Below are 70,310 nucleotides of genomic sequence, written 5' to 3'. Positions count from 1 at the left end.
GACATCACAGAACAGACTGTGATATCACAGGGTGAGTTTTTGACATCACAGTTGGTTGTGTGACATCACAGAGGTGGCTGTGGGACAACAAAGAGGGCTCTGTGACATCACAGGTCACTGTGTGACATCACAGATGGCTGTGTGACATCCAAGGGGCAGTGTGACATCACAGGGGCTGTGTGTGACCTCACAGGGGCAGTGTGACATCACGGGGCTGTGTGAGGTCACTGGCGAGGTCACTCTGCCCCGGCCCCCCTCACAGTTCCCCCCAGAGCAGTCCAACCCTGCTCGTGCACAGCGGGGTCCCCTGTCCCCCCGGGTCCCCCCGCCCCTGGCCCTGCAGCCTCCCCCAGAGGATGTTCCATGAGATCGACCCCAGAGCCTGACATGGGGACGGGGCACCGGGGCCCTGGGGGTGGCACAGGGGGACAGGGACCCCCCAGCAGCGTCCCCGTGTCTCCCAGGGCCAGAGCCTAGGCCAGGGCTCCTTCACCCTGCTGCCAACAAGGCCTTGAGAGTGCTGAAAAAATCCCCAGCAAGGGAGCAGCAAAAATCAGATTTGATATTAAGGGACAGCAGCACAAAGTTCCTTGGCAAGAGTCCCTCTGCTCCTGACTGGACACTTCAGGCACATCAATGAAACAAAGCAACAACAAAACCAAACAAAATCCAGGCAATTAAACCAGAAATGAATCAAGAACTGCCCCTGTGCATGCGTATGTGTGTGTGACACAAGGACAGTGAGGGCAGGGATAAAAGGAATACAGCCTAAAAGCTTAACAGAGCTTAAACTTAACAGGACTTAACTTATACCTTAACCTTAACTGATACTTTCAACTTCACAATTTAGCAAAAGAACAGCACTTAGTATTTAAACTAACTTAAAACATAGGACTTAGCAATTTAAGAGAGGAATAACATTTAATATTCAACTTAGCTAATAAATTAAATTAAACTTAACAGCTTAGCAAAAGAACAACTTTTAGCAGCATTTAACTTAGCTTAGACCTTGTGACTTAACCTTACTTACTGATATCTGGATATCTTACTGACTCAGCTATCCAAGGCACTCAAGCCCCTCAGAGAGCAGCATTTCTGCCACATTTCCCCAGCACAGGCACTCCTGTGTGCACACAGACACAAAGAGTCAGTGCAAGGCACCTGTGAGCAATTCCCCTGAGGGCAGGAAATGCTCACTGTGGATCCTTTGGCATCTCCCCAGCGCGTGAAGGGTTGAGCCTGGAGGAGTGGGGGGATCGGCCCAGGCTCCGTCGTTGTTCAGGATCCCCGAGTGCAGCAAACGGGAGTGTTCCCGGCTGGGAGAGGCCTCACTCAGAGGGAGTCGCTGGCCCAGGAGAGCTCCAAGGGCTCCTTTTGGAGCACTGTTTGCAGGGCCCCAAGAGAGGGGCTGCAGTCCCAGCAATGGTTCATCCTGGCCGCACTTGGCACCAACAGCTTTCTTTGGCAGTGTGAGAACAGGGATGTTGTGCCACGGAGGGAACAAAAACAGTTCCCAGGGCTGCTCCTAGAGAAACCAGGAGCTGGTTGGGCAGCAGCAGTGCCTGGAGCAGACAGTGTTTGTGATGAGCTGCAGAGGAGCTGAGCCCAGGGGCTGTTGGCCAAGGCCCAGGCCCAAGGAGCATTTCTCAGCTGGCAGGGTGGCCTGAGAAGGGCAGGGGGGATAATTCACCCTCTCAGTGAGCTCCCAGTCACTCCCAGTATATCCACATCCGTGCTCCAAGTGCTGCTCCCAGCCCTGATCCGTGGGGATGGGAATGTCCCGCTCCCTTGCCAGGGCAGGGTCACACCTGAGCCAGGTCTGCAGGGCAGGACCTTGCCCTGACCCAAAGCCCTGTCCCAGCTGCAGGATCTGCTTCCCATCGGCCTCTTCCTCCTGCGGCCCCACCCCAGCTTGGTGCTGAACAAAGGGGCTGGGCCGAGGCCATCCCCCGGCAGGGGCTGCTCACCCCCTCTGCCCCCTCCCCAAATTCCCTCTGGGGTAGCAGAGCTGGGGCAGGAGCCCTGTGGGGAGGGCCAAGGGGGTGACACCGGCATGGGAGGGTCGGACATGGCCCCTGGGGATCCCCCCTCACTCCCAGGGTGCCAGGAACACAAACCCCTCCACGGAACCCCTGTCCCCAGCAGCACCTTTTGGGCAGGGTCTGGGGGCAGCTCTGGGGGTCTGGGGGGTCACAGCTGCCCTAAAACCCCCTCCCAGCCGCACAGCCACTGCAGCTCCATCAAACGACTCCACAGATCCCTGCTGCCCCCCACACCCCAAACCACTCTGTGCAATAGAAACGGCCCCAAGATCCATCAAAACTCTTTCCCACCTCTCCCAAGACCCACCCAAGTTTTCTCCAAGCCACACTGGCATTCCAGAACTCCCAACACTCTCCCACAGACCCCTCCAAAGCCCCCTTAACACCCTCCCAGCACCACAAATGGAGCCAAGAGCCACCAAAACCCCTTCCAATCCTCTCAGGATCCCCTAAACTCCTTCCCAGCCCCCCGTGGCACTGACCAGGAGAGGTTTGTGGACAGGAACATCCACAGCTGAGAGCAGCTCAGGCACTCCAGCAGCGTTTTAGGCTCTTCCATCCCTTTGGGCTCTTCCCAGAGGCTTAGTTAAGTTAGAGGGAGGACTGCAGAGGGGGATGAGGGATGCCAAGAGTGGGATTTTGGGGACTGGCTGTTCCTCCTGCCTGAGTCCATCTCTAGAAGTCACCAGGTGTCTGATGTCCATAAAAACCTCCAGACCACCAAGATTCAGCCACCCTCAAAAAAACCCAAACCACCAAGATTCAGCAAAGAAACACCCACCAAGGAGTTCCCCTCTCTGGTCTCCCTACATTGGGGTTCAGGGGCTCCCTCCTGTCTGGGCTCCTGCAGCCCCAGTGTATATTGGTGTCCCCTCTCTCAGGGCTGCTGGGCCTCCTGGCAATGCCAGAAGTTCCTTCCCTGGGCTCCCCAGGTGGGGTCAGAGGGGCTCCAGGGGTGCCGCCTGTGCGGGGTCCCCGTTTCAGGGCCCAGGGTACCCAAGGGTGAAAAATGCCAACCACTTGTTTATAAAATCTTAAAAGTTTAATAGTAATAAAATGGTTATAAAAATAGCAATATAATAAGAGTAATAATAATTTGGACAATTAGGATTTAGGACAATATGAGACAACAGAAACAAAGAGTTACAGATGTCCAGGTACCTTTTTCTGGGCAAAATAAGCCCAAAAAAGGACACACTTTAACAGAGGATTAACCCTTAAAAACAATAACCTGTTGCATATTCATACACCTCATCCGTGATGCATAAATTCCATTCAAACACAGGATTCTGTCTGGTCAGTGTCAGCTTCTTCCTCTGAATCCTGACGTCGTCTTCATGGCTGAGCAGGCAGGAAGAAATTAGTTTGTTCTGATAAGAGAGCAATAAATTCTCTTTCTCTGAAAGATTTAAGTGCCCTAGGGCTCCTTTTTGGTGTGAGTACCTCATTCCTTTCTTAAAAAAATATTTCACATACATAGTTTCTATTTTAACATTATGTTATAACCTAAACTATACTTACCACACAGCTTAAAAAAAATTATTACAGCATAACTTTCTAACATGACACACATAATATTCATTTTAATATTCTCAAAGAGCCAATCATAAAATACGCATTTTTCACACCATGGCTCTCCCTTGTCCATGGTCCCACCATCTCCAGGCTGCCGGGGTTCCCCTATCCGGGCTCCCCCTTATTGGGGTGTCCGACCCCGTAGGCTGCAGAGGCTCCCCCAGCTCCGGTGCCCCCTCTCCGCTGTGCCAGCCCCAGCCTGCCGGGCCCGGGCCATCCCCCCGCTCCGGGATGACGGGCTGACGCTGCAGCGCCTGCCCCGGGCAGCCCGACTCCCCCCGGGAGGGGCCCCCGCACCCCCGGCCCAGCGATGGGGCTCTGCTGGCACCAACACCGGGACCCCCAAAATTCTGCCGGGCCGGAGCCGCCGAGGGGTGCCCGGCCCTTGGCACCCTTGGCTATAGATACAGATTGCAATGTTGGCTTGGTGCAAATATTAACATGGATTCTGCATGGGTGTGTTAAAATAACTTGGTTATAAAGATACAGTTTTTATTTCTGTTGTAATTACAAGCTTAGACATAACAGTGAAATAGTGATATAAGTATCCTTGTGTTACAATGCCTGCTTGGATGGGATAACATCCAATGAACATGGGACGAAGACACCTGGTACAGATGTGCCAGCCATCAGCACTCACTGTCTGAAGGCAGTGTGGGCTGCGGCCAAAACTGAAGATGATGATAAAAAAGGACCAAAACCACAACCAAGGCATGTGCATGCTCTAAAAAGGTGGAACCGAGGAGGAGCCATGCTAAACAGTTTTTGGAATATGGAAACTAGTTTGGGAAAAAAGTTTACTATGCAGGAGTGGCCATGAATATGCAACAGGCTGATGGAAGGAAAAGGTATTTAAGGGATATCCCGAAGATAACAGGGTGGTCTTGGTTCAGTGCCAAGATGCACCCGGCCGTAATAACCTTTGCTCCATGCTCCCCTTAACCTTTATTAAACTCTTTGAATTTTCCCAGGAGAGTGACCGTGTTTCTCCCAGCCCCGAGCAGAGAGCTCTGCCCGGGGGCTCCGGGCAAAGGCAGCGGCGCTCGGCAGCGGCCCCAGCCCGCCCAGCCCCGGGCATTGCGCCGCACCGGGACAAAATCCTGCCCGAAGGAGGCCTAGGAATGCCCGCCCGCGGCTCCTCCCCGCCCCAAAGCTGCCGGTGCTGCCCCCGGTGCTGCCGCAGCCGCGGCTCCGGACAAGGGGGGCTCGGCGGGACCCCCGGGCCGGGCCCCCTCCCAGCCGTGCCCGCCCCGGGGCTGATGCTCGGCCTGGGCTCTCTCGCTGCTCCGACTCCCGCACGGCCCCGCTGGGAGCGGGCCCCGAGCGCCTGCCCGGCCCCGGGCCAGTGTCCATGGCCGGGCCCTGCCCGGGGCTGCGGCCCCTGCCCACCCCCGGCACAACCTGCGGCTCCAGCGCAGCTCCCTCCAGCCGGGCACTGAGGGTTCCAGCCAGGCACAACATTCCGGTCATGGCATCTCTGCTATCTCTGCTCACATGGGCACAACATCCTGGTCACGGCATCTCTGGTGTCCCTGCTCACATGGTGTGAAAAATGCATGTATTTTATGATTGGCTTTATGCAAATATTAAAATCAATATTATATGTGTTGTGTTAGAAAACAATGCTGAATGAATTTTCTTAAGTACTGCGTTAAATATAGTTTTAGGTTATAAAAATTATTAAAATAGAAACTATGCTATGTAAGATGCTTTGTTTAAAAGAAAGGACTTGTAGTGAGATAGCAGCTGCAAGACACATAGATCTGTCAGAGAAAAAGTATTTATTGCTCTCTTATCAGAAGAAACAAACTTCTTCCTGCCTGGAAGGCACGGTTAGGATTAGAGGGAAGAAGTTAACACTGACCAGACAGAATCCTGTGTTTGAATGGAATTTATGCATCATGTATGAATATGCAATGGGCTATTGTTTTTACGGGTTAATCCTTTGTTAACGGGTGTCCTTTTTCGGGCTCGTGCTGCCCAGAAAAAGGTACCTGGATGCCGTAACTCTTTCCTTTATTATCTCATATTGTCCTAATTCAATTTGTCCAAATTTTTATTACTCTAATTGTGTCACTATTCTTTTTAATCATTTTATTACTATTAAACTTTTAAAAATTTTTAAAACAAGTGACTGGCGTTTTTCACAATTTGATAGCAGAGGATGGTTTGCCGGCCAGGAGCGGGCTGGCTCCGTGCCGGAACTGCCGGGGGGCTCCCAGACTGTCGGGGTCCCGAGCGCAGGATGGCAGCGTGGGTCCGGGAAGTGGGCCGAGAGAGAGAGAGACAGAGAGAGAGGGCAAAAGAGACCCAGGGCAGCCCCCAGGGTCCCCATGCCCGGGGCTGCTCTCCCCAGCTCCGGCCCTGCAGCCAACGGGCAGCACCGGGGGAAGGGCCAAGAACAGCACTGACAGCAAGGCTGTCTGTGGAGAGAGGGGGAGAGGGGCTAGCACTCAAAGATAAAATCAAAGCGGAGATTGATGACTCTCCAAACCTCACATAGCGGTCTGTTTTTCTTAAGTAAGAAGTTTTTTGTTGTTTTTTTTCTTTTTTGTGTTTTGTTTGCCATTAACGAGAAGGATTTTTTCCTGAAGAAGAGGCTGCTGTAGAGAAAGCTTTTAGCTAAACCCAGAAAGTTTAGAAGGAAAGTGAATAGTAAAAGTTAATGCAGTATTATCTTTCTTTTATTACTATGCTATTAAGAAGTCCTTTCCACGTACTACTGAAGCAACAATCAAAATCACGGAAAGAGAGTGAATTCATGCCAGCAGAATCAAAGGACTTGTGAAGAAACTTGAGGAACGGACTATCACATTTAAACCGGGTGATACTGAACTGACTTTCCAATGGGGACTGAGTGGTAATGGTTTGAGAAAACCCAAATGATCCAAAAAATGTACAAAGAATTACACTGAATTAAGAAATAAGATAATGCTTATATCACTGGTTTTGAGCACTACCTGAATAAAACATCTCCTTGGGGGAGGAATACTTCAGATAGAAAGATCAAGAATGTTTTTGTATTCTGACCTTAGCCCTAGAATTGTACAAGGGAGAAGGGGAATTACTATTTCCATTAGTAAACTTTACTTGATTCATTCCAATACTGGACATGCTAGGTGGGTTATAAGTAAATGCTTAAATTGTAAGAGTAATTAGTGTTGTGATGCGCAAAATTTCTGCTCTTATTGCAAAAAGTGTTAAAGTACTGACTTGGTTTTGTGGATGGGAATTATTAGTGCCTGTTAAATGAGAGACACCTGAGGAACAGTAAGAGACCACAGTTAAAGAGTGTCAAAAACAATTTGCCTAGCAATTAGTTAAGAGAAAGTGACAAGAAAATAGAGGGCAAGACCAGATTGGCCTCTGTATTTCGGCACCGAAAAGATCAAATACACCTGCTGTGGGTTGCAACCTCACAGGCATGGGAGGTGGGAGTATAAGCCATACTGGCCCTCTGTTATTCCTGTTTCTGGCACTAATTTGTTGTCTTTTCCCTTTCGGGATACCAGCAGGATTGTGTCACAAATGCTACAGAAAGCATCACATAGAAAGAAACCAAAGTTCCTCCTTTATTACACGCACCTATGTCAACAGCCACTGTTATAACCCATCCAAATTAAGAACTTGTAGGCAAAACAGAGTAAATTATTAGATTACAAGAAACTTAAGAAAAAGTGGCAATAGATTTAGAACTGAATGTCCAAAAGGAGAGAGATGGATTTGTTTTAAATTTAATCTTGAAGATACGGTTCAAGATTTGGAAAAAAACCCCAAATAATAAACAAAAAGGTAAAACCAGCACAGCAATCTAACTCTGTATTGACTCCAAATTATCTGTTGAATTGTATTACAAGACTCCAAGCAGTTATAGAAATGATAGCAAATAAGGCTGCCCAGGCATTAGAGTTAATATTAAGTCAGCTAAACCAAACAAAAACTGTAGGGTATCGAAAGGTTCGCTTTAGACTATTTATTGGCCAAAGAAGGGGGTGTTTGTGGAAAGTTCAATATATCAGATCGTTGAAAATTGATGACCACAGAAAAGTCATTCTAGCAAAAGCAAAAGAAATCAGAAAGAAAAATATATACGCATACAATAACCCAGGTACCAGTCCAAAAATTAGAAAACAATGTTAAAATCTAGCTGGTGGGGTAATGTATTAGAAGAAATTAAGATCTTTCATTTGTGTTACAACTGTTTTTATATTTCTTTCTTGTGTAATCCCGTGTTTTATTTTACCAGCATAGTCCAGAAGATATAAGTAGAAAAAAAATATTGCTCAAGCCAAATGATTTACAAAGAACAGGAGTGGGGATTGTGAAAAATGCGTGTATTTTATGATTGGCTTTTTGCAAATATTAAAATGAATATTATATGTGTTGTGTTAGAAAGCAATGCTGTATTAATTTTCTTAAGCACTGTGTTAAATATAGTTTTAGGTTATAAAAATAGAAACTATGCTATGTAAGATGCTTTGTTTAACAGAAAGGGCTTGCAGCGAGATAGCAGCCACAGGACACCTAAATCTTTCAGAGAAAGGGAATTTATTGCCTTCTTATCAGAAAAAATGAACTTCTTCTCACCTTGGAGGCGCTGTTAGGATTAAAAGGAAGAAGTTGACAGTGACCAGACAGAATCCTGTATTTGAATGGAATTTGTGCATCATGTATGAAGTGTATGAATATGCAACAGGCTATTGTTCTTAAGGGTTAATCCTTTGTTAATGGGGGTCCTTTTGCAGGCTCCTGATACCCAGAAAAAGGTACCTGGACATCCGTAACTCTTTGTTTTTATTGTCTCATATTGTCTTAATTCAATTTGTCCAAATTGTTATTACTCTAATTGTGTTACTATTTTTATAACTATTTTATTACTGTTGTGGTGTGTTGGTATGTTCTGTTTCTTCCCCCCCTTTGTTACGATGGTTCTGTCCTCCCAGTTTTCCCCACCCTAGTTTCTGTCTATTACTTAGTTGCTATGGTTGCCCCCATGTCATGTAATTTCCCCACCCTGTATCTCCTAATATGTATTATTTTCCCTCCTCCCTGGGCCCAGTCAATCACTCCCCACCACTCCCAGTCTTCCAGAATGTTCCTCTCAGTGGGAGTAGTGATTGGCTGAGGTCCCGGGGCCCCTCCTTTATAATGTATCGATTAGTTCTCCCTTACAGTCTATTATGTTAAGCACGTCCCCTGACTTCCCCTGATTGGTTTTTTGTAAATCCCACCTCCAGTTACCACCTCCCTTTATAATCCCATGCCCAACCTTTTTTTCTCTCGTGGTCACTCCCTGCTGGTCGCCCCCCGGGACGTTAAACTCGTTTGACCCCAGAGAGTGTCCGGCTCTTTTCTGCTCCGCCCTATTCAGCAGCTCTACCCCGAGACCTCGTCCTGCAGGCACAGCCCAAGGCTATTACTGCCGAGGGGTGCTTGAAGCTGCCAGTCCTGGGGCCTTGCCACCGGGGCTGACACCCCCTGCTGCAGTGGGACTGTTGGCCACCTTCTCAGCTAGCCAGGTCACAGGGTCTCCGGCCAGTCATCGCTGCAATTACTATTAAACTTTTAAAATTTTAAAAACAAGGGATTGGTGTTTTTCACACTGACTGTTCACCGCTGCCAATGCTCACAGTATTCTCCTAACACACCTGAGCTTCCTGTCTTTCAGTGAGAGAAAGATTCAGCTAAAGTCAAGGAAACAGGGCAGGGGAGATGGAAACCTTCCCTTGAGATGCTTTTGGGAAGGCCTGAAGGGACCCTGCCTTCCCTTGGAACAGAGGTGCTCACCATGCATGGTGTTGCCTGACCTGCCCTAGGTGCTCCTCTATTCCAGAAGGACTTTTGCCCACCTCATCACTTGTCTGTCCCTCCAATTCCAGGGCCTCAAACCTGCTCTGTGAGATACTAAACCTGTAAGTCAGCTGTAAGTTTTCAGAATATGGCACTGACCATGGCTCTAAGTAAGTTTTTTTAATCAGGCTTACAATATATTTTGAGAAGAAGAAGGAACAGAAGGGGTAGATACCACACAAGAATCCAGCACAGTCTTCCCAGCTTTTTTGTCTGGGTTCTATGAAGCACAATGCCCAGGGCTTGCATTATGCTGTCTTTTCATGTGTTCTGGTGACCAGAACCATCCCATGGCCAGGCCCAGGATAATTTGGGTGCCAAAGTCCCATTGCCTGCAAACATCACACTCTTTTTTACCCAGCTGGTGCTCAGCTCAGCATATTTGCTGAGACGACTTTAGGACTGTTTTCCTTAACTTGGCAGTTCTAGCAGATGTCCTTATGGCCCCTAAATTCTGCATCCTTTGTGTCCACTATCAGTGGGCATCCTTCTTCCCAAGCTTTGTCAACCTCACTCTGGGTCTGAGATCAGTGAAACGGGCCCAGCCCTGAGTCTTAAAGACAATTCTAGCAACAACTACTTTGCTTTTCTAACACCTGGCCATCACTTCGAGCTTGTAGGCTGCTATGTGTGTCACAGGTTAAATGTCTCTTCCTGTTGATCAGGCTTGAAAGCATGGACAGCCCAGGCATGACAGGACATGTTTTCTTCAGGAAATGGGACGTAGGGCCCAGTTTGCAACAGGTCCAGGCCTGCGCCTTCCAGAGCGCCAGAAGGTTCCCGGCGCCATTGCAGGGCTCAGGGCGCCGCCTTGTGGGCGAGAGCCGCCATGACAGCGCGGGCGCCGCGCGGCGGGGCCGGAGGGCGGGAAAGGGCGGGCGGGTGTGAGGGGCGGGGCGGTTCGTGCCCAGAGCCGAGCCCGCGCTGTACCTCGACGCCTTCCCGGCTCGGTGTTGGGAGCGAGCCGCCGCTGCTCGGGTTCTGGGAGAAGTGTGTGGCCGCTGCGGAGTCCCAGCCCGCAGATCTGGCTGCTGGCCAAGGCTGCAGTGCAGAGCTGCCATGCCAGAGCTGCCGTGCGCCGTGGCACTGCCAGAGCCCCTGGCAGAGCCGGGCTGGAAGTGCCGACAGCTGAGGGAAGCCCTGCCATGGCAGCGCCCCAAGCTCTTGTTTATCCCACAGAAAGAGAGGATCAGCACCTGGAGGTGACTGCGTCATTCCTGGAAAGGGACTATCTGCTTACAGTTGCGATGTCTGGCAGCGAGCAGGACGGCGCTGGTGCCAGGGAGCCAGGTAAGGGCAAAGCAGCCCTCTGACAGCCTGGCCCAGGGGCTCTTGTGGCAGCAGGCAGCGTGGGGATCAGAACAGAGGCAGTGGGAGGCAGGAGCTGCTCGGCCATACTGGGGCTGGGAGCCTCATTCCTGCCCAAGTGGGGCCCAGCTGGGCCAGGGGGCAGCTCCTGGGACAGCCGTGCCCACAATGGCCCCTGCTCTGCAAGGCCTCCAGCCCTGCCCATCAGCCAGGCAGGGATAGAGCAGCCTTGGGGCCGATGCTGCTGCAGGTTCAGAACCCCGCAGAGCTGCTCATGCCCCGTGCTATTGGCTCTGTCCCCTGCAGCCTGCATGCTGTGTCGCCGTGCCGAGGCTGAGCCCTGTGCCTCCCCTGGCCCTGGCAACTGTTCCTGTGCTGCTCCTGCACTGCCCAGGGCACCCACGGGCCCGTCTTGGGCCGCACGCAGACCAGAACCAGCTGGGGCTGTGACAGCTCTGCTGCTCTGGGCCCAGCCCTCAGACAAAGCACCCGCCTGTCCCTGGGCTGGGGGCAGTGCCCAGGCTGGGCTTGGCAGAGCCCGTCCGCTCCTGGAGGGCTGGGAGCACTGCTCTGGCCTGGCCTGGCCCGGCCCTGGGGTCCCTTGGCATTCCTGCTTGCCCTTGCATCCACCAGGGATGGGCTGCAGCTCAATGGCCCCGGCCTGGCCGCACACTCAGGCCTGGAGCCTTCCCATGGCTCCCCAGGGCACGAGAGCCTCAGCCCCAGCTCCCAAACACGACCTAACAGGGTTTGCTGATATTGATCCCTGTTGGACCTTTGAAAGCATTTTGAAAGTAACCTTGTTTGGCAACTCCTTCAAGGAACAAACGTGATTCGCTTCTAATCAGTAAAAACTTTATTGGTTTGCTTGTACTTCCTGTAGGGTATGCTAATGCTTCCTTTGGCGTTCCAGAAAATAATGAAAATCTAACAAATTCTAAAGAGAAGTTCTTGAATCCACTATGAGGAGAAGTCTCTACATTCACTATCCTTACATACACTTAAGTAGCTGCTCCTGTAACACACAAAGATGTAGTGGTTTACCTGACTGGACCACACAACAGGATGTTATACACACCGCTACACTAAAATCTTCTCTTCCCTGTTCATCACAAATTTAAAGCTCTTCTCGAGGTCCTGACTTAATTTTGCATGCACATTCATACCTGCAATCCCTCCCCATGCTCAGCTTTCACCTAGACTTACCAGGGAACAGATGTTCTATACTCACCTCAAGCAATAATCTACGCCTGTCTTCCTAACCCTCTTTTTCTTCACTGACTTCTACTAATCTACAAAATAACTGTGGACCCTCTGCACAAAAGAAACATCCAATTAATAGCCTTAAACACTTGTGATTGTGCTGCTGCTTCTAACAATCTTGACCAACACAGCACTAAAATCAGAAATCAATTCTCACATCCTTCCTGTTCTCCTGCCCCCACCACACTTTGGCTCCAGCAGAAATGTTCCCTACTGCAGCCTGGTGTGCTAAGAACAATCAAAGGCAGCAGCACTTTTCCTCAACATGCTGCAATCTGAATTGCACTGAAATTGTAGCTGTTGCATTAGAAGCTCAGCACCAGCACCCCACATCTTCCCCCAGAACTGAGGCCTGAGCTCCCCATTTCAACACATGCTGTAAATCAGGCTGCCTGGAAGATTGCAGGCCGGGAACTGTGTGAACACAGCAGTGCATTTCAGCAGAGTTATGGAATCAGTCTCATGGAAGGCACATCCTTTATGCTTGTCTTAAGATTCTATTCTACAAAATCTAACCAGCAACTGTTTTGGTGGCCTGTGCAGGTTTTGCATGTTTCCTTTGGATGTTGTTTTCTTTGTTTCTAAATGCAAAATTCACTGGATTCAGAAGCGAAACCCCAGATTCATTAGAACAAAGAACCACAGGGACATATGTGGCTGACAAGAACACTCAACATTCCTAATGGTAACACCAGAAAGAGAGGAAAAAGATAAAGATAATTTAAATACCTGAAAGGATCCAAAATGTCTACGTAAGCTGTCAAGTGACTAAGTTTTTGGTAAACTCTAAAAGTCCAGATTCCTATTCGGTAATTGTCTGAAAGAAAAGAAAGCCAGAAATCTGGTTGACCTTTATTTTGCCAGGACTTTCTCACGGGATTCTACCATAACTTGGATCACAAGTGAGGGTGGCAAATTTTGACTAGAAAACTTTGATAACTACGAAGCATTTTTTCCTCCTCACTGAATTACAGGAAGGCTTTAAAAGGAAAAAAAAAAAAAAAAAAAAGAGCGCAAAGAAATTCTATCATACCTCTTAGGTGTTCATCATCTTTGGAGAACAAAAAAAAAAAAACTCTAGCACTTCCTGTGCATGGTAAAGAAAGAAACCTAGAAAAGGACAAAGGGATTTGAGCATCCTAAATTGTACTATCAAATTTCATGAACACAAGTTAATCCTGTAGTGCTTCAGAGAAATGCCATACACTGAAAAGCTTTATTCCCTAGAAACCAAATAGATCTTTTTATTTTCCAAATCCTCTTTTAAAGAGAAAACTGACTGTGTCTTTGGCTTTTGGCCAAACTCAGTTTGGAGTTGGTCAAACCAAAATGACCCAGTTAATTTCCTGTGCTCTGCTCTTTCTTTCCATATTCACATTCACATCCAATGGGTTGCTGGGAGTTTTGACTCTGTTCAGCACAAACGGTTTTCCAAGATGACTTTCATTGCTCAGAGGTGTGAAATGTCAGTTTCCCATTCCCTGAGTGCTGCTATTAATATTCCCACAGCATCCAACTACTACAGCCAAGTAGACAACAAAGAGAAATGGAACTTGCATTTCTTGGTCCTGTTCAATTTCTGTCATCTCAGGCTCATCGTCACCCTCAGAACTGCTGTCCTGAAAACGTGGATCCTCTTGCCATGTGGCTTTTACCGGCTTTATTGTCCCAAGCGTGTGAGGCTCTGCATAGACAGCACCAATAGAGAAAAAAAGCCAAAACCAGATTATTCCTCTAATTGTCAGGAAAAATGCCTCCTTTCAAGTGAAATACTTACAGTGGAGAAGAGAGATTTAGGAAGGACAGAGTCTGCCCCTGCCAGATTTTCTAAGCTACATTTCTGCTCCAGTATTTTCCATTTTGTTCCAGGGATCCCTTATGTATTCTTAAACATTTCTCATTGTATTCAGAAGACACTGAATACCTTCTCAGTTCAGCTCAAGTCTGGGGGGCTCATTGCTTTGTACTGTTGTGTTGGGTTTTTTAATATTTTGGGTAACTTCACGGGGTTTCTTTTCTCTCCTACATGACTGGGACTTGAGTTAATGTTGTTTCATCTTCATTTCAGACGGCCTCATTTTATCTAAGGTTAGGACACCCCAATGATCATGTGTCATTCCATTTCCTTTTTCTAAAGGTCCAAGAGTAGAATTCAGTAACAAACAGAATGTTCATGGATCTTGGGGCCAGCTCTCGGACTTTGCTCCTCCCTCTACATTACCGCACATTTCCTTAAAAGCCTTGTGAGTTCCTATGAAACTTGATATGACTGGTGTGTCACCTTTTTCCCTGTTTGAGGAATTCAGGGCATGAGAACAAGCTTTTTCACCACTCAGCAAAAACCCCCAATGCCTTCTCAAAGCATGCCTTTCAGAATTCCTGAGATGCAAGCATGAGGCACCTCTCAATAATCTACCACAACCCTGGCAAGCAGAAATGAAGATCAAAATGCTTCTGCCTAATTACTGACTTCTGTTGCTGAAAATCCCCTGCATCCTGACCTTTTATACACCATATTGCCCTACAGTGCCTGCCAGAAGCTCTTCCTTAGCAATGGCACTGTTAGATGGGTTCTGCTGTTACCTTCTTTGATGCCCAGCTCCTCTGTGACTCCAAAGAAAGAAAACTTGAAGTAACTCGTCTCCTGAGCTGCGTCATCCTCAGGCAAAGGTCCCAAATGGTCATCTGGGGCAGAGTCCTGTGCATCCTCTTTGTCCCAGGGTATTTCCTCAGTCTGTTCTGGTTTGTTCTTTGAAGGTCTTTCAAAGAATAAACCAGAATAGACGGAGGAAATACTGTCTATTCTGGTTTGTTCTTTGAAAGACCTCTTTCATTTCCGCAGCAATGGTGTAGGAGTTGTCTTCAGACACATGAGGCAGTGTCTCACTCTGTTTCTTCTTTTTTTGGCTTTACTGAAATGAGATTGTTCAAGGATAGCAACACAGCACACGTCCTTTTCGGACACAGCTTCCCTAAGAGCCACCTTGCTCTGAATGTCTCCCTAAGCATATCCAAGCCCATTAAGGAGTGGTTCATTATCAAGGGTAAGCAGTGGGGAAACATCTGAGGTTGAAGTCTAAAGGCAGGAACAAGAGTCCTTTCTAATTAGCCACATCTTTAAGTGACTTTTCACTGAATACAGTTACACAGAAATCAAGGTATTTAGCCCAGACTTCTTCCTGCCAGTAGAAACATCAAGAGCTAATAGGGTTTGCCCACAGAGCTGCACATCTCAGGGTCCCTGCACTGACCGTTCTCACCTTCACTTCCGGCAAGGAACACACGGCCTAGAAAGAAAAGATGACGGCGCTACGTGCTGCTGTTGGAGGTCCCAGTTGAGGTCCGACGTCGCTGGTGGGAGTGGCTGCTCCTACGGGATGTCCCCGACCATGTCCCCCTACGCCTGGGCCTCTCAGCACTCGCTGCTGTCCTCCTGCTCCTGTCCTGGCAACTCCTGGACCGCACAGTTTGAGTCAAGGCCCGGCGCTGCTGGCGGGAGCAGCTGCGTCTGGGGGATGGCCCTGACCATGTCTCCCTTCTCCTGGGCCTCTCAGCCCTTGGCCTTGTTCCACTGCTGCTGCCACGGCGACTCCTGGAGCGGACAGGTGGACTCTGGGCCCAGCCTTGCTGGCGGGAGCGCCTGCATCTGGGGGATGGCCCGGACCATGTCCCCCTACGCCTGGGCCTCTCAGTCCTTGGCCCTGTCCCTCTGTTCCTGTCATGGCAACTCCTGGAGCGGACAGGTGGACTCTGGGCCCAGCCTTGCTGGCGGGAGCGCCTGCGTCTGGGGGATGTCTGTGATGGTGTCTCCTTTTGCTTGGGCCTCTCAGCCCTTGGCCCTGTCCTACTGTTCCTGTCACGGCGACTCCTGGACCGGACAGGTGGACTCTGGGCGCAACTTTGCCGGCGAGAGGAGCTTCTCCTGCGGCTGGGCCCAGCATGTCTGAAATGGACCCTGTCCTCAGGGTCAGGGGATGTGCTGCACGTTGCCCTTGATCTGCTGATGCTGCTGGTGTCCAGTGAGGAAGATGGCAGCGCCTGCTGCCATGCTGCGTGGTGGGGCCTGCTGTGGCTGCCCGTCTCTGGAGATGGAGGTGGGGAAACCAGCACCAATGGCACAGGGCTGTGGGAGCTGGGGCTGATGGCCTCAGGTTCTGACCAGCCATGAGCAGATTGTAGTCCTGACTGTCTGGCCGGCCTGGGGCCATTGAGCTCTGACTCATCCCTGGAGGCTGTAAGGGCAAGCAGGAATGTCAAAGATCACCCAGGCCCTGGCCAGGCCAGGCCAGAGCAGTGCCCCCAGCCCTCCAGCAGTGGATGCTGCGCTCTGCCAAGCCCGGCCTGGGCACTGCCCCCAGCCCAGGGACACCGGGGACTTTGACTCATACATGTTCCGAGCCCAGCACAGCTGTCACACTCCCATCTCTGTGTGCTGTTCCTCAGGCCAGAGCAGTGCCTGTGGGTGCCCTCAGCAGCACAGGAGGAGCACAGGAGCAATTGCCAGGGCCTGGGGAGGCAAACAAGATCATAGCACTGAGAACAAAGTGTACCAGCACGTGGTTGTCTAGCCAAGCGCTTCTGCTTCTTCCCACTTTGAGCCCTTGCCGAGACACAGGTTCCCTGCAGAGCCCCAGGTGCAGCTTCCCAACTTACCCCTGTTCCTCTGCCTCCTCCCTGCCTCCGGGGTAAAGGCAATCCTTGGCGTTGCACTGGCCGTGCCTCACTCCTAGATCTGCGAAGGCATCGTTGTCCTCCCATGTTGGCTGTCTGATGGAGAAAGGAAGAGATGATGAATTTCTGCTGCTCTCCCTCACGGAGGTCCGGGGTGTCCCAGCTCTTTCTCCAGCACTTTTCCAAGTTGGGGGTGAAGCTGAAGCCCAGACTCACGGGACAGAGCAGGGCCAGGGCTCCTGGGGCAGGGCCTGGCACAGCACAGCACTTGCACCCTCCTGGCTGGTGGGCCAGGCAGAAGGACACCAACCTGAAGGGGACTCGGATCCCCAGGATGAACATTTCAACAGGGAATTCCCCACTGTCTCTGCACAGGGGGCACTGGAAATACATAGCACCAGCGTGCAAGGCCTGTCCCTGCAGGGCAAACACAGGCAGGGTGAGTGAGGCCCTGCTGCTGCTGCTGAGCACCTGCTGTGCCCCGGGGCTGAGGGGAGGGCTCCTACCTGGATGCAGTCCCTGTGGAACCAGGCCCTTTTGCACGTTGGGCACACCAGGGTTGTGAAGGTCTTTCTGTCCTCCACAGGCTCCAGGCAGATGAGGCAAACGGTGTCCGGCTCAGGAGTCGCCTCCACCTCCTGCTCTGGACGGTGCTCAGGGCAGAAAGAGCTGGGGGCAAAGGGATGGGGAAAGTGAGAAATGCTGGATCATTCCCCAGGGGTGGCCATAAAGAGAGATGAGGTACCTGAACGGAGTAACGTATACATTGACACAGCGGCCCTCCTTGGCACAGGGCAGGTGGAACCATCTGTCACAGTGCTCCCTGCAGCACATGATGGTTGCCCCGCTCTGGCCGCAGACGCAGCAGCACTGGAAAGAGCCAAGCAGCTGCATCAGCAGCAGCAGCAGCAGCAGCAGCAGCAGCAGCAGCAGCAGCAGCAGCCTCGAGGCCTCCCCGGGCAGCCCCAGGGCTTCAGGCAGGGCGCAGGACGTGGCCGCTGCTGGCTCCCAGCCCACAGAGCCACCAGCTGGAGGAGAGAGGCTCCTGTGGCAGGGCCTCTGTGCCAGAGCTGCTGGGAGCCAGACTTTGTCCCAGCTGTTGGGCCGGCCTTTCTTTCCTGCAGTCTGGGCTAAGCTCTGGCAAACCTCGCCAGGCACAAATCTCCCTGCTCTTGTCAGGCTCTCACCTTCTGTGCCGCCCGCCGCACTGCAATTAGGAGATCTCGAGGGAGAAAGCCCATGAGTCCCCCGCGGTCCGTCTCTTGCTGAAATAGTAGAGTGGCGAAGAACTGCAGCCAAGGGGAGAAGCTGATGAAGAGAGGGCGGCAGGAGCTGCCCATTGCAAAGATGGAGGGAGCGCCCGGAGCCACTCACCATGCAGAACACGTGGGCACAGAGCCCACCCTTCTGCAGTTTGTCACCGCACATGTCCAGGTCAGCCTCGGCACGGCGACACAGCATGCAGGCTGCAGGGGACAGAGCCAATGGCACCGGGCATGAGCAGCTCTGCGGGGCTCTGAGCCTGCAGCAGCATCGGCCCCAAGGCTGCTCTGTCCCTGCCTGGCTGATGGGCAGGGCTGGAGGCCTTGCAGAGCAAGGGCCATTGCGGGCGCGGCTGTCCCAGGAGCTGCCTCCTGGCCCAACTGGGCCTCACTTGGGCAGGAATGAGGCTCCCAGCCCCAGCATGGCCGAGCAGCTCCTCCCTCCCCCTGCTTCTGCTCTGATCCCCACGCTGTCTGCTACCACAAGAGCCCCTGGGCCAGGCTGTCAGAGGGCTGCTTTGCCCTTACCTGGCTCCCTGGCACCAGCGCCGTCCTGCTTGCTGTCAGACATGGCGGCTGTCTACGTTGAGTCTATCTCCTCGAGAGACGTGGTCACTTCGAGGTGCTGTTCCTCTCTCTCTATGGGAGAAAGAAGGGAGGGGGGGGGAGTTTGCAGAACAGGCCCAGAGCCACGAGGCTCTACTCCCTGCTCAGCCCTGCGTGAGCCCTGCTCCTGTCTGTTTCTCCTCCCGTCGTCGCCTTGAGGAACACTGCAGTGTCCTCTGGCTGTTCCTCCGCTGATTCTGTGATTTTGGGAAGGGAGAGGCAGGTGAGCCTGCAGCACAGGCCAGAGCCCCAAGGTGTGGGGCCCCTCTGGTCCCTGGGCAGCCACATCCCCGCCCTACCTTCTCCTCCCATTGTCAGGTCGCACTGACACTCGGCTTGAGCCCCGCGTTCCCTTTTGTGGCCTTGGTGGCACAGGTCACAATGGCCACTCTGACATCAGCGCCGTGTACCCAAAATCGGGGCAGCCATGGCCCCAGGTCCCTGGCAACCACTTGTGGCGGCCCCCTCGGGCACCGAGCTTCTGAGATGGGTCCGAGCGTTTGCTCAGGGTGTAAGCAGGGCCGGGACTCCTGCAGCAAGTGCAGGGTCAAATGCCAGGCCCTGGGGCAGCCAGCCAGGGTGGCACTGTAGGCAGGGAGGTGCTGTTCAGGCACTGCCACGCCAGGGCTCCAGCCCCGGCCAAGGGAAATCTCTGCCCCTGGCAGGTGGTGTCCCATGCGGAGGAGAGCCCATGCGGAGTCAACTGCACTGCAGGGATTCAAACCCTGCTCTACGTGAACTGATGTTTTCATCAAGACCTGTCTGCAGAAAACTAAGATGAACCTGATTTGATGCTGCTGCTGATCACCATTGGGTACAGGAGATAAACCTGGACACCACCACAGCTGCCTCCGTTATCCTGCCATCATATGAACTAACAACTTTGACTTTCCATATAAATGGAAAAATTAGTATTAAGCTTCTGAGAAACCTCATCTTTTATACTGACTCAGCAGAAAGACAGAAAATTCACTGAGAATTTTCTGTGTACATTTGACAGGAGAGCTTGCAACTGTCCTCAACTCAAGTCAAATACAGGAGGATGCTTTTCCTACATTATAGGAACTTTGCCAGTTTGGTCCATGCTTTCCTACTAGAAAATACATTGGAAAAAATCAGGAAGAGAAGCACAAACAATTCTTGTCAACTTTTCTCTTTCATGTCTCTGCAAACATGCTCCTGGAAATGCAGATCCATGACTTCTGGAACAATCAGTGGCATCTCTGGGAAGCAGGGCAGGGGCTGACAGGCAAGGGCACCCTGCACCTGCCTGATGCTGGGGCAGCAGGAGTTTGCCCATTTTCCTGTCTCCATGGGAGAGCCACCTTGGCTGGGAAACGATCCCTTCACTGGTCTAGGAGGGAGGCACAGCCAGTGCAATGCCAGGGAGTGCCTTTACCCTGGAGGCAGGGAGGAGGCAGAGGAAGAGGGGGGAAGTTAGGAAGCTGCACCTGGGGCTCTGCAGGGCTCCCGGCCAGGGCTCGAAGCACAAGGAGCCAGAAGAGCTTGGCCAGACAATCCCGAGCTCTGGACACCTTGTCTTCAGCACCGGGAATCTGTTTGCTTCTCCAGGCCCTGGGCACTGCTCCCGTGCTGCTCATGCAAGTCACACACAGACACAGAGCTACAGAGCTACCTGCTCTGTCTCAACCCTCTTCAGCACTGAACAGCACAACACAGTAACATGTTCTCTTCAGTACATGGTCTAATTATTAATAGTCCTGCAAAGACTCGCATTCAAAGCACACACACACAAAACCCCCAAACCCTGGTACAAACCTTGCATCAACATAAAATGCATGTTGCTGTTCAGAAACACAGAGCAGCACTTTTGGCCAATGATTTTTCCTATAAAATCTTTCAAAGGATTGCAAAAGTGACTTTGTTTGACAACTTCTTCAAGGAACAAACTAGAAATAGTTCTGATTCTTTAAAAATTTATTGATTTGCTTTCACTTTGCTTCTAGCATCCTTACACTTCTCCCGGCATTCCAGAAAATCGTGAAAATTCAAATAATATCAGGGGAAGTTTTTTAATTCTTTCATGTTTCTCTCAAAGGCTTTCTTGATGTACATAAAAAGAACATACAGAGAAGCAGTGGTTTTCCTGAATGGACATTTAAAGAAAACGTTATAGACTCCACTATACTAAAACACTTCTGTTGCCTGGTAATTACAAAGCCTGAAGCTCTTCTAGAGGCTTTTCCCAATGACACTTCATAAGTCCTTCTCTGCTCAACTCTCAAGCCTGTCCAGGTCTCATTGAAGGGCAGCAGAGGCTTGTGATGCCTCAGCCCCAGCTCCCAGTTCTGTCCCATCAGCAAATGCTGAGGGAACACTCCGTCCCTTCTGCCAGGTCACTGGGGATTAAGGCAAAAAAGGCTGGTCCCAGCAAGGTCAAAACAGAAAAGAAGGACTTACAAACACGCTGGAATAGAGATACCACCAAAGGAATTGCAATTGGAGGAGAAAAAAAGAAAATTTTGGGAAAATGAGTGACTCAAAGAAAATGGCCCGGGATTATATCAGGGGCATTGCAAAGGAGCAAAACATGCCAAAACTAAGCTCACAGATGTGGCAAAAGCAGGGGGAAAAGTCAAGGAGGAAGACACAACTTAGGGGGGAAGATATGAGGGACATGGCATAGACAGTTCATGAAACAACAAAAAAAAGAAAAAAATCATTCCCAAAGTCAAAGCCATCAAAAGGCATGGCATGCCATCAAGGGCAAAGACATGCACCAAAGATTCCTCTATTGGTCCCCATTGAAATCACAAGATTCCTTTTCCCTTCCCTTCTCCATTGTCAGCCATGAAGGGTATTGATTTTCATCTCTATTCAAACTGCATGAGGAGGTACCTGGATTCAGTGTCAACTGGAAATTGCACATATTAATTTATGAACAGGGGAAAAATGAAACAAGACCTAAAATATCTTTTCTCACTGTCTTTTTAAATAGAATCTAATCAGTTTAAATACACTTTTGAAATCTGCCTGATTAACCACAAATTATTTGAACACCTAAATTATTCCCAGAGGCTTGGCTTGTTAAGGCATTCTGAATGTTAATGAGCCCTGGGAGACTGAATTCCTGCACTGAAGAGCTGAAGGCTGAACAAGCCTCTGGAGCAGGAAAATTCAGCAGCAGCCTCCAAGCTGCTGAGGATGTCAGCAGCCCCCACTGAGGCCATCCCTGCCCAGAGACTGTGGGGGAATGGGCAGACAAGGGGAGCGTCCCTGGGGCTGGGGCAGCACAACTCAGAGGCACCAGTGGCTCCAGCTGAGAAATGGAGTGTGGAATGTGGCTGGGAAAGCCCTGCCTGGGCTGTGCCAAGCAGGACACACAAGCCCTGACTCCCATCCCCCGAACAACTCTCTCAAGGGGACATTTAAAAGGAATTACAATTATTTGTGTACTCTGAGTTGGATGTACTGGAGAAATACCACCAAGAGATTCTCAGGAGCTCAAAACAATCAAACAGTCATTTTTGGCATCTTTAGAAAGTCAGAGAAACTTTGGCAAAATGTTTAATATGGCATTGTAGGGGTTTTGGTTTTTTAATTTAGGATTTTTCTAATTTTGACATTTTTTAATTAATATATTTATGAGCGTGGATTTTAGTGTCAGTTAATAATTTATGAATTTATTTTGTTGAGAGATAGGATTAGGAGAACAGTAAAGTAGGTCTAAAATTTTAAAAGGGTATGAAGAAAATTTTATTAAAAGTAACTAAAAGAAAAAAAGTGGTAAGTATTAAAATAAACATTGTAGAGTCCGTTTTTTTCTTTACAACTTTTTCTTTTTACTGGCAATGTAAAGAAACAAAACTTAAAATTTCTAGTTAGTTTGCTATTTCTAGAATAGTCTTTTTTCAGCTTGTTAAGGTTATGGAGATTTTTTTACAAGAGGAAAAAATAGATTTTTTTGTTGTTCTTATTTTTGTCATGGATAACAGTTTTCTGGATAACTTTGTTATAGTGTAGTTCTTTTTATTGCTACAAGCTTTTTTACAGCTTGTTGTTGGGCCATGTCAACTTATGGGGTATTGTTTTAAAGATGAGTTCTTCAAAGGTAAAAGTTTTTATTATTTCCTTATTAAATTATTTTTATCTCTGGGAATAGTGATCTTCTCTTGGGGGTACTGGATTACTTTTTTTTCAGCCCAAACTTTTTATGAAATCACAGTTATTTTATCATTCATTGACTTTAATATGAAGGTTTTTGTTTGATATTATTTGGAATAATTTTTTTAAGTTTTATGTGTTACAAAATAAAGGAGTTTTTTGATTATAGTTTATAAGAGGATTTTAGTTTTAAGATTAATGTGTTTTTTCTTCTTTTTGATTGGGTATTTAATTTGTTCTTTGCTGACTTTGATGGTGTAATGGTTTCTTTTAAATGTTTGTATTTTGTATTTTTTCTTTTACTTGAGAAAGGATTGAAGTTTTGAAAGCGTTTACACCTGATCTGCTGGTAACTTGCAGTGGAAGTTGGGATTGGATTGTATTAGGACTGGTTTTCTGGCTGCTTTTTGTGGTTTTTTGTGGTTTTTAGTTGTAGGGTTATTTTGTATGGGTTGTAGGTTGTAGTGGTTTTGGTGTTAGTTGTGTTGGGGGGAGGGGACTTGATTGTAAGATTTTAATGTTGTATGACTGGCTTTGTTCTGGTTGGGTTTTGTAGCCTCTTTTGTTTTCCTGTTTGGTAGTTGTTGGGGTTTGGTTTGGTCAGAATGGGGCCAATGGAGGGGGGCAGCCTGGGGAGGGGGGAAGGTGCTCAGCCCACAGCAGGGTTGCTTGGTTTGGTTTGGTTTGGTTTGGTTTGGTTTGGTTTGGTTTGGTTTGGTTTGGTTTGGTTTGGTTTGGTTTGGTTTGGTTTGGTTGAGATGGGGGCCAGGGCCAGGGCTTGCTGCTTCTTTGTTGACTGGAAAAGAAAGTTGAGGTTCCTGGGATTTTTTGTCTTTAACATTTGTTTTGAACAGAGGCGTGTTCAGTATCTCAGTGGTTTAACAGATTGTCAGTTACACAAAAGTTTTGTATTACTTTTTAAAATTTTTCTCATGTCAAACTACGACAGATAATCAGTCAACAAAAAACACTTCTGAAAGCATTGACTTGGCCCATTCAACTTCACAAACTCTAAGCCTGTTCAATTTTAAGTTACTCAACATTTGCAGGAGCACAGAAACAGAAGAAGACACAGAAAGAGAGAAAGGCAAAAAACATCCAGAGTAGCACATACACAGGTACCAGCTCCTGGATTCCAGCACTGGTAAGATGGAAATTCCAAGAGGAGGTTGGGCCAAGATGTGTGCTTGCCTTGTGGTCAGCCTTCAATTCCCCTTGGTCTTCCTGGGCCCTTCCCCCCAGTGGGACTTGGGCTCATTTGGTCCCTCAGGAGCTGGGCTGGGGCTGCAGAGGTGGCTGTGGAGCATTGCCTGTGCTGTGCCAGGGACTGGCAGCCACTGCTGGGCTGGGATAGAAGCTCTGGGGGGGATTGGGGTTCCAGGGCAGGGCAAGGCTGGACCTGCCCCTTCCTCCCCTACACATGAAATGTTTCAAGCCAACAATCTCCTCCAGTCTATCAGAATAGGGAATGTTGGAGGTGAAATCCCAATTCTGTCCTTGGGTGCCTAGAGGTGCAGGACAGTTCTTTTCCATAGGAAGGAAAGCACAGAGCCTAATGTTTGAAAAGCAGGTGAGAGACTGACTCGGCCAAGGCCAGCCAGACTTGTCAGGAATGGCAGATTTTGTCTGGGAGCAGTCTTTGGATTATGGGAATTTTGGAGGTGGAAGCCAAATCTTGGCCATAGGCACCTGGAGAAGCAGGACAGTTCTTTTCCATGGGAAGGAAAGCATGGAGCCTTCCCCAGTGGTTTGAGGAGAGATGGGAAGTGAGCCTTGTGAAACCACTGCAAGACAGACTTCTCCTGGCAATATTCCTATTGGAACAATCACTGGATATAAGGAAATTCGGAGGTGAAATCCCAATTCTGGTCATGGGTGCTTGGAGGAGGAGAGATGATTTCCATAGGAAGGAAAACATGGAGCCCCAGTGTTTCAGCAGCAGAAGAGAAGAGACCCTCAACATGCCAAGGTCAGTTGGACCAGTCAGATGGTCCCTGGGAGGCCAAACCAGCCAGAGCTGTTCTGTGTTCCCTTGCTTTTATGGGGCCCCACAGTGCCATAATGGTGACTTGTTTCCAAGGGGTGCAGCAGTGTCACAGTCGTCCCTAGGTTTGATAAGACCCTGCAGTATCACAATGGTCTCCATGATTCCATGAGTCCCCTCAGAGTCACAACGGCTCTCTGGTTCCATGAGGCTGTGAAGTGTCCTAATGGTCTCCCCATGGTTTCACGAGGCCCTGCAATGTCATAATGGACCTTTGGCTCCATGGAGTCTTGCAGTGTCACAATGGCCCCTTGGTCCCATGACACCCCAAAGTGTCACAATGGTCTCCATGGTGCCATGAGGCCCCTTGGTGTCACAATGGACCCTTGGTTTGATGGGGTCACACAGTGTCACAATGATCTCTACACTCCATGGAGCTACACAGTGTCAGTACAGTCCCCTTGGTTCCATGAGGCCCAGCAATGTCACAGTGCTCTCCATGATTCCATGAGGCCCCACAGTGTCACAATGGTCCCTTGGTCTCACAGGGCCCACAGTGTCACAATGGTCCCTTGGTACCATGGCCCCTGCCTTCCCTCCTCCCCTTCTCAGGCCGCCCTGCCAGCTCAGAAATGCTCCTTGGGCCTGGGCCTTGGCCAACAGCCCCTGGGCTCAGCTCCTCTGCAGCTCATCACAAACACTGTCTGCTCCAGTCACTGCTGCTGCCCAACCAGCTCCTGGTTTGTTTAGGAGCAGCCCTGGGAACTGTTTTTGTTCCCTCGGTGACACAAGATCCCTGTTCTCACCCTGGCAAAGAAAGCTGTTGGTGCCAAGTGCAGCCAGGATGAACCATTGCTGGGACTGAAGCCCCTCTCTTGGGGCCCTGCAAACAGCGCTCCAAAAGGAGCCCTTGGAGCTCTCCTGGGCCAGCCACTCCCTCTGAGTGGGGCCTCTCCCAGCCGGGAACTCTCCCATTTGCTGCACTTGGGGATCCCCAACAACAACAGAGCCTGGGCCGATCCCCCCACTCCTCCAGGCTCAGCCCTTTGCCCTTTGCTGGGGAGATGCCAAAGGACCCTTAGGGAGCATTGCCTGCCCTCAGGGGAATTTCTTACAGGTGCCTTGCACTGACTCCTTGTGTCTGTGTGCACACAGGAGTGCCTGTGCTGGGGAGATGTGGCAGAAATGCTGCTCTCTGAGGGGCTTGAGTGCCTTGGATAGCTGAGTCAGCCAGATATCCAGATATCAGTAAGTAAGGTTTAGTCACAAGGTCTAAGCTAAATTAAATGCTGCTAAGAGTTGTTCTTTTGCTAAATTGTTACATTTTATTTAAGTTATTGGTTAAATTAAATATTGTTAAGTGTTATTCCTCTGTTAAATTGCTAAGTCATAGGTTATAAGTAAGGTTAAAAAGTGTTAAGTACTGTTGTTTTGCTAAACTTTGATGTTTAAGGTATTGGTCACATTTAAGGTGTAATTTAAGTCCTGTTAAGTGTGAGGCCTGTTAAGCCTTTAGGCCATATTCCTTTTATCCTTACCCTCACTTGTGTCACACACACACACACAGGGACATTTCTCAGTTCATTTCTGGTTCGATTGCCTGGATTTGGTTTGGTTTTGTTGTTGCTTTGTTTCCCTGGTGTGCCTGAAGTGTCCAGTCAGGAGCAGAGTGGCTCTTGCCAAGGAACTTTTGTGCTGCAGTCCCTTAATATTAAATCTGTTTTTTGTTGATCCCTTGCCGAGGATTCTTTCAGCGCTCCCAAGCCCTCGTTTGTACCAGGGTGAAGGAGCCCTGGCCCAGGCTCTGGCCCTGGGGGACACAGGGACGCTGCCGGGGGGTCCCTGTCCCCCTGTGCCACCCCCAGGGCCCCATCCCCCCATCCCCGTGTCAGGCTCTGGGGTCGATCTCGTGGAACATCCTCTGAGAGAGGCTGCGGGGCCGGGGGGACCCGGGGGGACAGGGGACCCCGCTGTGCACGAGCAGGGTTGGACTGCTCTGGGGGGAACTGTGAGGGGGGCCGGGGCACAGTGACCTCCCCAGGGACCTCACACAGCCCCTGTGATGTCACACAGCTGCCTCTGTGATGTCACACTGCCCCTGGGATGTCACATTGCCCTTCGATGTCACACTGCCCCTGTGATGTCACACTGACCCTGTGATGTCACAGGGCCAACTCTATGTCTCCCTGTAATTTCTGTGACATAGAGTTGATGCTGTGACATCACAGAAGACTGATGTCACAGTCACCCTGTGATGTCACAATCTGTTCTGTGATGTCATAGCCTCCTCTATGATGTTACACAGCCACCAGGTGATGTCACAACCCACTCTCTGATGCCTCAGAGCCACCCTCTATGATGGCACACTCTGCTCTATGGCCTCACACCCTTCTCTGTGATATCACAGCCAGCTCTGTGATGTCACCACCAGCTCTGTGGTGTCACAGAACCCTCAAGAACCCTCAAGAACTCAGTTCCATTGAAACACTGAAGTTTCTTGTACTTTGAAGAGATCCCTGTCAGGGACGCGACTGAGAAAGTGTCCCCAGGCCCCAGGCAGAGCAGAGAACTGGAGGCAGTGACAACAGGTGGGGACAAAGAGAAGCCAGTTCTTGGTGCCCTGGGGCACAGCAGGGTCTGTGCCACCAAGGGCTGGGAGGAGACACCTTGTCCTGAGGTCCTGGGGCCTCCTGGCACAGCCCCAGCCATGCTGGGCACTGTCAGCCCCTTGTCGTGCCCTCAGCATCCTCCCCTAGCCCACAACCCAGGGGCCTCAATTAATGCTTTGAGACACTCAAGGTGTTGAAGGTACTTTGGATTTTCCTTCCCACACTGAGTGTCTGAGAGGTTTCTGTGCCATCCTGGCCACCAATTCTCTCCTCCAAGGAGTCCATGAGGAGCCTGTGTTGGAGAGGGACCTCAGAGGGAGCCATGAATGCCTGGAGACACTTGGGGTGTTTCCTCTGCCTTTGATTCCTGGCAAAGTTTGTGTAATCTCCTCCCAGGCCCTGAGGTTCAAGGGCTCATTCCAAATGCACAGTGAGGCTCATGAGGATCAAGCAAGTCCTGACAAACCCTGGCTCTGCCTTGATTTCCCTCTGCTCCAGTGTAGTTCATTAGGAGGTTTTCCTTTGACAGTTATGGAGAAATAGTTCAAAGAGCTTCCAGGAAATATGTAGTCCTATTTTAAAGGGTGTCTTTTTATTGCTGTTCTTATTACACAAGAGGTGATTGCAGCATTCAGTGACTGATATTGATCCAGGGACTCTCCTAAGGAGCCCTGGCCTGCTCAGAGAAGTGGTGCCTTGAGCTCTGAGCCAGTGTGGACAACCTTGCTCCATATTCCCCAAGCCCATCGTCTCTCTCCTCACTCACCTGGGACCTGCTTTGCTTGGAGAAGTGGCTGCACACAGCCAAAGACGGATTTTCCTTCTTTGATTTTTGAAGCAATCTAAAACTCCTGAGTTTCCCCATTGCAAAAAGACATCCTCCTCAAGTGTGTGCCAAGCCCAAGCTGCCACCAGGAGCACTCCAGACCTGCCCTGGGCCAGCTGTGAGGGTGGATCATCATCCCAACATGCAGTGGTGCCATTGCAAGGGACTGTTGCCATGGACACTGCAAGGACCCCACTGCTGGGTTTGGGTGCCATGGCAACCCCCATCAGTTCAGGTTTCCTTGGAAACCAGCCCAAGGAGCCGTTTCTGCAGCCAGGTTCCATGGCCACTTGCCTGCAGAGCTGTTGCTGCCCTCAGCTGCCATGGCAACCCTCAGGACAAAGCGCTGCCAGGGCTGTTCCAGGTACAATTGCAGTGACACTCCTTGGTGCCACCAGGTGCCATGGCAACGGCCACGGGGACTGGTCCTTGGTTTGGTGCCATGGCAACCAATGCCCAGAACCGTTGTGATGGTTGGTGGCTACGGAAAGCTGCCCTGGGCCCTTGCTCAGGGCTGGTGTCAGTGCCCAGAGCCAGAGGGGATCCCTTGCTGGGGGCTGTGCCATGGCCACCTGCCCTGTGCCGCGCTGGCCGCTCAGGCACCAGGAACCAGCAGCCACCGGCACTGCCAGGGCCAAAGGCCAGGTCAGCCAGACAGAAAGGGGCAGGGCTGGGCACTGTTTCCATGGCAATCGGCACTGGGGGGACACCTGGGTCACCTGGCCTGGCAGTTGCCATGGAAACCCCTGGCAGGGACAGAGGGCACAGCCCCTGGCACTGAGACACTGCTGGGCCGGGTGCTGAGCACAGGGCTGAGCACGCAGAGATGGTTTTGTTCTTGCTGAGCTGCAGCACAGCCAAGGCCTGTCCTGCCCCTCGTCAGCCACGCTGGGGAGGGGCTGGGGCTGCGGGGGAGCTGGGCAGGGGACACAGCCAGGACAGGGGACCCCAACTGAGCCCGGGCATACCCCAGACCAGAGCACATCATGCTCAGGGTATGAAGGGGGAACAGGGAGGAAGGGGGGAATTTTGGAGGGAGGGTTTTTGCCTTCCCAGGGAACACTTGGGCGAGAGGGGGCCCTGTTTCACCAGGGCCCGGGGTCACTACCAAAGACACAGACACCAACTGAAGGAATTGTGTCATTTATATCATGCACAGCTGCAAAGAATTACAAAAGGATAAGCTCAGCAAAGTACATCATCATTGGCAAAGAATTACAAAAGGATAAGCTCAGCAATCCATCATAACTCATCATTACATTTTGATGACCAATCCCTTGGTGAAACACCAGAGGTGTTTGTGGCAGACAAAGATTCTGGCTGACAATCAAGGTATACCTTACAGACATCAGCAGTACTTTAGTGACACTGTTCTTCATTGTTTTTTTCTCAATCTCATTTGAGTTAGGAACAAGAATTCTGTTGTCCATGGAGCTGGCACCTTTTTAATTCCAGAATAATGCCCCCAGGCCCCTTGCTGTTCAGCTTTACCATGCTGTCTGTGGCTAACAAGGCCTGGGGGAGCCCTTTCCCCTCTGGCTGGAAGGGGCCGGGTCCCAGTCCCTGAGGGGCACCCAGGCTCCTGGATGGAATTCCTGTGCAAGTCCCTCAGTTTCACAGCAGCCTTCACATGGAGCCCCGTGGATCAGAGCATTTTCCAAAGGGGCCCTTGGGGCAAACAGGGAGATTTGGTCTGGCAGGATGTGTAAAACAATATCCTGTCAGATCTACTTGTTCTCACACAGAATCCCTGGCTGCAGGGGCACATTCCCATTGTTCCTTCCCAGGGTTCAGGACTCAGAGTTGTCTTTCCCAGGAGCTGCTCCTTCAGCTGCCTCGGGAGGGCCATTTGGCCTCCGGACCCACACTCTGGCTCCATTATCAGGGCTGCTGGATCCAAACCCTTTATCTCCACAAACGGTGGTGACTGGAGGTGGATCTCCTTTTTGCAAAATCGTCCTAAAAATTGCAAGATCAGTAATTGTGCTACCCTGTCATGGGGTTGAATAATCCAATCCTGGTCACTATTGTTTAACAGAATTACTGTAATTTCTCCTTAATATTCTGCATCAATTCCTCCTGCCATGACAGGAACACTTTGCAAGGCCAAGCTCGAAGGGAGCAGTTACCAAAGCAAAGTGTCCTGGAGGAATCCGAATTCCTGTTTTGGTATTGATAGCTCTCATTTGCTTTGAACTTCTCATTAATTCCAATGCATGAAGGCCCAGCCCTGCAGCCTCTGGGCTGGCCCTGCCAGGGGCAATCACAGCCAGAACAATTTCCCAGGCAGCCCAAGTCTCACTGCCCAGGGTTGGATTTGCAAATTGGGGGCAGCCGTGCACAGCCAGGGCGTTTCCATTTCCCCCGTGGACCACTGCGAAGGGCATGGAGCACATCTGGGAGATGGGTTCTCCATGGGCAAAGGTTCCATCTCCTCATTTTTCCAACTGCTCTTTTAACAACCTGTTCAACCAGTCCTGCAGCTTGTGGATACTGTGGTACATGAAAAACCCTGCAGGCTTAATCACTGTATTTTTCACAGGAACAGACAAAGCACTCTGCTTCACAGTATCAGCAAACCCTGTAAAAATAGCCAATTTCTTCCCTTCCTCCTTTTTCATTTTATACAATCTCACAAAGTTGGCCACTGACATTAAGGTCCTGGCTAATCCTGTTCTGTAGGGTACTCAGTGTTACATCCCTCAGCACCCAAAGCTACCAAATTAGCATTGTCAGCACTACTTCACATTATGATAATTTTATATGTAGACAGTGATAAAGAAATATAGATATAGATTGATATGGACATATATAAAAGATAAATATATATATTAAGGTCTTATTATCCTATAAATATATATAGTTATTTATTATATTAATATTTCACTTGCACAAATGCATCTGAGCTCCAGATTAGAACCTTCTTCTGTTGCTCTATGTGGGAGCATTCCAACAATCATTGTTCCTTCTGAAGGTGCTGTTTCAAATGTACTCTTAACAAATTCATCTTTGTCTGCCTAAACCCACAAGGTCTTTTCCTTTTCCATTTGCAATTTTTGGGTGCATTTGAAGCCATCCAGGGGTGCAGCTTCTTTTACCCAACTGCCCCACTGCTCACAAGGGGCTCTGACCTCAGCCCACTCCAGAGCCAGGGAACTCCAGGGAAGGGCTTCCCAGCTGGCAATTTCTGATGGCACTGATTCCTCACATTGACACTGAACAAGTGACATTTTGTTGGGATCTGGCCAGACTGTGCCAGTTTTGTTTTACCAGTGGGCAGGGTCAGCACCAAAGCCACAGACTCCAGCTGAAGGAATCAGTGTCATTTCCTGCAGTTCAGAGCAGCAAAGAATCACAAAAGGAGCAGCTCAGCAATGCACCCAACCATCCCCACCAAAGAGTGCCTGCAGTGATTAACAAAGATCCAGCAGCATTTACCCTCAGCCTTTACCATCCCCCAGACCCACACAGCAGCTGGGGAAGCTGTCACAGCCAAGGGCTGCAGAGCCACTCCTGGGCACTGGAAATTCCTGCAGGTGCCTCCAGCCCCAGGTGAGGCTCCAACCCCGCTGGGAGAGGGCCCAGCTCTGACAGTGCTGAATGAACAAACTGACAGCACTGCTCGTATGGCAACATCTGCTTTCATACTCCTCTTGGGTGCCTCCCAAAGCCCGGCCAGGGCTCAAGGAGGAACCAAGGGAGCTGACTTTGACCATACAGCCCCAAACAAGGCCAGATGTCAGATTTCATGGCCTTGTCTGGCTTCTAAATAAACAAAGGTCAATACATGTTTCACTGAGGAGTGGCTACATCTATCACAGTGCTAATGACCATGCATATTTCATCAGGGAGCAGATACAAAGATAACCTTTGCTTGGAAGGTTCATCCAGAGGCCACCTTTGGCTCAGGGCCTGCTGTCCAGGCCTCACTCTGGGCTGGTGTCCAGGCCTTGGCACTTCAGGGACGTGCTTTAGTGCTGGGCTTGGCACTGCTGGATGAGCGGCTGTACTGGGTGAGCTCAGAGGGCTTTTCCAAAAGCAAGGATTCTGTGATTCCATGATTCTATCCACTGCGTTCAGCTGGGGCTATTTTAGCAGCATTCCTTTGCTCCAAAAGTTCCCTCTTGCCCAGCTCCTGTGGCCTGAGGCTTCAGCTCCTTCAGCTCCTGGTGCTGAGCTGCTCATGCTGAACGAGACGGCTCGGAGAGAAGAACACAGTCCATGCAATTCCTTCTGGGACACGGAGAGGGGAGGCTGTGCAAACAGGAGCATTGTTTGCTGTGGCCTCCTCCTCTGCCCTTCACACCTTTCACTGCTTTGAACCAGCCAAGAGCTTTCTCCAAGAGTGCAATGGAGCAGCTGTTCCTGCTCCCAGGCCTGGCTCTCTCCAGTCTCTGCCCTTGCCTGGTGTCTGTCCCTCTTGCTGTGACCTCTGTTCCCCCAGGGCTCGCTGGCTGCTGCCCAGGACTGTGCACTGGCACAGATCCAGTGCTCCAGAGCCTCCTTTCTGTGCCCTTGGAGCTGCCTGGGCACAGCAGCCTTTTCCATCTGGAAGCTCCCCATGCACAGGGAGTGCCCAGCTCCGTTCCTTGCACAGCCTCCAGGAGCCCAGGGCTGCCATCTCCAGTCCCTGCTGGCACTGGGGGCTCCCAGGTGCCTCAGGCTGCTGTGACACCGCTGCACACGGGAGGGAAGAGGGGCAGGGGCTGTGCTCAAAGTCAGCTCCATCTGCTGCTGCTGCTGCTGTGGGGTCATTTGTGCAGCCCTGTCTGCCCAGAGTCAGGGATCAGATCCTGCCAGTCTCTTCCAGCCCTGGCTGCTCAGAGTTTGGGCCTGGGAGCCTCAGGTGGCCAAAGGCAGCTGCTGCTGGTCCCTCTGTGTGCCCGTGTTCAGTAGTGCTGCTCCATCAGTCTGTGCCCAGCAATGGGGAAAAGCCTCAGCCCTGCAGGGCCAGGAGGTGCCGGGCTCTGCCTGAGCAGCTCAGCCAGCAGGAAGGGAGCTGCTCCACACGGGAATCAGGAGCAAAGGACATTCCTTTGATAGGACAGGTTTTCTATTTAAAGGAAAGAAAAGGAAAAAGGAAAAAAAATTGATAAATCGTAAAAGATAAGAATAAAATCCAAGTGTTAGTGAAAAAAACCCCATAGAATTAATGAAAAAAAACAAAACATAAATGCCAAGTTACATTCTTTGCATTAAGAGGTAAATGATCATTTTAAAAAGACAACTCAGTTATTTACATTGTAAATGCGCTGATGGCATGCATCCATCTTTGTGACCTCAAAAGCCTCTTAAAATATGTTGGGCTTTGTTTCCAATATTGGTATTTGAATTTGTGGTCAAAGCAAGAGGAAATTGCTTTGTGCCCTCCCAGCTCCAAGCAGGGCTGGGAATGGAAACACTGTCAAACCCCAAATCCTTTAGAAGATTACCTTCCTTCTCACCCTGCAAATGAGCTGCACATTCCTTTTGAAACTGTCAGGGATTTCTTAGACACACAAAGTCTCACTTACGGCTTTTTGTTCTTGTTTGGCAGTGCAGAAGGGCAATTCTCCATCCATTAGCTCCAGACTGCACTGCCTCAGGAGCACAGCCCGCTCGCCAGCTTTGGCCCACTCGTGGCACTTCTAGAGGAGGAAGAAAGTGCAATTGCACAATTCCAGCCAATCAAAAAGGAAGAATGGGACACACAAAACACCCTGTACAGATCCGGGTGTTCAGCTGGGACTGTGGAGAGTTTGGGTCCTTGCCAGTTGGATGTGTGTCCCCAGCTGCAATCTCTGGGCCTGCAGCAGAGTCTCACTCACCTGCCAAAGCAGAAAGCTCAGGCGCTGTGCTCGCAACAGGCTCGTCTGATGCAGAGCTATCAGAGCAATGTGAGGGCAGAGCCAGCCCAGCTGGGCCCAGGGCTGAGCCCAGCAGAGCCCTGGCAGAGCCCAGAGCAGCCTCACCACCCGCAGAGCCCGGCTGCAAGGAGAGAAAGCAGAGAGTGCCCGTCAGCTGAGGGCTCTTGTGCCCTTGTGCCAAGGCCTGCGGTGCCCAAGCCATGCTGGCTGTGCCCAGAGCTGTGCCCAGAGCTGCCCATCGCTGCTGCCTTTGGCAGCAGAGCAGGAGGGCAGAACATATGCCCACCCTGCAGCCAGCCACGGCACATCCAGCCCTCAGCAGCTGCCCAGAGCAGGATGCTCCTTTGCCCGCTGCCAGCTCCCAAAAGCTCTGATCCCACTCTGCCAAGCACACAGGGACCCACCTCACACCAGCCACGGCTGGAAGAAAAGCTGCTCCCAAACCATGGCCTCAGCCTTCTCCAAGGGCACGGCCCATCCATGCCACAGCTGCTCTCAAGCACTTCCCCATCCACACTGGACCACCTGGAATGATTCCTCTGGAAAAACAAACAACACATTATTGAAAAGAGATTAGAGACAAAAAGAGAAAACAAGAAAAACAGTAAAAACTCTCATCTCTGTCAGGGCCTTGAGGAAGGCCAAACCCCCACATGCTAGGGAAAAACCCATCCATGGGTGAGGGAAGCCCACACTTTCTCTCTTCCCCCCTGCACTGCCCTCCAAAATCACGGTGACCCCAAAGCAAACAAGGGCAGTGGAGAAGCCCAAGTCCTTCCTTTCCTGTACAGCAAAGCAGCTGTGCACAGGTTCTAGAGTCCCATCTCTGCTCCCACCATGGGGGTTGGTTTGTGTCAGGCTGACTGCCCCAGCCCCAGCCCCAGCTAGGGGCATGGTGGGTGCTGGGGGCTGTTGGCAGGGCCAGGAGCCCACTCCCATTTCGTACCCACCCCAGCCCATCCTCCCAGCCCTGCCAAAAGCAGCTGGGTAGCCACTGAAGAATGAGTTGCATCTGCCCCAGCAAAGGGGAAGCCTTTGGTTCCCAGCCAGGCTGGGCAATGCCCAAACCGGAGAGCATCCCCCTGCATGTGGACTCATCTGCAAATTCACTGTGGAGCCTGGCTTTGAAGAAGGTGCCAGAATCAAACTCCATCATCTTCAGCTGGCCAGGCTGAGGAAGAGCTTGTCATCCTTGGTGTCATCCTCACTCTCTCCAGCAGCAGCATCCCCACCCGGTACAGCTTCTCCAGGGGCTCCTTCTCCTTCCCTGGGGGCAGACCAGGCTCTCAGGGCTCTGCCCAGGGCCCCAGCTGTCAGGGAACCAGGACAAGCAAAACCAGCTTGGATGGAAGCCACCAGGGCTGGGCAGAGCAGCTCAGCTCCAGCACAAGGGCTGTGTGTTCCCATCCCATGACCCCGGTGCAGTGACACAGGCAGCACAAAAAGGGCTGGGCTCCTTTGCTTCTCATTGCCAAGGCATGTGTGGAGCTGGAACTTACCAGGGTCCTGGATCAAAGTGTGCCTGTGGCTCTCTCCCTTCTTCTAGGGCAGATGAATATCCTGCATCCAAGGATGACAGAACAGGTCTTCTAATGAGGGCCTTTCCAAGTCCAGCATGGATAAACACCGCCTGATCAGATCTTGGCACTCTGGGCAGAGAAACCAGAAACCACCAGTTAGTTAGAGAAGGCTCCTATCGGCTTTGCCCCACCATTCCAATGCCCAGGCCATGCTGGATGTGCTCAAAGCTCGGCCTGAACTTTCCCATCAACTCCCTGTTTTGGAGGAGAGCAGGACATGTGCCACCTCCTCAGCAGCTGCCAGTGCAGGATGCTCACGAGTCCACTGCTGTCTCCCAGCACTGGGATTCCCCCCGTGCCCAGACATGAGGATCCACCTTGAGAGAGCCGTTGTGGAAGTGAGAGCTGATGGTCCCAGCTGATATTCTGGCAACTCCTGAAAGGGTGCTCCCCGCAGACCATCTGGTGCAGCAGGATGCCCAGGGACCAGATGGTAGCTGGCTTGCCATAGTACCAGCCAAAGTGGGTCCATTCCGGGGGGCTGTATGACCGTGTTCCTATGGAATACAGATGGAGTTCATCAGGGGGATGCTGCTGCTCCCAGAGCCTGGCCCCAGCATCCCTGGGCATGTGGGGGCTGCCTCAGTGGCACACAGGGTGAGCATTGCCCTCTCATCAGCACCTGGGACTTGTGTACAGACTTGGGGTTGGAAAAGAAACCTCTAGTATTTCAAGGGGGCAGTGGAAGCCCTGGCAAGGCCTGACCATAACAAGGAAGAACCCACCCAGTGCTGGGAAAAACCATGCTCTCATCCTCCCTGCCTGCATTGCCCCAAAAAACATTATGAACCCCAACAGACCAGGTGAGTGGAGCAGTCCAAGCCCTTTCTCACCTGCACACCAAACCGGCTGGGCACAGGTTCCGGTCCCCCCTCTCTGCTACCCCCACCCACGGGTGTTTTTGTTGGGCTGGCTGCCCCAGCACCAGTTCTGGGCAGAGTGAGGGGCAAAGGCTGCCTGCAGGGCTGGAAGATGGCTACCCACTCAGCCCTGAGTTTCAAAAGAAACTCAGCTGAAGACTCAGTGCCATGAAGGGCCGCAAAAGAGAGAATCCCTGCTGCCACAGCCAGCTTGGGCTGGGAGATGTTGGGTCATGAGATGCTGGGCCCAGGAGCCCTGCGTGGGCTCACCTGCAAAGTGAGTGTAGACTGTGTCTAGCAGGTAGGTGCCACAGCCAAAGTCAATTAGTTTGGCCTGCCCAGTGTCCAGGTCAACCAGGATGTTCCCTGGTTTGATGTCGCGGTGCAGCACCCCGCAGCTGGTGCAGTGCCGCACGGCCTCCAGCACCTGGCGGAACAGCTCCCGCGCCTCCTCCTCGGGCAGGAACCGCCGTGCCCGAATGAAACGATTCAGGTCCTGACACCGCTTTGGCCGCTCCGGCACCATCAAGATGTCCTTGGGGAGCTCAAGCCACTCCAGCAGCTGGACCACACCAGGGAAGCCAGTGGACACCTTGGCCAGCAGCACGATCTCCAGGGGTGCGCTGATGCCGTCGGGCTGCGGGAGGAGCACCATGCCGTCAGTGGGGCCGATGCCGTGCCAGGCCTGGGGAAGCCCTCAGCCAGCCCGGGATGCTCTGCGCCCTGCGCTGGCCCCACGCCCGCTCTCCCTCGGGGTGTCCTGGCAGCTCCCACCCTGCCGGGCCTCGGCTCATCCCCGGCCGGCAGCCCCGGCTGCTGGCCCCGCTCACTCACCAGCTCACCCCAGTGCAGGACGCGGTTCCGTGGCACCCTTTTGATGGCCACCTGCAAGTCAAGGGGAGCAGCGGGCTCAGCTCGCCGCCTGCCCTGCCCAGCCCCATCCTCTGCCCTTCTCCTCCTCCTCCTCCGCCCCCTCCTCCTTGTCCGCCGCTCACCGGGGCGCCGTCCGAGAGCTGCGTGGCTGCGAAGACGCTGCCGAAGCCGCCGCGCCCCAGCAGCGAACCCAGCCTGTACTGCTCCTTCAGGCCCTGCTGCGTCTTCCCTGCGGGCGGGACGCGGCTGTCAGCGCTCGGCCCGGGGCCAGCAACGGCCCCCGAGCGCCCCTCACCCGCCCCGGGCCGGCCATGCCCAGGCGTTCGCTCTTCGGAACGCGGCACGGGAGGCTCGGGGCCGGCGGCCGCGCTGCCGAGCGGCGGAGCTCGGGCCGGGGAAACCGCAGCGGAGGCGGCGGGAGCGGCCGCGCCGCCTGTGTCCTCCGCAGGCCCCGGGAGAAGCCGGGGCCGAGGCCGGGGCCGGGGTCGGGACGGGACCCTGCGTCGCGTCCGGGGCCGGGCTTGGGCCAGGCGGAGCCGAAGGGCGGCGATGCCGCCCCCGCACCAGGCACTGATGCCCGCCCAGCAGCGCCACCGCCAGTACGGCCAGAGGCGGGCGGAGGCGAGACCGCGGCGGGAGGGCCGGGGCCGGGCTCGGGTCAGCCCCGCCCGGGGCCGGGGGCGGGCCGGGGGCATGGCCCAGCCCGGCAGGGGAAAGGGAGGCTGGGAGAGGAGAGGGACGCCGGGCAAGGGACCCCGAGAGAAGGGTGCCCGACCGCGGGAAAGGGAGAGAGAGAGAAAGAAAGAGAAAGAGTGTTGGAGAATATCTGCTTTTGCTGCTGTCGCCGCTGCTGCTGCCGCCGCTGCCGCCGCTGCAACTGAAGCACCGGGGCCGTTCGTCCCCATGTCCGTTCCCCGCTCGCCCCACGAGCCCCACGTTCGAGCCCCGCGCGCCCCGGGGACAGCCCCTCCGTCTGCCCAAACACGGGAACTTTGCAGCCTTGAGCCCAGATGCAGAGTCCTGACTCCTGCACATTGGCACAGCAATCCCCTGGCTCGCTGCTGTGCATTGTCCTTGCTGAGGGTCAGACACTGTCGGGCCACCTTCCCTTGGGGTAGGATTCCTACCTGACCCAAGCACCACACTTACATCTCCAGTGTTGCTTTCCAGTAAAAACAGGGGAAGGAAAACTGTGTGTGGCTCATGGTATTTTAGAGTGTCTAAAAATCACTAAGTCACCAATCTTAGAGGTGAGGTGCATCTGGAATTACTGGATGGAGAGGTAGTGCAACATGGAAAAAGGGAGCATAGAAATTAACAGAGGAAAACATCTTGGATTGTTTCCTTCATTTTCATTTCCCTTCTGGAATGCTGTTTCAGTTTTCCAGGAATCTTCTCCTGTCTGCTCTTCCCAAGAATCTCTCATGGAGAACAAGGTCAAGCTTCTGTCACAAGATTTGCCACCAGGAAACTATGTCACTGGTGAAATTTTCATGATGACTGTTTGTGCTGGTTTAGGGCAAATTTTGGGAGGAAATCTCCAAAAGGGGTCCATCTAGAAAGAAGTTCAAGCAGTCCCTCCCACTACTAGTTCAGGAAAAGACTTTCCTGGAGAAAAGTGAAAAAAAGCCCAGTTTATTTAACAAGTAAAGTATTCGCAAGCATGAAAAATGAACAACATTAAATAAAACCTTGGACAGTGCTGAAGAGATGGCAAATTCAGAAAGTCCTTTTTGTGGATTGTAGTTGGCTCACTCGGTCTCTTCTAAGTCCCTCTGGTGCTGGAATGCAGCGTCCCAGAGCTCGGGGGGCCACAGGTGTGAGCTGCCAGTGTTTGTCTGGGTTTTCAGTCCAGAGCAGGTTTAAACAGTTCCAAGAAAAAGGGAAGTCACAGTCCAAGGAACTTCTCTTCCTAAGCTAGCTAAAACCACTTTGCTAGACCTGGCCTGTGAAGGCATCGGGAAATTTCCAAATCAAGGTACTGGCGATCCCAGAAAACACCAGATCTGGATGGTGCTGGTGCCAGAACCTGCAGATTTCCAAATTTTGGCTTTCTGTGCCAGGAAATCACTGGACTTGGGCTGTGCCAGCACCAGGAAGTTTTCAGATCTGGGCACTGGTGCTGCCAGCAGATGTGGGTGGTGTCATTGCCAGCGACAGAAATCTGCCAGATTTGGGCTCTGCTGGCACTGGGAAATTTCCAAATCTGGGTTCTGGTTACATGAAACACAAGATGTGGGTGGTGCCAGACCCAGTAGCAGGAAGCTGCCACAGGTTTTGGATTTCTGTGCCAGCAAATTGCTGCACTTGGGCTGTGCCAAAATAGGGAAATTTCCAGATCTGGGCACTGGCAGTGCCAGCAAACAGCCCATTTCAGGCTCCAGGAAGGACTGGATCTGGATGCCTTCCTCTTTTATTTCCTTCTTTCCTTCCTTCTTTCTTGGGATCCTGCTGCCAGCAAACTCCAGATTGGGCGGTGCTGGCAAGGGGAAATTGCCAGGTTTTAGCTTTCTTGGCCAGCAAATTGCTGGACATGGGTGGTGCCAGAAGAGGGAAATTGCCAGATGTGGGCACTGGCAGTTCAAGCGCACATGAGATCTGGGTGGGGAATGTGCCACCACCAGGAAATTGCCAAATGTGAACTTTCAGTGCCAGCATATTGCTGGAATTATGCTGTGCAGGTGTTTTGCGGAGAAAAGAAGAAACCTCACAACTTCATAAAAGTTGTAAAGCCCGGTAGGCTTTTATTATGACGCGCTCCGGATGCAAGCCTCCCCAAAAAGGCAAGCGTACCCCTGAAGACTTTAGGTCTCCTTTTATCCCCCTTCCAAATGCATATTCATACAGTTTCACAATAGGTTCATACATATTCATTCCGCGTGACATTTAGCACCAGTTCTTCTTTATCAAAGGAATTTCTAGGCCGGGGCAAATTGACCTCGTGGTCTTTTCTGTTTTTCTTTCTCTGTCTCCTTGCTGTCTCGGCATGCGAGTTTTTCCTTCAGCTTTGGCCTCACAGACTTTTCACCTTTCTTAGACACTTCACCTAATTCAGAATGGATCTTTACTCTGTCTCATTCCCCCCTTTCCTAGAAAATAAGTAAATTCTTTTACTTAATGAAAACCCTCACGACAATAAGTGTCTTTTAGTGCTTCACCATGTACGTTTGACAAAGATGTTAGTACAGCTATTCGTTGTAGCATTCTCCAGTTCCAAATTAACAATATAACAGAGAATCCTAAGCTTATCCCAACTAATATTAGTAAAACTACAATGGGGTGGCACAACTTATTAAAGATTCCATTTGCAGTTGGTGACCACCCAAAGATCACATCGCACCAGTGATGATCCATACTTTGTTTTATTCTTTGTAGAACTCTGGTTATCTCCTTTGTATCATGTTGGACTGTAATTAAGGTTTTCTTTCCGCTTTCTTGGATTTCTTTGAAGCCTTCCAATAGGTCTTGGTGCTTAATTAATTGTTTCACTAATGTAAGGTTCATCTCAATAGGGGTAGGTGGTAGTCTGATACAGTGTGTAATTGGCTTTAATCAGCTGGTGGGATGTTACTGGTACCAAATACAAAAAATCACACCCAATAATCTTAACAAAATTACAAATACAGAAATTAGAATGGTTTCTACTAGACAGAATAACATCATTGCTATCAATTTGTACAGCAGCACAAGCAATTCTCAAGCCTACACCCTTTTCCAGTATATACGAGCACAGTTCTCTGGTCAGTGGTGACTGGATGAATTTCAAAGTGACAAATACTCTGTTCAGTGTCCAAACACACATCTTGGGCATTAACAGTATTGCTTTCACAAATGAATCCCATCTGTTCTCTAGTAATGCAGGATTCTAAGTTTACTGTCTGCCACTTTTCATTCATCTTTTGTGCCCACACTCTATATTCTGAAGGATATTGTTTTTTCATGGTTTAATCCTAGGGCAATGATGGGATGGATAACATAAACAGTGGCATTACATATGGTAAGCACAAAGGCAGTGGCCACATTAGAAACAGGATCAGAGGTGAAATTCACCATAGTCCACCAGGATTGAAACTTCCTTTCAAAATCAATTGCATTGTCCCACACAATTTCAGCTGGAAAATTACCTTCACCCCTTTCCCATATGATCAGAGCTGCTGTTGCTTGCATCTATAACTGTGCTTGTATACAACTGAAAGCTAAGACACATTATCTTGAACTGTACTAAGTGCTTCTACTATCAACTTGTGGTCTTGGTCCCCGGCCTTTTCATACTTCCTTACTTTGGCAGTACTTTTGAAATCTGTCACTGGCTAGTTCCTAATGCCAACAGAGATTACTATAAAGGCTGCTTCAATTTTGTTAGGCTACCTGCTGCAGTGACCAGTTTATTAATCAGTATTTCTGAATCAATTCCATTTAAAACTCCTAATCTTGTCTCTAATATGCCAGTTAGATGTTTGTTATGGGGAACAGGAACTGCTTTCTGTCCATGACCATCCCTCCCTGCCAGAGGGACGTGTTGGGCTCACACTGCAAATTCAGACACACTTCACAAGTGTATCTGACAGAGGTTTAGGTCATACTTGAGGCAGATGTTTGTTCTGAAATGTAGAGACGTCAGGGAATCTAAACTCTCCTTCCCCCTCCAAAGCACCTGATTTCCCAGATGTGTGGCAAGCAGGAATGTCTCTCCTGGTCTACAAAACCTCACCCACCTTGCCCCTAGCTAAGATCAAGCTGTGGACTGTGTTCAGGGCAGAAGATAACAGTATTTGTCAAACAGATAAGAATAAAACTGGCTGGAACATATGGGATTTGGGTAGAAAGATTTCAGGTCCAAGCCTCAAGTAAATACTGAAGGGGAAATCCATTGCAGTGCCTCAGAAGAAACTGGGATCAGGTTTCTGCTACTTGAAACACTCAGCACAAAAGTGATGCTCAAAATCCTACAGCCTGCTGCTGAGCTCTGAGGGAGGGGTCTCTCTCTCTACCTCTTTTAAGCAGAATCCAACCGCCTCAGACTGGGACAATCACTGATCCAAATCTCAGTAGGAAAAGGGATAGCTATAAATAAAGGAAATCACCTTCCTTGCTTGAGTTAATTCACCACCTGCAGTTCAGCACCCTTTACCAGCCATTGCCAGGGTGTTCAGCCAACTAGCTTGGAAAATGACCTAAGGAAACTGATTAGGTTATCACAGACTTCCTGGTGTTCATATACACCAGGGGAGATTCAGACACTAATTACATCTGGTCTCTCCTAAGCTACCCTATTGATGACCTGGCACCCTACTTTGATTTCTTCTCCTCTGATTCCTTGAAGTGTCCACAGTTCCTGTTCCTGCCATTCTTCTCTTGATATACCTGATTCTTGTGGATTACTACAGTAGATATGTTTAAATCTTTTATCTCAGAAGGTTTTCCCATGGATCCAGTATACTGATTAAATGCCAGGGACCAAGGCCATTAAGCATTGCTTTGGGTAGAGGTACTCTCTAGTTCTAAAACTTCAGTTATAATTACATACAAAAACAATTCTGTAAACTAAAGTATGAACTACTCCCGACCGCAATATACTCATTTTGCCCGAGTAAGTTTTAGTCTCAGTTCATTGTCTCCTGGTGTCACTCCTGAAGGGGCTTCTGGGCCTTCTTCACCCGAGAGTGATGGATCCAGGCATTCTGCTCCTTGATTTTGATTGCAGTGAAGGTAGTGAGAAGTACTTGAAGTGGTCTCTCCCACTGTGGTTCCAAAGTCTTCTCTGTAAGAGACTTAACATATACATCATCCCCAGGCTGTCTAACTCCCTGCTCTGAGTTCCAGCCACAGGTTTCTCAATTACTCTGAGCTGTTTGCCTAATGCCACCATGTAGGTGGACATTCTGGACATTCCCTTTGTATTCTATATGGTCTTCTATAAGGCATTCCAAATGGACTCAGCATTCCTTTAGCTCAGGGTTTAGTTTGAATTTGCAATAGTGCTAGTGGAAGAACTTGGGCTAGGGTAGATTAACTTCTTGCCCCAGTCTTATGATTTGCTGCTTAATCAAATGATTCATTCTCTCCCCCTGACTGCTTGATTGGGGGTGGTATGGGGTGTGAAGTGTTCCTAATCTATGCCCAGATGGCTACTAATCTGTTGCACTATTTTGGAAAGGAAATGTGATTCTTTATCTGAGGATATCATGGCTGGAACTCTGAAGCGTGGTATTATTCTTGTAAAAATAATCTGGTCACCTCTTGAGCTTTGACAGCTCTGGTGGGGAATGTTTCTGGCCACCCTGAAAAAGTATCTATTAATCCCAGTAAATACTGATACCCCCCTTTCCTTGGGAGTTCTGAGAAGTTAATTTGCCACTGCTGTACAGGCCCATGGCCTCTCCCAGTCTGACCGAGCTTTGGCCCGGGGGGGTGTTTTGAGGTTAGTCTGGAGGCAAGGACCACATTATCAGCTCACCTGAGTTATAGTGGCATATAAATTCCTGACAACGATACAACGATTGTTTCAATCAGATGTGTATTCTAGAAAGCCTGTGGAAATTACTACTTCAAAGTCAACACTTCATTTCAATGCACTCTGTATCACTCGCAGCCTTGGTCATTTTGACAAAGGAGCCACACTCTATAAAAGGCTTTTAAGTAGTTAGGCCCTAGTGTGTTTTCTAGTGCCCTTCCTTCACTAGTAACCACGAAAATGGGAAGAAATTACTAGCTCTTTTTCATTGTAGCTCACCCCTTGCAGTTGTACGTCTCTTTTGATTAGCATTATTGTATTATGGCTTACCTTCGAGGAAAATCTGTACCTCACCCTTTACTGCTTTCTTTGCCTTTCCATCCGCCAGCTCATTTCTTTCCTCCAATTTGAAGCTCACTCTCTGGTGTGCCTTAATATGCTTTTCCAGGTAGCTGAACTGCTTCCAGCAGCTGGATTGTCTCCTCTTTCCCTGTGAGGTCAGCAGTCCCCTCTCCTTCCAGATGGCTCCATGTGCTTGTATGACTCCAAATGCATACCTCGAGTCTGTATAGATGGTTATTCTCCTCCCTTTTGCCCTTTCCAGGGCACGGGTCAGAGCAATTATCTTAGCCTTCTGCGCAGAAGTCCCTGTTGGTAAGGGTCCAGACTCGATTACCTCTCTGTAGGTGGTCACTGCATACCCAACATGTCACTTCCCATTGGCAACATAGCTGCTCCCATCAGTGAACCAAGTCTCTGCATTGTCCAGAGGAGTGTCCTTTAAGCCTGGGCTGCTGGAGTAGGTAGCTTCAATGGTCTCTAGGCAATCGTGGTGTAGTGCTTCTCCTTGATTTCTGCTGAGAAAGGAAGCTGGGTTGACAATATTAGTCACCACGATCTCTACATCGTCTTGCTCTACCATGATGGCCTGGCATTTCAGAAACCTCTGTGGTGAGAGCCAGTGGCCACCCTTTACTTCCAGTACTGCGGACACTGTGTGGGACACTAGCACAGTCATTTTTGTCCCAGGGTAAACTTGCGTGCCTCTTGAATATTCAGCACAACTGCTGCTACAGCTCTGAGGCAAACTGGCCAGCCCTTGGCTGTTGCATCTAGTTGCTTAGAGAAGTAAGCAACTGCCCTTCAGTATGGGCCCAAGTCCTGAGCCAATATTCCCTGGGCAATTCCTTGCGTGGAAAAATAGAAAGAATGGTTTACTTACATCTGGAAGTTTCAAAGCTGGAGCCGACATGAGGGCACTCTCTAGCTGGCAAAAGGCCCATGTGGCGTCTTTTGTCCACTGGAGATCTCTGTTTCCATTGGCAATAAGAGCATAGAGGGGTCTGACAAGCAGTCCATAATTATAAACCCACAGCTGGCACCACCCTGCCATGCCTAAGAAGATTCGGAGTTCTTTCATTGTCTGGGGTTTCAGGGTTTGGCATATGGCTTCCCTGCCTTAAAGTCTGCTGCTCAGCACTCACTTCTTACCCCAGGTAGATTACCTTCTGTTTCACTACCTGTGCCTTTTTCTTTGAGACTCTGCGTCCTTGGAGTCCTAGGAAATTCAAAAGGCTTACCCATCCAGGCTTCTCCTGCTTCCCTCGTCCGAGTAGCTACTAGAAGATCGTCCACGTACTGCAACAGCCTCCTTTCCTCTTGTGGAGCTTTCCGGGACTCTGGGTCTTTGCAAGCTGTTCTCCAATTGGAGTGGGGAATTTTGAAGCCTTCAGACACACCGACTATGTGAGCTTCTGTTTGAATGCAAAAATTTTCTGGCTGGCTTCGTGGATAGGGAGGCAAAAGAAGGCATCTCTTAGGCCTAAAACAGTGAACCAGGTTAGCTCAGGTGTTAAACAAGTTAGTAAGGTATATGGATTTGCTACCACAGGGTATAAATTCTGTGTTATCTTATTGACAGCCCTTAATACAGTACTATCACTTACTGGGCTGATTCCTTCCTTATCTTCCTTTTGAGGGTACTACTCAGTTCTCACTAGTTGTGTTCTTTCCTTAAGCTTGATGCTCATGGGGGAGCATCTTTCAGTCTCCCTGGTACAGCAGAGGCCCATACCCTTGAAAACACTTATTTACTTATTCTAATATCTCCTTTCTAATGTCTTTCTTAATTTCAGTGTCTGTTAATGTTAAGCCTAACATCTTTATATCATTTGCCTCCAGAGTAACCTTTCTCATTAAAGATTGATTAGCAAATTGAGCGAATTGTACAAAAGCTTTTAGGTACACATAGTACACATGTTACTTTAAAGGTTTGCACAAGTATGCCTTCTCAGACTGGCCAGTTGTTCATTCTCCACACTACAACATAAACATTCTCCACAGGTACTAAAGCTTTATTTAAAACTGAATATATGACCCTTGTGTCAACAAAAATTCTTCCCTTTTGGGGAGGTCATCTCTACCCTTCCTCCCTTACCTTGGGGGGAGCCTTTAGCAAATCATATGTACTCATTTTGCGAACTGGGATTGCTTTGCATTTCAGCATGATAATCTTTGCCTGATTTCATACGTTGCTATCTTATGCTGCATGCTGAACAACATGTTTGATTTGCTTTCTCTTTGCCTTGTTTTCCTTTTCAAGGGCCAAGACCAGAGGGCGGTCTGATCTTACAGTCTCTTCGCCATTCTGGGTGATTTCTTAAAACAAAAAGACATTTCAGCATACAAAAACCCCATCCCACTTATCTTCCTATTTTAAAACAGTACTAACAGCAATGAAGTATTATAAATCTTTTTATTTTCTGAGCTGCTCCTACTGGCAGCCTTCTCCCAGTGAGCCCATCCCAAAAGGGGCTAATTTAGGAACCTCTTTGCTCTGGTCAGTTCTCATTACCTCTTTCTCCCTGCCCTATCTCGCTTCCACTCAAACCTCTTTTCACAGACCTTCACAGTAGTTTCTCAGTTTTCCTCCTACACACACGCAGCTCCAGGTGGCAGGGATCAAATGTGATTCCCACACACAAGCTCTAAGACCTTGGGTTCTCAATCCACTTGATCAGAAACCTCTAATTTGCACTCGGGGCATGTGCCCTGACGCTTATTAGAACTAGCGTTTCTCACAAACACCGTGCTGCAATAACACCTGCACATTCAGCTTTTGCCCACAGGTCATTCCCGTGTTCCCTGGGGAGACAGGGCAGCCAGAGCTGTCCCTGTGCCCAGGGGACAGCCACTGTCGCCTCATGCAGTGTGCTAGCCTCTTGATACACCAAAGGCTCCCCGAAATTGCCTGCAAAGGCAGGCTATTCTGTTTGTTACAGAGAACTTTAAATCCCTACAGATTGTTTCCAGTCCAGACTTTTTGCAGTACCAGCTGAAGTCTCATAAATCTCATAAGTCTCATTAACTAATTCATCTCATTCATCTCTTCTATATAAACTCTGATTTACAAAATATCAGTCTTTTCTAGTTCTCCTCTTGCACAATCTAATTAAGCACTGTGTCTCCTTACACTTGTTTTACTGCTTTGCAAAAAGGCTGTGCTAATCACAGCCAAAACTCTGATATGCCCACAGACACAGACACACGCACAACCCCCACCCTTTATCTCAAATTCACCAGAGCCAAGGCTTGAATTGCTGTGAGGGGGAGAATTCTTGGAATTCCTTTAACTCGCTTTATCGTAGTTAAACATAAATCACCGTACTATAATTCTCCTGTGTAAAATGCTGCTCTTGTTGCAATAAAATCTTAAAATCTCCACAAACACTACTATACAATCTGAGAATCAAAATACACAATGCAGCAGAAGAAATTCACCACACAAAATCACTGGGAAAGGGCATATCTCTCAAAGTGCTCACTTTTCTCAACACAGCACAGCATACCATAATTCGGCATTTACTCACATCAATTTTTCCTGGACACAATCAAAATAACAGCACACAGTCTAGAGATCAAGTCCAAACATCCAAGGCAAAGGAACTCTCTGAGCTCATACTCACGTTTAAAATGTACCAAATCTACACAAATCACTACATTTAAACACGATAAATACTATCACTGTCATTCCTCCACTCGCTTCTCCGCGGGGCACTTCTCTCCCTGCCCCCACAGCCTGCTGCAGCCGGTGCCTCAGGCCTCACTCGGCTGCTTCAAACACGGGTAGTATTGACCCCCCCCGCACTGTAGATTTACTCTCTTTTATACACCATACACTTATACACTTGCACGATTAGAAACACAGTGCACTGACCACGAAATGCATTGACCATACAGAGACAGTGTCCGGACATCACACACACACACAAACAAAGCACACACGGGCTCAGCAGTTCTGCTCTATCAGAACAATGAACCCCCAATACACACATACACGGGTTCACCCAGCTCACCCCTAGAGCCACTAGCAGTTCCCCTCTATCAGAACGATGAACCCCGTCTCTAATACAGCTGCTCTATCAGCTGAACCCAGATGTCTCTGGGTGGTTTACTCCCTTGCTCTCCTTTCCCTTCCCCGGGGCCCCTCAGTACATACCGTATCTTCCTCTGCAGGCCAGCAGGTCGTTGTCTGTCCTCGCAGGTGGCAAGTTGAGACGAGCGGAGCCCCACCAGGAAAAAATCCTAGGGCGCGCCTTGGAGGTCCGTCTATCCCCCCTGCCCCTGCGGGGACAGAGAACTCCCGCCTGGCTCGCCATAATGTTTTTTGGAGAAAAGAAGAAACCTCACCACTTTGTAAAAGTTGTAAAGCCCGGTATGCTTTTATTACGACGTGCGCCAGACGCAAGTCCCCCAACAAGGCATGCGTACCTCTGAAGACCTCGGGTCTTCTTTTATCCCCCTTCCAAATGCATATGCATACAGTTTCACAATAAGTTCATACATATTCATTCCGTGTGACATTTAGCACCAGTTCTTCTTTATCAAAGGAATTTCTAAGTCGGGGGCAAAACAACCTTGTGGTCTTTTCTGTTTTTCTTTCTCTGTCTCCTTGCTGTCTCAGCATGCGAGTTTTCCTTCAGCTTTGGCCTCACAGACTTTTCACCTTTCTTAGACACTTCACCTAATTCAGAATGGATCTTTACTCTGTCTCAGGCTGATGGCATTTGTGTTCCCTCAGGTTCATGTCCCCACAGCAACAGCATGGGGGTGCTCCCCCTGCTGTGTGCAATGCAAACAGGGGCTGCTGAGCCAGCGCTGCCATGTCTGTGCCTGCAAGGATGGGGCACCTGTGTGAGCTGGGGGAGAGGCCAGGGCTGCAGAGGGGGGATGTTTTTGGCAGCTCCATCAGGACGCTCTGGGACGCTGCCCTGGGCTGTGCAGCGCACTGGGGATGGATCAGCCCCTGCTCTGCTGCTCCTTCCCATCTGCCACAGGGCCCTTGCAGAGCCCCAGCCATGCTGTTTGCCCTCAGCCTGCCCACGGCCAGCCTGGGGCTGCTCACGGGGGTTTTCTGTGCTGAGAATCAGCCTGGCCGTGTTCTTGAGAGAGCCTGGGCAAGGAGTCTGGAGCCCCCAGGGCCTGGGCTGAGGCGTCAGCGCTGCCCCAGCAGTGCCCATGGCCTGTCCCTGCTGCAGCCCCGGCACTGCCACCCCCAGGGCTTTGCCCGGCCCCAAGAGCACTCAGGCCCTACAGCAACACCAGGGCCACCAGGGCAGCGGGGCAGGGCCACGGCAGCAGCACTGGCAACACCAAGTGCTGCTGCTGCTGGGCACAGCTGCTGGGCCAGCACTGATCTGCCCCCAGCTCTGCACACAGACATTGCTGCTGCAGCTTCCAGAGAAGGCAACAAAAGGGCATCTCTGCAGAAAACTCTGCTGGGAGATCCTTTAGTTTATTTAAAGCCACTAAGAGTGCAGCCCCTCATTGACACAGTCTGTGGCCACAATTAAAGGTGGAAAGAAACAAATGGGAAATGGCAGAAAGGATGACATGTGTTTGTGGATAATAGAAAAAAACTAAAGCAAACAAAACATACTTTCACACTGAAGCCAATAAGAAGTATCAAAGATGATTTTATTAGAAGTGATTGGCAGAAATTGGTCATCAGTTTAATGTTTCTGAAACCATCCAGTCATCAGTCTCCACACTGCAGCCTTGAGCTCCTGGTTCCTCAGGCTGTAGATGAGGGGGTTAAGAGCTGGAGGCACCACTGAGTACAGAACTGACAGGGCCAGATCCAGGGATGGGGAGGACAGGGAAGGGGGCTTCAAGTATGCAACTGCTACACTGCTGACGAACAGGGAGAGCACAGCCAGGTGAGGGAGGCAGGTGGAAAAGGCTTTGTGCCGTCCCTGCTCAGTGGGGATCCTCAGCACTGCCCTGAAGATCTGCAAATAGGAGAAAACAATGAACGTAAAACAAACAAATACCAAACAGGCACTTACAGCAAGAAGCCCCAGTTCCCTGAGGTGGGATTTGGCACAGGAGAGCTTGAGGATCTGTGGCATTTCACAGAAGAACTGGCCCAGGACATTGCCATGGCACAGGGGCAGGGAAAATGTATTGGCTTTGTGCAGCAGTGAATAGAGAAAGGCAGCGGCCCAAGCGGCTGCTGCCATGCGGGCACAAGCTCTGCTGCCAAGGAGGGTCCCGAAGTGCAGAGGTTTGCAGATGGACACATAGCGGTCATAGCACATGATAGTCAGGAGGAAATACTCTGTAGTAGCGCAGAAAACAAAAAAAAAAGAGCTGAACAGCACATCCTGTGTAGGAGATGTTCCTGGTGTCCCAGAGGGAATTGTGCATGGCTTTGGGGACAGTGGTGCAGATGGAGCCCAGGTCACTGAGGGCCAGATTGAGCAGGAAAAAGAACATGGGCGTGTGCAGGTGGTGGCCACAGGCTACGGCGCTGATGATGAGGCCGTTGCCCAGGAGGGCAGCCAGGGAGATGCCCAGCAAGAGGCAGAAGTGCAGGAGCTGCAGCTGCCGCATGTCTGCCAATGCCAGCAGGAGGAAGTGCCTGATGGAGCTGCTGTTGGACATTTGCAATGCCTGGGCATGGGGATCTGTAAGGAAAGTAATCATGGAATAGTTGTGTTTGGATGGGACTTTAAATATCCCAGCACAGCTTGGGGGCACTTTCCCTCCACTGCCTGCCCAGGGCTCTGCTGCCTGGAGCTGTCCCTGCCAGCAGCTGCTTCCCTGTGCCCAGGGCTGAGCCCTGCCAGTGCTGCCAGAGCCCAGCCCAGCCCTGGGGGCTCAGCTCTGCCCTGCAGACCCCTCCCAGCTCTGGCACTGCCCAGGGCCTGTTCTGGCTCTGCAGGCTCTGATGGCAATGTCAGAACAACCTTGAGGAGCCTGGAAAAGTGACAGTGATGCTACCTCTAAGGAGCCCTCTGCTGATTGCTTTAACAGCCTCATTTTTTCAGATCTGTGAGATTTTTTTTTTTAATTCCCAACTTGAACTGAGAGATTAATATCTATGTGCAATTTCCCATCCAGGCAGCCCAGAGCAGTAGATTAAAAAAGCAGAATTTTCCATTTAATGCAGCTCTTGCCTTGCTGTGATCCCTCTATAATCTACTTTGAAATTTTCTGCAGTTAAATGTCATGCTGGGAAGCAGTCCTGAACCATGCAGCATCCTCCCCACAAAAGGAGAACACTTCCAAGCCTTACCAGCTGTCTCCTCCCACCCAGATCTTGTCCCCCAGTGCTGGGAGCAGCTGCCAAGGCTGGCTGACAGCTGTCCCTGGCAGGCAGCAGAGTCCCTGCCCCAGCACAGCACCCTGGGCTGCAGGACCCTGCTCTGCAGGACAGCCCTGGGACCCCTGGCTGCTCTGCACAAGAGACAATCAGAGAATGTACTCACAAGGTCTGTAGGCATTGGGATGTTCCAGCTTTAAGAGATGGCTCCAAGAGCTGCAGCTGCATTGTCCTGCAGCCAGAGGTTCCTGTGCCAAGGGCTGGCAGTGATTCTGCCCCAGGCACTTCTCAGCACCTTCCCAGCCCTGACTCACTGAAACTCTCTGTGCCTCTGTGCTGTGCCTGGGGTCGCTTCTCCCAGCCCTGCTGGGCTTGCAGAAGAGCTGCTCATGGAGAGAAATGTGCTTTTGAAGCTCTTCTTGCTTACCAGGAACTGCGTCTGTGCCAGGGTCCTAGCCCAGCTCAGCAGCACAGACACAGCACCAGGACATTAATGAGCCTCTGGGGCTTTGTGCTCAGGCCCTGAACATCAGTCCCTGAGAGGGAGCTGAAGAAACCTCTCCAGAACTCCAAGTCAGAATCCAACTCCAAAGTTTCTTGGACTTTTAATGGGTCCCACTGAGGCACACAACTGAGAAAGTGTCCCCAGGCAGAGCAGAGAACTGGAGGCAGTGATGACAGGTAAGGACAAAGAGAAGCCAAGTCTTGGTGCCCTGGGGCACCACAGGGTCTGTGCCACCAAGGGCTGGGAGGAGACACCTTTTCCTGAGGCCCTGGGGCCTCCTGGTGCAGCCCCAGCCAGGCTGGGCACTGTCAGCCCCTTGTCCTGCCCTCAGCATCCCCCCCTAGCCCACATCCCAGTGGCCTCAAGGATCTGCTGAAAGGAGTCCCTGGGGAACCTTGCTCAGGAATGGCCCTGGGGGCTCCTGAATGCTCCCTGCAGGGACTGCAGGTTTTTCAAAGGACTTTGGGTTTGGCTTTTGCCTTGGACTCTCTGAGAGGTTTGTGCAATCATTGCCTCCAATTATCTGCCGTAATCAGTCCCTGGAGAGGCTTTGTCAGTAACAACACTCAGTGGGGCTCATTAATGCTTCAAGGTACTTCAGTTATTTTAAGGTACTTGGTGTTTTCCTTTTGATACAGACTCTGTGAGTGTTTTGTGTACTCCTGGCCCCAATTATCTACTTTAATGTGTCCCTTGAGAGCTTTGTAGTGACACTCAGTGGTGCCCATTAATTCCTTGAGATACTCAAGGTTTTCAGGTATTTTATGGATTTAAGAATACTTTTAGGTACTTTTAGGAACTTTCCTCCCCACACTGAGTCTCTTAGAGATTTTTGTGCCATCCTCACCTCCAATTCTCTCTTCCAAGGAAATCACGTGGATCCTGTGCTGTTTATCTTCCAACTTTTTGTTTTACAACTAAGATGGAACTGAAAGAATTTTGTAAGACTTTCTAAAAGCATACAAACAAGCATGGGACAATTAACAATACAACAGCAACCACTAAGAGAATGAATAGTCCTGTTTTATCTAGATGTCATCCAACCCTTTAGTCCCTTGGATTGGAAGAGTTCATTGAACCAGTCTTTGTTTTCCACTTGAAGCTTCTTGAACCCTTCCTTCAGTACCTGAATGCTCTTGTGGATTGACTCCCTGTGGCTGGAGAGGTTCATGCAACACATGCCCTCAGAGTCTACACTGTCATGCCCATGTGCCCAGAGTAAAACCTCTATCAGTGTTCTGCAAGGTGGCCTGTCTGATGATCTCTATGTCTGAGAGCAGGCCACTCAATGTGTGGGAGGTAGCATTGGTTTGCTTATTTAACAGGCACCCAAGATGGTCTAATTGTCCTAAAGCTTTAGCTGCAGCCACCCAAGGTAGTCCAAATTGGCGGTGCTACCATCTGATACCTGGATTAAATCTTGCAAAGCCATCTCTTTGATATCATCCAATACTTTTCTGGAGATATCTGCTGCTTGATCATCTGGTAGGCTGGGTTTTTCCTTCTCCAGCTAGATGGCAGAGTGTCAACTCTGCCTTTACCTCATTATTAGCATAGTCTGCTAATAATTGATTTAGTAAACAGTTCCATCCCCTTTCCACAGGGTGTATCCTTTAGGTGGCAACATCATGGTCATAATATATTTTAGATCATAGGAGGTTAAGACATGATCTGTAAACATGGTCCTCATTAGGACATTAAAACAAGGTAAGTCCTTCCTATAGTCTTTAGCTGCCCTACCACAGATTCTTGATTTCCTCGTAAACCAATGGCTGATACCTGGGATTCTTCCCCCTAACTTCATACGAGGGCAACGAGGAGTTTCAAGGCTATTTGCTAGTCTCCTTCCTTAACTGGAGGCATGGCCCAGGGTGAAGATGGCATGATTGACTGTGAGGGCATGACCCACAGTTGCAGGGTTGGAGTGAGGAGGTTCGTTCAGGGCAGAAGAGAAGTTTGTGGTAGCAGGAAGTGGAGAAGTCAAGATGGAGGGAGGATGGTGAGGCTCCTGAGCCACATTCGGGCTCCTTCCATCTTGAGTCTCCAGGGCATGATGCACTATCAGCTAACCCCAGCTGATGTGACTGATACAGGGAGCCCTGAATGTCATGGTCCCTGTTCAAGTGCCAAATGTCACAATGAGGGTGGCTGTGACAAACCTCTCTGGTTCCTTGACTTCAGGGGGAGGGTGGCGAAAATGAAAAGGAGCAGGATCAATGGAGTTGTTTAAAAGGAAGTTTAATAACAGGGTGAAAAACAATAAACACGGAGAAGTTGAGAACAGTACGAGGGGCAGTATCCTAAGACCTGAGACAAAGGGGAAGCAACAATATAGACACTCAGGGCTAGAAAACTAGAACAATTACCATATAGAAGAAGTAAGTAACCAATAAACCAAGAGGGCATTAGAACTTGGACAACTTAGAATAACAACACTTAAGGCTTATGGGGGAACACTCAAGCTCACCCTACGTTAAAAAAATGATTCCTAGGACTTGAAACTCATGCCCACTTCTTCCAGGATAAAATCTGGCTGACTCTGAGTTACAGCCAGGCTATCTCCTACGCTGGTGATTTGCACTGGCCCCTTGGGACTATGCGGTCCATCAGAGCCACAATGATGTCCTTGGTTCCATGAGGCCCCACAGTGTCACAATGGTGCCTTGGATCCATGGTACCCTGCAGGGTCACAATGTTCCCCTTGGTTCCACAAGTTCCTACAGTGTAACAGGCTCCACAACGGCCTGTAGTGTTACCATGGGCCCATTGGTTCCACAATGCCCTGCAGTGTCACAATAATCTCAGTAAGAAGGAAACAAGTGAGCCCCAGTGGTTCAGGACCAGATGAGAGGCAGTCACCAGAGGCCAAGTCTTGCCAGACTTGACTGTATGGACAGATTTTGTCTGGGAGTAACCCTTGGATATAGAGAATTTTAGATGCAGAATCCCAATTTTGGCCATGGGTGCCTAGACAAGAAAGACAGTTCTTTCCTATAGGAAAAAAGCACAGAGCCCCAGTGCATCACGGTCAAATGGGAAATGTCCCTTGGTATGTCAAATTCAGTGGGACCTGTCAGACAGTTCCCAGGAGGCCAAACCAGGCAGACCTGTTCCATATTCCCTTGATTTCATGGAACCCCACATTGTCACAATGGTCTCCTTAATTCCATGAGGTCTGGCAATGTCACAATGGCTCCTTGGTTTCATGAGCCCCAACAGAGTCATAGGAGTCCCTTGGCTCTATGCTGCCCCATTGTGTCACAAGTGCTCATTGTTTATATGGACACCACAGTTCTATCACTCACCCTTGAATCCACAGGGCCCCTGAGTTGCACAATGGTCTCCTTGATTCCTGGATTCCTGGATTCCATTGTCTCACCATTGTTTCCTTGGATCTCCATTGTCACAACTGACACATGGTTCCATGAGGTTCTGTAGTGTCACCGTGGTTGCTGTCAGAGACTGGATGAGATCGATGTCCTGAGAAACCTTGGGATGCTCGGAATGCCCGTTGGGGCCAGGGCCGGGTCAGGCCTTGGTTTGTGGTGGGACAGACCCTGCCCCCAGCCCTGGCCTAGAAGAGCTGTCAATCACACAGCAGAGGATGGTGTTAACCCAGCTCTGATTGGCTGAGCTGTTAATCAATCAATCAATCAATCAATCAATCACACTTAGGCAGCTGGTGCTACCCTGGCTCATATTGGACAAGCAGCTGGCAGTCCCACAACAGGGCTGTGCCAATGAAGGCCCAGGGGGTTAAAAGCTGGAGCAAGAACCAAGCCCATAGTCTGGATCCTGCCTTCTCCTGGGGTTCCTCTGTTGGTGATGCTGGAACCCAACAGTTGGTACCTATGTGCGTCTCTTTCTATGGATCTTCTGTCTTTCTGTTGTTCTCTATTTCTTCTCCCTCTAATCCTACTTACCTGGAACATTTTTGGGTAACTTCACATGTTAAGGGTTAAAGGATTTTACATTAAATGTGTGGGAATCTGAGGCACAGAACCCAAGTCTGGGAATTCAGGATTTATTCAGGAATTTAGCTACTACTGGGCTTCTTGTGGGACTTTTAGCATCCTTCTGTTCCTCACCGTTGGGTGAATAACCTTGTCAGTCTTGCTGGTATCATTTGCTCCCTTTCCTCCAGTGATTTTAACAAATTTTTCAAGGAAGAACAACAAAATATTTTCTTTACACTGGCTACCGACAACAGCCGTTTTCCTCATCAGTTGTCCCATAAGTTGCTCAGAGGAAGCTGTGTCCAAGTTTCCAATAGTTCCTCCAGAGAGACCCACAACCTCCTTAGTGGAGGGAACCATGCTGTTGTCAAAGGCACTTGGGGTCAGACAACAGTGCCCTGAACTCACTGTGCCAAAGTAATGTCGCAATCTAGTTAAGATAATTGTTAGAGAGATGCCCCAGTTAAGGTAATAATGAGATCAAATCTACTGTGGATTTTATTGAACAGTAAATGTGAGGTAGAGAGAGATGGAAAGAAAGAAAAAAGGGTGGACATCAAGGGAGTGACAGAGACCTCCCCTGGGGCAGGGCAAGTGTGACATTGTCGCCTGTGTGTGTGTGTGTGTGTGCGTGTGTGTGTGTGGCCTTCCCAGGGTGGGGGTTTTACACCTGAGCCAATTTGGGTAAGGGGGGTGGTGTTCACCCCGTGAGCAGGTATTACCCCACTGTTTCAGGTTGCCATGCAAGATGTAACCAAATGCACTTTTCCAATCCCCATCCTCATAAACTGCTATAAACAGGCGGGGCACTGTTCTTTATCTCTTCCATGACTCACCCCTGATAACGCCCTCCAGGGGAGATATCTTCTGCTAATGGGCCATTGCATGTCACTGCAGGACTGATAAAATTCCATCATCCCTTTGTGGGATGTTCTGCCCAGGGGGAGGATCCAAGCATTCCTACCTGGATATAGGCTGAGGCTGGCAACACCAGGAGCAGCTTGCCTACTGAATTCCCAGAGGACAAGAGCTCCATAACCACCACTGGACCTCCAGAGAAGACCAGACCCTTCTTCAGGATCACTGCTCTGACAGAACCACGTTCATCACTCCAACAGGACTGCAGCCACCATTTAATAGGACTGAAGCCACCACCCTGACCAACAGGGTGTCAGGTTATATCCTGACTCTGTCAGTTTAAGGCAGTTTTTCTGTATCATTGACTTGATCTTCATTTTCCTCTTAAACTGTGTTTGTGGCTTAGACCCTTTCCCAGGTTTGCCTTCAAACCAGTAAAAAAAACAATGTGCTCATCTGTTGTTTTCTGACGAAAACAGGATTTCCCATTCCCAAACATTTGCCAGATGGAAGAGGAGGCTGTGAGGAAGATGAGGATGCCCCAGGACACCCAGGAAGGTGAGGAGGAATTCAATGCCCCTTTCCCCCTCTCTCCTGCTCCATCTCCCAGCCCAGCACGGCCCCTGGCTGCAGGACAAACCTGCTGCCAACACCCTCCTACCAGGGATGCACTGGGGGGATCTCCTTCCCCTTCCCTCTGGCACGGAGGCAAATCCCATCCTCTCCTTGTCTTTCCTCCCCCAGACAAGAAGCTGAGGATGGAGACCAGGGAAGAAAAATCCCCATGGAAGAACCTGGAGGAAGAGGCCGTTATGAGTGACTCCAGGGCACAGGAATCCAACTGGGAGGAAAATCCCCAGAGATCCCACAGGAGGAGGGGCTGCAAACCCAGCCCAGGGTGCTCTGAGGACGAAAGACCGAGCCTGAGCCAGAAGGTGGACAGAGCTTCAGCCAGAGCTCAAAGCTGGTGGCCCATGAGCAGCTTAATGATGGGGAGAAGCGCAACAAGTGCTTGGAGTGTGGGAAGAGCTTCAGGCAGAGCAGCACCCTGATCAGCCACCAATGCATCCACACCAGGGAATGGCCCTATGAGTGTGGGGAGTGTGGGAAGGGCTTCAGCTACAGGTCAGAACTCATCAGGCACCAATGCATCCACACTGGGGAGAGGCCCTACGAGTGTCCCCAGTGTCAGAAGAGGTTTCACACCAGCTGCAGTCTCCTCCAGCACCAGCAGATTCACATAGAGGAGAGGCCCTTCTGCTGCCCTCAGTGTGGGAAGGGCTTCAAGAACAACTCCCACCTCATCAGGCACTGGCACATCCCCACTGGGGAGAGGCCCTACGAGTGTCCCCAGTGTGGGAAGAGATTCACCAGCAGCTCTCACTTGACCAGTCACCAATGGAGGCATTGGTAAGGGAAGGCTTCCAATGCCCCAAGTGCAGGAGGATTTTGTGCACTGCCCCAACTCCAATCATTGGAGTATCCACGTTGGGAAGAGCCCTGATGATCCATGTTCCCCATGATCCATGCCGGGAAGAAACCTGTACCTTTTCCTGTCCCTGCCAATGACATGATGTGGGATGGAAAAACATGAGGGTCTGGCAATTGCCCTGTCATTACATTCACTCCCACCTCAGGTCATTGCCAGGGGCAGGAAATGGACTCTCTCTCTCCCTGAGGAGAAGGGTGAAATTTCCAGGAAGGGGAAATTGTGGCCAGGAAGACCCACTGAGTTTCGTTGAGTTTTCCCTGCAAACAGTCCCTTCTGTTATCAATATTGTTTCTGTTTTTGTTTGTTCCTTATTTCATTTCTGTTCCCAATGAATTGTTCTTGTCCCAGCCCAGGATTTTTGCCTTCTGTTCTTTTCAGGGGAGGCGGGAGGGCAGCGAGGGCAGCACGGTTTTAGTGGGAGCAGGAAATTGGGGAATCCCATTCCTGAACCCTGGCCCGTGGAAACCAAGCATCCCAGCTGGTGCCAGCCCTGGTGGCCATGGCAACAGCCTTGGGAGCAGGTCCCTGGCTGGGGCTGTGGGAACCTCTTCCCTCTGGTGCCCAGGGACAGGAGTGGAGGGAACGGCGGCAGCTGAGTCAGGGCAGGCTCAGGTTGGATGTCAGGAAAAGGTTTTTGGCCAGAGGCTGCTGGGGCCCTGCCCAGGCTCCCCAGGGAAGGGTCCCAGCTCCAGGGCTCTCTGAGCTGCAGCAGCGTTTGGACAGCGCTGCCAGGCCCAGGCTGGCATTGTTGGGGTGTCCTGTGCAGGGCCAGCAGTTGGACTGGAGGATCCTGATGGGTCCCTCCCAGCTCAGCCAATTCTGTGGTTCTGGGATCCCATGAGCCTGGGGATGGGGCTGCCAATGGTTGCCATGGCAATGGGCCGTGGCTACAGGCCTGAGCTGGTGTCCATGGCAACCACCCCTGGCATGGGGTCTCCATGGAGCTGCCAAGGGACTGGCCATAGCAACAGGGGGCTGGGGATTGTTGCCATGGAAACTGACCATAGCAACAGGGGGCTGGTGATGGTTGCCATGGAAACTGACTGCAGTAACAGGGTCCTGGTGATGGTTGGCTGCTAAGGATCAGATTTGTCACAGGCCCTCAGAGAGGTTCCATAGGGACCTTCCAGGAGTCTCCAGGCTGTTCCAGAGCTGGAATGTCACAGACATAGACAGAGGCTCCATGGAGACCTCCCAGGGCTTTCTGGGGATGGTAAAGATGCCTGTGGTCAGAGGCAGTCATAGCCATTTCATGGTAACATCCCAGGGCACCTTGGTCTGCAAAGGCACTGATCTGTCACAGGCGCTCACGGGGGCTCCACAGTGGCATCCCAGGAGTCCCCAGGCTGCCAAAGAGCTGGGATGTCCCCGACACTCACAGGGGTTCCTGTCATGGGTACAGTGGGAGCTTCAGGCAAAAACTTTTTTTCTTTATTGGAGTAACTCCTGCTGAGACATGAGGTGGATGAATGACACTCAACAGCCACCTCAAACCCCTGCAGGGCCCCTAGACTTCTAAAATTCCTTCTGAGAGAGGAGACTGGGAGAGGCTGGATCCAATCCCAGCCCCAGAAAAATTATCAAAGTTGTAAATTACTGAAGAGTTGGAATTCAACTATAACAGAATTTGTCCCGCAGGATTAATGATAGAATACCAGATTACTTTATATAAATATGACTCTGGCTTATTCTGATCATGATCACATGGAAAGATCACTAGCACAGTTATTTACTCCACACTTCAGGAGCTATAACAATTATTAGAATATAGTGTTCTAGGAAGCAGTTTTGAAGTCAGCAGGGCCTTGCTGGAGTTGCTGCAGCCCACTGCAGGCAGAGCCTCCTGCTCCAGCAGGATCTGTCTTTCCTGTGCCATGAGCAGGGCAGGTCCCGCTCCAGGAAAAGCCCCAGGCCAGCCCCAGCACAGGGAAGGGCTCGGGCACAAGGGCAGAGTGCCTTGCTGGGAGCTGTGCCAGGGAGAGCCTGAGGCACCAAAGGCACCTTGGCAGCAGCAGCTGCTTGCAGGCCACGGCCAGAAGCCTCCCTTGGCAGCCCGGCCTGGTGGCCACCTCTGCAGAGCTTCTGCCTCAGGGCTCATTCCTGGTTCAGGAGCCTGACTGGGAAGCCACTGGCCCCAGCACCTTGGGGACAAGACATTAATGACAAAACTCTTCATGGCAGCAGAGCCAAGGCAGAGGCAGAGGAAAGGGCAGAGTCAGGCCCAGGGGACAGGGCTGCCATGGCGATGGCTGTGAGGTCACTGCCCCTGCAGCAGCCTGGCTGCCCTCAGCAGACATTCTGGCAAGAAGCGCTGTGAGGGCACCCAGCACATCAGAGAACACAGAGAACGGGAATTTCGTCCTTGGACTGGGTCAGGTTGCACAAAAGTCCTGATCTTGGAGTATTCCTGGGATTGGTCATCCACTTCTCTGGAAATACACTTGCACTTTTGTGCCTTTCTCATAACTGTAAAATATTTCCTCCTCCTAACAAATTTAAATCCACCCTCATGCAGTTTAGAGATATTGACCCTTGTTCTGTCACTGCTAGATTTGGGAGAAAATAACTTTGACCACTATTTTTCCTTTTTCACAGATCTTGGAAAGGACCCAAAAATCTCCCAAGATGGGGTTTGGAGGCCGCATCACATAAGCAGAAGGTAGAGGCTGATGGCTCTGGAGTCAGTGGTGTGGAGACTGAGGACAGAACAGGAGTAGCCTGGGAGAGATGGAAGGGTGGTTTCAGAGAGGCTGGAGCTTTTCTGCATTGTGTAAAACAGCCAGAGAAAGGGCAACTGGAGAGGCCCAGGTGCAACATGAGGAGAGCAAAATTTCTCTCCTAGGGCAGGGCTGTGGTGCAGCACGTCCCCAGCAGGAGCCTGGAGCAGCCCCAGGCTTTGTGTGGGCAGGCAGAGGCAGGCAGAAGGCAGAGTTGTCAGCAAAGGAAGGGCCCAGCCAGGTGGGGCAACCGGGGGATGCCGACAGCCTGCAGGGACAGAGGCACAGGGCAGGGACACCGTGGGACAGCCTGGGCTGCACAGGGCACAGGGATGGGCAGCAGCTGCAAGACAGCCCTGCCAGAGCCAACTTGGGCGGCACTTTGGCCATGGCTGCTGGGCCTGGGCCTGAGGCCACGAGGGGACAAGTGACCCTTGCAGGCCTGGGGCCTCATTGCCTCCTTGTCCCTGCTCAGCAGCCTGGCAGGGGCCGCCCCATGCTCCTGCCCTTGGCATTGCACATGCCCACATGCCAGTGCCCATCCCGGGAAGAGCCCTGAGGAAGGAGGGAGGGACAGGATCTGCCTGGCTAGGGGCTGCGGCTCAGGCCTTGGCCCTTTGCATTCCTGACACACATCCAGGTGTGCTCAGCACCAGAGACACCTTTGCCTTGCCTGTCCCCACCTGTCATCACTGCCTCCAGTGTTCTGCTCTGACTGGAAATTGGGGACACTTTCTCAGTTGTGTCCCTGACAGGGATCTCTTCAAAGTCCAAGAAACTTCAGTGTTTCAGTGTAACTGAGTTCTTGAGGGTACTGTGACATCACTGAGGGGGTTGTGACATCACAGAGATGTGGGAAAGACATTCTGTGCTGTCCTTGTGAGCTAGCAGGGCCTCCTGAAGATAAGGAGAAGCCCTGTATCTCTCCTGAAGGAACACCAAGGTCGTTACCACAGAGACCAGAGAAGGAGAGAAAGTTGGGAGAAATGGACTCTCGCTGGCTCAACAGTGATGTGGCTCTCTGGGTGTCTACTGAAAACTTTGTTTCTCTTTCATGACCAATAGGCACTGTATATGTTTTAGAAGGGTGTCAATATCTGGAGGAACTATAAAAGTTATGTTGATTTAATAAAATCTCTCTTTCGCCCTTCTGATGGAGTTCTGTATTACTGTACTATGTCGTGCTCTACAGCGACATCTGGGGGCCGTCCTCCATGATTACAATGGACTGTAAAGAGAAAAAAAAAAAGTTGAAGGGTACCCTAAAAAATATGAGTGAAGGCAGCAGGGAGGCTGCGAAGGTCCAGACCTAATTCAGACTTCTGATTTGAGGTGAGGGATTTGGAAAAATAATGGGAAATAATTTATCAAAGTAGGAAATTAGTGTTTTGTCCACCTGGAAATCTTTATTGAAAAGACAAAGTGTTGAAACTTCTGTTTATGCGCTTCACAGTTTACTGATATGCTGCAAATCACAGAACTTTGAGGCTGATGCCGACACTGCCTTCAGTGTCCGGGCATGGAAAAAAGTTGGGAAGAGACTATGGGAAGTGATATCTAAGGGGGATAAGACTGTTGTTGATTAGGCTGCTGCTTGGAGGCTGTTGTATGAGGCATTGAAGGAATGGAAAGTAGAACAAGAGAGAGAGGAGAGAGCTTGAGCCTGTCAATGTATCTTCCCCTGAGGGGGCTGCTGCAGCTGCTGCTGCTGTGGAGCTTCCCCCAGGGTTTGCTATCATGATAATTAAACGGCAGGCTGGTGTAAATTTCCATTTTTCTCCCGGCGTTCTTCTTTTCTCTTTGCTGGGCTGATTTATTACCGGAGATAGTTAGCTCAGGGAATGCCATTTGCTCTGTTTCTCGGCTGTTTAGGCTTGTAAGGTTTTCTGTGTTGCTGTTTAGGTGGCCTGGAAAGGCCCAGGGATGGCCTTGGAGAGCCGACGCTTCAAAGGACGAGGAGAGACTTCTGATCTTGTCTCGGTCTTGGTGTTTATTAATTGTTTATCTAAAAGATTTTCTTTCAGCCCGACAGAGGTCTGCACAGCAAGTCAGCCATGGGCACACTCCCGAAGCCCCCGGGCGGTCACTTATCTTTATACCCTAAGTTACGTGTACAATATTTATCATTTTTCTCCAATACTTTCTACTCTTATTAACCTGTGCACTTCTAGTAATGACCAATCCCAAAGTGCCACCACCACCACAGAAGATGGAGGCCAAGAAGAAGAAGAAGAAGGACAGGACACGCCCCAATTCCTCCATCTTACTTCTCTAGACCCCCCTGTACCAAAATCATAAACCCTGTGTTTTACACTTTAACTAACTTATCCCTTCACCATTCACCCAGTGGAATCCTCCCAGCCCTCATACAGGTCTCATCTCCTGTGTAGGATCAAAATCCTGCCACCAGACACTTCTGGCAACATTCCAGGATTCCCAAGCCCCCCCAAGGGTGGTCTCGGCCTCTCTGCACCTCCATCCTGAGGTGCTGAGATCCCACAGGCTGGGACTGTTCCTCGGTATTTATCTCCTAAAGACTATGTTAAACCTGTGTATACTTCGCCTGCTAAACAGTTAGCTGATCTTAGTGCTAGACCAAAATATCTCACGCCTGCACAGCAACTAGCAAAAATGAAGTTACAGAAGAAGCGAAGTGAAAAACTGGCTGGGTTGGCTGCTCCCCCTCCCCATCCCCTCGGTCAGCTGCTCCCCCCGCACCTTCCCACGGCTCAGCTGCCCCTCCTGTACCCATCCCTTGGTCGGATGCTCCTCCCCCGCACTCCCGTGGTTCGGCGGCCTCCCCCCCGCCGCTTTCCCTTGAGCTGTCCGCCCCGCCTCTGCCCTCCTTCGAGTCGTCTGCCTCCTCCTCATGTTCCCTGGAGCCGGCCACACCTTCTCTGCCCTCTTTCGAGCAGTCTGGCTCTGCTACAACCCGCATTGAGCTGTCTGCCCCCCTCCTTCCCAAACTAATCGAACAAATGCAATCTTTAACATTGTGTCCTGCCCTGTCTAGTTACAGCTCTGACGTTGAACTGCCAGTTATGAGTATATCTAAAAAGACACAGGAATCTTTTTCTGTTCAACCTCGTAGCAGATCCAGGTCTGCTGGTTCTTGGACTCTGCCTCCCTGCCATGTGGCTGTGACTCCTCGACATCCTTTGCATTTTTGGGAACACGTAAGAATAAAAGCAGCTGAAGTAGGAGACTGGAATTTGTTAGAGAAAATAGGTCCACCTAGAAGGATGGGGATGACTGCTGCTGCTTCTGGTGGCCCTGTGGCTTTTCCTGTTTTCAAAGCTGCTCCTAATTCAGGACAACAAGACAGCCATCAGGTTTTTTTCATGGAGGGTTGTACAGGACCTTCAGTCCAAAGCAGACCAATATGATGTTAACTCTTCGCAGATGATGCAACTGATTAGTGTTCTAAATGCTGACGTACTTGCACCTTATGATATTGTTCACCTTGCTATGATTCTGTTTCTGCCAGTGCAGTATGGTGTTTCAAGCTACCTGGAAACAAATGGTTGAAAGAGTAGCCCTGGACAATATGCAGTTGCCTCAACACGATCCACGTCATGCTGTGGGAGCTGATGCCTTGCTGGGCAATGGACCATTTTCTAACCTGGATTTACAGGCGAGATGGGACCCCCTGGTTCTTGCACAGGCCCAGCAGCCAGGTATGAGTGCCTTACTTAAAACAATGGAGATGGCAGCTCCTAAACCGAGGTATATTACCATCCAGCAAGGGGTGAAGGAACCTTTTCTGCAGTTTGTGGAGAGGGTTGCTGCAGCCCTTGAGAAACAAGTTGAGGATGATAAGTTGAGGCAAATTTTATGCAGAAAGCTAGCATGAGAAAATACGAATGACGATTGTAGGAGAATTATTGATTCTTTACCAGGAGAACCTTTGCTGTCTGATCTTGTAGTTGCTCTCTCAAAGGTCAGTTTGGTTGAACATAAAATGGCTGCTTTAGCAAGAGTCATGAAGTCCTCACCCGGATGTTCTGCTTGTGAAGGATCAGGACATGTGAAGACCCAATGTCATCAAACTGCTGGACGATGTGCACACTCTAGGGTAGTTTGGGCCAATAAAGTGCCTTGTCATCGATGTGGTAACTTTGGCCATATTGCTAAATTTTGTAAGATATTTTTCAGGTGGTCGACAAGCGCAGGGAAACTGGAAGCGGAATGCGAAGGGGCGCGTGAAGACACAAAATACCCCGACGGCAATCACGAGCCCTGCCAGCGCTGCAAAGCTCTCCATTTGTGACCGATACACAGGGGCCACAAGAGGCTCAGTAGGGACTGATATACCAGTAGCTGACACAGTGACTATTTTGACAAGAGGTATGTGTAAAGTGCCTCTTGATGCTTATGGTTCTATAGGTCAAGGTTTGAGTGCTTTTTTGATGGGAAGATCTAGTAGCACTATTCAAGGTATTAATGTTCATTTGTGTCTTATTGATTCTGATTATGTGGGACAAATTCAGGCTATGGTGTCTGTTAGTGAACCTCCTGTCGTATTGCTCAACTTGCTCCTTTTATGAGTTGTGTTCCAACTGTAGTGGCCCGGAGTCGTGGCACTGGAGGTTTTGGATCTACAGGACCACCTCAGGTTCTCTGGACTCAAAAGGTGACAGATGAGTGTCCAGTAATACAAGGTTTGGTCACTGCTAAGGGATACCACCCAGAAACTACAACAATATCAGGTCTACTTGACACAGGAGCAGATGTAACTACAGTCTCACAGCTTGTTTGGCCTCCAACATGGCCCCTCACCCAATCAACCTTTTGAGCTTTTGGGTTAAGTGGATCAACTGCTGGTGCTTTATCTGCAATTGCGATCACTGTAACACATCCGGAAGGCCAACAAACTAACAAGTAACGTATGTTACTAATTCTCAGCCTAATTTATGGGGACGTGATGGTTTAACCCAATGGGGTGTTAAAATTACCACGGATTTTTAGTGGGGCCACTGGGATGCAGGGCTTTAAACGTCCGGTTGTGTCCTTGACATGGCTGACAGATGAGCCTGTCTGGAACGAGCAGTGGCCCCTGCCTACTGAAAAGCTTCTTGCCCTGCGAAGCTTAGTGAAAGAACAATTACTAGCTGGACATATTGAAAACTCATTTAGCCCATGGAATAGACCTGTGTTTGTAATAAAGAAGAAATCTGGTAAATGGAGACTTCTGCATGATTTGCGGTGGATAAATGCTGTGATGGCCGCAATGGATGCTTTACAATCAGGTCTCCCAACACCTACAATGATTCCACAAGGATGGGAAATAATTATCATTTATTTGAAAGGTTGCTTTTCTACAATTCCATTGGCTGATCAGGGTAAGGAAAAATTTGCCTTTACGGTGCCTTCTTTAAATCATGAGGAACCGGACCAAAGATATCAGTGGACTGTTTTGCCTCAAGGAATGAGAAATTCTCCGAGTAGTTGTCAGTGGCACAAGCTTTATCTAAGGTCCGAGAGCAATTTAGCAACTGGTATTGCTATCATTATATGGATGATATCTTGTTGGCTTCTGAAAGTAAACAACAATTGATGGCTCTTGAAAAATGTGCTGTGAAAAATTTAGAGGCCTTTGGTTTGGTTATTGCCCCAGAGAAAGTCCAAAGACAGATGCCGTGGAAGTATTTGTGGTTGATAATCACCAATATACAAATTGTGCCTCAACCTACAAAATTGGACATTGATATTAAAACTGCTGTTGGCGTGCAGAAATTGGTTGGTGCAATAGGTTGGCTTAGGCCATACTTGGGGATAACCAATCATCAACTGCAACCTTTGTATGACTTATTATCGGGGATAACTTCTTCTACCAATGAGAGACATTTGACTGCTGCAGCAAAAAAGGCTGTAGAAGAAGTTGAATTGGCCTTAACATCTAAATTTGTCACCAGGATGGATGTTTCTGTTGATGTGCAATTGTTGATTTTGAGAGATAATGAAATACCATGTGGATTGTTGTGCCAATGGAATCACAAATGGGAAGATAAATTGCATATTTTGGAGTGGATATTTTTGTCTTTCAGGTCACGAAAAACCGTTCCAGGTCTGTATGAGCTTTTTGCAGACATCATTATCTAAGGTCACAGATGCTGCCATGAAATCCTAGGTTGTGATCCTGTAACTATTATCATACCAGTACAGCAATGATATTTTGAGTGGTGTTTTCGAAATAATCATGAGCTGCAATCTGCTGTATCTTCCTTTACAGGTCAAATAGCATATCATTTACCATCTCATCCTATTTTGAATTTCACTAAGGAGATTCCTTTTTCAGGGAAAACAACTTTGCTCTTCAGTACCAGTGGAAGGCACAACAGTTTTTACGGATGGATCTGGAAGAACTGGTAAGGCTGCTGTAGCCTGGAAGAAAGATGACCACTGGGAACATAAAGTAATGGTTCAACAACGGTCTCCTCTGTTAATTGAACTTTGTGCCGTACTTTTGGCGTTAACCTTATTTCCTAGCTCCGTAAATATAGTTACTGACTCGGTTTATGTTGCTAATTTAGTAAAGCAGTTGGATCAAGCTGTGTTGTACAATGTAAAGGAGAAACCATTATTTGTCATGTTGTTGAAATTGTGGACTGTTATTCGTAACCGGAAGCATTCTTATTTTATTATGCATATTCGTAGCCATACATCGCTACCTGGATTCTTTGTGGAAGGTAACGCCTATGTGGCTGCCTCAGCAGTAAAAACTGTGCCTAATGTGTTACAGCAAGCTGTTCTATCTCACCAATTTTTTCATCAGGGTGCTCAGGCACTACAGCAGCAATTTAAATTATCACATAGTGAAGCAAAGTCAATTATTTCTTCTTGCCCTGATTGTCATATGTCTCATGTCTCACAATATTACGACACTAATCCTAGAGGCTTACTCCCTCTGCAAGAATGGCAAACAGATGTTACAAAAATGGCTGAATTTGGTCATTTAAAGTATGTTCACGTCACAATTGACACCTTTTCTCATGCCGTGGTTGCCTCAGCATTGTCAGGTGAAACAGCTTGGGATGTTATTTGTCATTTTTGCCACGCCTTTTCCATCTTAGGTGTTCCATCACATGTAAAGACAGATAATGGCCTGGCGTATGTTTCAAAGACATTGCAAGTGTTTTTTCGTGCTTGGGGTGTTGGTCATTCTACTGGTATCCCTCATGCTTCGACAGGCCAAGCAATTACTGAGCATGCTCATGGTGTGTTGAAGTGCCACGTGCAAAAACAAAAAGGGGGAATGCAGAAGGAATGGCCTCAAGTGAGATTAGACAAAGCCATTTAGGTCTTAAACTTTTTGTGTCCTTTACCTGACTTACAAGTCTCTCCTATGTTCTACCATTTTTCATCTTTGAATTCAAAACAGCCAAACTTTAAGAAAGGTATTAAGGTTTGGGCAAAAGATTTAATTACAGGAAAATGGACTGGCCCAGTAGAATTAGTATCATGGGGAAGAGGATATGCATGTGTTTTAACAGAAAATGGCCCTCGATGGGTGTCTGCCCATTGTGTCAAACCTTATTTGGAGCACACAGAAAAGGACAGGATGAATGGTTCTACAGTGGGAACAAAATGAATAGGTAATTGTATTGGTTATTAAGTAGATGGAAGCATAGACCCTGAAGAACTGTGTGGTAAAGATGGTAATTCAAGACAGTGTAAGGGTAGTTATAGGCTTACATGGAAATTCCAAAAGTCAAGTTAGTGGACGTTACTTTTGCTTCATTTTCTTGAATTCTCTTATAGAGGGGTTTGTAGTACTGAGAACTGTGCCTTGTACCACTTCCTTTTGCAGAGCACCGATGGTCCCAAAATAGGGGAATTTGATGTACCTAAGGGAGAAGTGTTGCTTTTGCATAGGGGTTGAACTAATGGCTGAAGTCCACACTTTGAGCAACTAAGTTGGTTGCCCGTTATGATAGCAGCAACCAGTTGCAAGGTTAAGTGGATGCTACTTAGTTCTGAGTGGTGACTAGGCAAATGACTTGGTCTCTGACTCTATGTGGGAGAAAGTTATTTGATTGGAGGTGAAAGTGTAATTCTGCTACAAATGTGTTATCTGGAAATTGCGAGGTCTGTAACAGTATTTGAAGATCTGTCTTTATGTGTTTTGTTTGTATATGAACCTTACGATTGTGAGGGTGTGTGTTGTGGAGTTGATAGAAGTTGGTTATCTGTAAGTAAATGAAGAACGGATCCTCCATCTGCTTGGATTTTTGCAAGGGCCCTGCAGAAGTCCTTAGCAGTATTATTTGCTGGTCAAATAGAAAAAGGAGGAAATTGTGGGAAAGACATTCTGTGCTGTCCTTGTGAGCTAGCAGGGCCTCCTGAAGATAAGGAGAAGCCCTATATCTCTCCTGAAGGAACACCAAGGAACACCACAGAGGAACCAGAGAAGGAGAGAAAGTTGGGAGATATGGACTCTCGCTGGCTCAACAGTGACATGGCTCTCTGGGTGTCTACTGAGAACTTTGTTTCTCTTTCATGACCAATGGGCACTGTATATGTGTTAGAGGGGTGTCAGTATCTGGAGGAACTATGAAAGCTTTGTTGGTTTAATAAAATCTCTCTTTTGCCCTTCTGATGGAGTCCTCTATTACTGTACTGTGTTGTGCTCTACAGCAACACAGAGATGGCTGCCATGTGACAGAGTAGTGTGTGATCAGACTGCCATCACAGAGTGTGGTTCTGTGGCAACAGAGAGTGGGTTGTGACATCACAAGGTGGCTGTGTAACATGATAGAGCAGGCTGTGAGACCAAAGAACAGACAGGGACATCACAGGGTGACTTTGTGACATCATAGTGTCTTCTGTGACATCACAGAGCAGTTGTATCACATCACAGCGTGACATCAAAGGGGGCTGAATGACATTGCGGAAGGTTGTAAAATATCACAGGAGGCTGTGTGAGGTCACAGAGAGGGCTGTGTGACATCACAGGATCTGGTATGACAACACAGGAGTGTGTGACATCATAGGAAGACTCTATGATGTCACAAGGGGTGTTAAATTACAAGGGGGAAGTATGACATCACAGGGGCAGCTGTGTGACATCACAGGGGTCTGTGTTGCATGACAGAGCAGCTGTGTGAGGTCCCTGGGGAGGTCACTGTGCCCCGGCCCCCCTCATAGATCCCCCCAGAGCAGTCTAACCCTGCTCGTGCACAGCGGGGTCCCCTGTCCCCCTGGGTCCCCCCACCCCTGGCCCCACAGCCTCCCCCAGAGGATGTTCCAGGAGATCGACCCCAGAGCCTGACACGGGGATGGGGGGATGGGGCCCTGGGGGTGGCACAGGGGGACAGGGACCCCCCGGCAGCGTCCCCGTGTCCCCCAGGGCCAGAGCCTGGGCCAGGGGTCCTTCACCCTGTTACAAACAAGGGCTTGAGAGCGCTGAAAAAATCTCTGGCAAGGGATCAGCAAAAACCAG

General features: G+C 50.0%; 2 protein-coding genes across 2 annotated transcripts; both read right to left on the bottom strand.

The window, feature by feature from the left end:
* Positions 1-16,005: 16,005 nt before the first annotated feature.
* LOC131559642 (PHD finger protein 7-like) lies at positions 16,006-18,542 on the bottom strand. The gene is made up of 10 exons (XM_058808059.1): positions 18,500-18,542; positions 18,084-18,175; positions 17,897-17,998; positions 17,455-17,579; positions 17,216-17,378; positions 17,020-17,126; positions 16,692-16,805; positions 16,427-16,545; positions 16,225-16,270; positions 16,006-16,120 (listed from the first exon to the last, which is right to left on the bottom strand). Exons 1-10 carry the CDS (start codon positions 18,540-18,542, stop codon positions 16,006-16,008), a joined length of 1,026 nt encoding a protein of 341 aa, XP_058664042.1.
* Positions 18,543-35,509: 16,967 nt separating this feature from the next.
* LOC131559641 (serine/threonine-protein kinase pim-1-like) lies at positions 35,510-63,806 on the bottom strand. The gene is made up of 7 exons (XM_058808058.1): positions 63,617-63,806; positions 62,044-62,096; positions 37,403-38,002; positions 37,242-37,292; positions 36,678-37,044; positions 35,865-36,044; positions 35,510-35,616 (listed from the first exon to the last, which is right to left on the bottom strand). The coding sequence occupies exons 1-7, from the start codon at positions 63,804-63,806 to the stop codon at positions 35,510-35,512; spliced, it is 1,548 nt and encodes a 515-aa protein (XP_058664041.1).
* Between the last annotated feature and the right edge of the window lie 6,504 nt (positions 63,807-70,310).

Source organism: Ammospiza caudacuta, chromosome 7, assembly GCF_027887145.1.
Source record: "Ammospiza caudacuta isolate bAmmCau1 chromosome 7, bAmmCau1.pri, whole genome shotgun sequence".
Lineage (NCBI taxonomy): Eukaryota > Metazoa > Chordata > Aves > Passeriformes > Passerellidae > Ammospiza > Ammospiza caudacuta.
The sequence above is the reverse complement of the archived record's forward strand: the minus strand, read 5'-3'. Positions and strand labels throughout refer to the sequence as shown.

Bases quoted from the DNA above. Each gene is read 5' to 3' on its own strand.
- LOC131559641 (XM_058808058.1), bottom strand. From the start codon at position 63,806: ATGCGGGTTGTAGCAGAGCCAGACTGCTCGAAAGAGGGCAGAGAAGGT. The intron at 37,045-37,241 runs GTGAGTGAGCGG...CTCCTCCCGCAG, and splicing joins TCCTGCACTGGGGTGAGCTG to CCCGACGGCATCAGCGCACC. The intron at 36,045-36,677 runs GTGAGCCCACGC...TGTATTCCATAG, and splicing joins AGTCTACACTCACTTTGCAG to GAACACGGTCATACAGCCCC.
- LOC131559642 (XM_058808059.1), bottom strand. From the start codon at position 18,542: ATGTCTGACAGCAAGCAGGACGGCGCTGGTGCCAGGGAGCCAG. The intron at 16,546-16,691 runs GTAAGTTGGGAA...TTGCCTCCCCAG, and splicing joins GAGGAGGCAGAGGAACAGGG to GCCCTGGCAATTGCTCCTGT. The intron at 16,271-16,426 runs GTATGAGTCAAA...TTGCCCTTACAG, and splicing joins CTGTGCTGGGCTCGGAACAT to CCTCCAGGGATGAGTCAGAG.